Source organism: Ovis aries, chromosome 2 (genome assembly GCF_016772045.2).
Source record: "Ovis aries strain OAR_USU_Benz2616 breed Rambouillet chromosome 2, ARS-UI_Ramb_v3.0, whole genome shotgun sequence".
Classification (NCBI taxonomy): domain Eukaryota; kingdom Metazoa; phylum Chordata; class Mammalia; order Artiodactyla; family Bovidae; genus Ovis; species Ovis aries.
In genome coordinates, this window is record NC_056055.1 from 143,789,143 (window position 1) to 143,861,231 (window position 72,089).

At 38.4% G+C, this 72,089-nt stretch overlaps 1 protein-coding gene across 3 annotated transcripts; it reads left to right on the forward strand.

The window, feature by feature from the left end:
• Positions 1 to 1,199: 1,199 nt before the first annotated feature.
• GALNT3 (polypeptide N-acetylgalactosaminyltransferase 3) lies at positions 1,200 to 57,615 on the forward strand. Of its 3 annotated transcripts, none has more exons than XM_042243782.2 (11): positions 1,200 to 1,647; positions 28,223 to 28,846; positions 32,629 to 32,801; positions 37,842 to 37,991; positions 39,768 to 40,002; positions 40,485 to 40,602; positions 41,926 to 42,126; positions 44,169 to 44,300; positions 44,502 to 44,603; positions 49,570 to 49,722; positions 50,443 to 57,615. In XM_042243782.2, exons 2-11 carry the CDS (start codon positions 28,332 to 28,334, stop codon positions 50,563 to 50,565), a joined length of 1,902 nt encoding a protein of 633 aa, XP_042099716.1. In that variant the 5' UTR covers positions 1,200 to 1,647; positions 28,223 to 28,331; the 3' UTR covers positions 50,566 to 57,615. The 3 variants fall into 3 exon arrangements, with proteins under 3 accessions (XP_042099716.1, XP_014948867.3, XP_060267105.1); XM_015093381.4 differs by lacking the exon at positions 1,200 to 1,647 and adding an exon at positions 1,720 to 1,968; XM_060411122.1 differs by lacking the exon at positions 1,200 to 1,647 and adding an exon at positions 10,346 to 10,502.
• The last annotated feature ends 14,474 nt before the right edge of the window (positions 57,616 to 72,089 follow it).

Genomic DNA, 72,089 nt, shown 5'->3' on the forward strand with positions numbered 1-72,089 from the left:
TCAGTTCAGTTCACTCAGCTGTGTCTGACTCTTTGCGACCTCATGGACTGTGGCACGCCAGGCCTCTCTGTCCATCAACAACTCCTGGAGTTTACTCAAACTCACAACCATTGAGTCGGTGATGCCATCCAACCATCTCATCCTCTGTCATCCCCTTCTCCTCCTGCCTTCAATCTTTCGCAGCATCAGGGTCTCTTCCAATGAGTCAGTTCTTCACATCAAGTGGCCAAAGTATTGGAGTTTCAGCTTCAGGTAAACACAATATACAAAACAAACAACTAACTAAAGTTTTAAACCCGATTTATGACTGTAATATAAAATAGTACTGTGGATGCTAAAACCAATGTTAGATTAACCAAGTCCTAAAAATACACCTGCTGATACTGTACTGACCAGTATTTCTAAGCGTTTACTTTTCAGTTCAGTTCAGCCACTCAGTCGTGTCTGACTCTTTGTGAATAAACCTTTACTTTAGTAAAGTAAACCTAGTAAAGTAAAGTACTTTAGGTCACACATAACACTAATATACCAATAAACAGAAACCATAAGAGTACGTGCCAAAATGCTGGAGAAGGGCCACAGATAAACTTTATGGAAAAACCTGCCACCAGGTAATTAAGCATGCCACTGAAACATTTTCAGCTATTTTCCTCTTAATATTCCCACGTACACTCAAGATAGAGCTAAATAAATGGTTAAGTTCACAGGAAGGTAGAAAGGTCATTTTAAGTCCTGGTTTCGGGTGTGTCAATGCTTGTCAGAACAGCAGCAGGAAGACTGAAACAGAAAGTTGCATCTATCATAGAAGGATTTAAATTTTTTCTTTCTTTCTTTTTTTTTCGGTCTTGGGAAGAACAGCAAACCCCACCAGTTCCCTAGAGTCTGCGTTCTCACTTCCCAACTGATGTTGGGTTTAAGCAAAACTGCAGAGAAGCAAGCCCTCTCTAGGAAACCTCAGCGTCTTTGCAAACAAGGACAGCGGGTTGTTCTCTACTGTCGTTGCTCTCCCTCTCATCTGGCAATCGGTCTGCCTTTCGATAGCAACCCAGGAAGGAGTGGCGCGCCCCAAACTCGCGAGGCTCTGCCAAGTACCAGAAGCTCTTCTTTGGAAGACAGAGGCTCCTCCTTTGGACGTGAGGCGCCCCTACCAGAGCGCGCGCTTGCAGAAACGGAAACCACTAGCTGCGCTGAAGTGAGTCAAGTGATGAAATCAAGACTGCATGGGAAGGAAGCTCACCCAATAGCTCACGAACCTAAGTGGTGACAGACGCTGCTGAACTCTGCTCCTGGAAACCCTACGAGCCAACCGTCGCTACTCTCATGAGGTGGTCCTCGGAGGCACGGGGCACCCCGATCTCCGGACAGAGCACCCCTTCATTTTGGCAAAAGGCAGAGGAAGAGAAGTGTGTCTGAGGGATATCTAGATCCTCTGGTTCCCTAAGGACTCAGACTGTGTCCTGGTTACAAGGTGACCCCTGACATCAGGTCAGCGCAGGACTCCCCGGGGCAGACAGGCTGAGACTCGCCCGGAACCGAGAACCAGCCTCACCTCTCGCGCGGACAGAGAAGCCGCGCGGCGGCCGCGCGCGGCCAGGGACTGCGCCCTCGCCCCGAGCGCGGACCTCGGTCCTCACCTGGGGCGCTCAGGTAGGGCTTGGGCGGGGCGGGAGGCTGGCGCGCAGGCGCGGGGCGGGGGCCTCGCCCCTGCCGACGTCGCAGGCTGGAGCTCACCTGGGAGCCTCCGAGAGGAAGCGGAGCCTCGGTTCGGCCTCTCCTGGCAACGCCGGAGGCCCAGCGGGAAGGCAGGAGGCGGCGGCGGAGGAGGAGCTGGACTAAGCGGCAACTGTAGCGACAGCAACCGGAGCCGTCGCCGCCGCCGCCGCCACCTGCACCTGGCGCCCGGCCCACGTCCAGCGCCCGCCGGGCCGCCGCTTCCCGCCGCCCTGCCCTGCCCTGCCCACCCGCCAGGTGAGTCGGCGGGCCGGCGCTGGTGTCGGGGCGGGGGACCCGTTGCCCCAGGGCAGCATCGGAGGTGGGGAGGGGGGTCGGATGGACGCGGAGGCTCACGTGGCGGGGGGACCGGGACGGTCCCGGTGGCCGGTTGGAGATGGTCTCGAGAGCGGTGTTTCAGTTGCCCTTCGGGAGAGGCCGAAAGGGGTGCCCGAGGCCGGGGGAGGTGACGCCCCGGGGGTCGCCCGGTCACCCGCGGTGCCCTCTGTAAGGAGGCTCCAGAAGATCCAGCCCCGGGCCGAAGTCCCGGGGGCCCGGAGCCTGTCCCTTTGAGGGTCGCGGACTGGGGGTGGGGTGGGGAGGTGGGAAGGGCAGGGAGCGGGGCGGCCGCGCTTCCTCTCGGCTAACAGGTTGCAGGTCTCCTCCCGCCCCGGTGCGGGTGCCGGAGCGGCGAGCCCGCGGCGGGAAGGGCAGAGCTTGGCAGACAACTTTCCCAGCCGGACCCCAGACAGTCCTAACTGGAAACCGCGGCCGCCGAGCCATTCGAATGGTTTCCGAGTGGTTTGGAAGGCGCTCTGTGGTCGGGACGCGGACATCCTTCTCTCTCTGTTTGGTCTCTGCACTTTTCCGGGTGCGCTCCCTAAGCCAGAGCTGCGCCCACTTTCCGGTTTGATCAAGAAGTTATTTTCTTCGTGTCAGGAGGAAATCCAACTGCCACTCACCGACCGCACACCATCTCGTTAAAGGACCTGTTGACTTAACAACCTGCATATCGCGGGTTTGGTCTGCCTGTGGCATATGACTCAAAGGTTCAAAAAAACTTTGTTTCAGGAACCTGCCACGTCTGAACCTGGGTGTGCCAGGCCCAAATTCCTTTCCCTGCCTAATTAGGCTTTCCTGAAGCCCAAGAAATGAGGGTAAAACCGGTGCTTACCTTAGATTTTTCTTTTCTTTTCTTTCAAAGTCCATCAAAGTACTTCCTTCTCTCTCAAAAACTCATCCAAACACCTCATTTTAAAATTGATCAAATAACTCTTTCTGTTTTAAGAACTCCATGGAGTTACCAATTCTTCTGGTTTTCAAAATAGCTTATCAAGTGAACAGTGAACATAATTTGCTATAGAAGTTATGCTGCAATATTGAAGACATTTTAATTTGTATTATTAAAAAATCAAAGTCGCTGCCTTTATTTAAGAATTTCTGGTTGTGGGGAAATCTATTGCTTTTTTTACTGTGCAAATTTTTCTTTGAATTTGTGGCTAAACTATGTAAGGTTTAAATCATGCCCTACAAATAAATTTCTTTCAATTTAACTTTTAATATCGGTAGTCTAGCATACATATTAGTTAAAACATTCTGAACAGTTTGTACCAAGCATCTTTCTTTTTGCATTACGTTTAACTAGCATTTTTACATAGAAATTTTAATAATAAACAGTCTCACTGTCTAGATTTTTTTACCTCTATCTTAGCCAATTTTTTTAAAACACAGTTTAAATTGAACACTTAGCATAAAATGCCTTAGGAAACACAAATGATTTTTTTAAGGTGCAGTTAAAATTAAAAATTCAATCACAGCACAATAGGAGATTATTAATGATCGCTTTAACCAGTGCGTTTTGTTTTTCATAAAAGAGCCTCACCTTCCCTCTTAATCTTCTCGCCATACAGAGAAATATATGTGCTAAATAGTGTTTAAAAATTAGATATGGGTATTGCTCTGTCTGAGGGGCTTCACAGGTGGGTCAGTGGTAGAGAATCTATCTGCCAGTGCAGAGGATGAGAATTCGATCCCTGGGTGGGAAAGATCACCTGGAGAAGGAAACAGCAACCCATTCAAGTATTCTTGCCTGGGAATCCCATGGATAGAGGATCCTGGCAGACTACAGTCTGCAGGGTCATAGTCAGAGAGGACTGAGCAACTGAGCACACAGGCATTGCTCTCTGGTATTAGTTTAATCTTATTGATTATTGGGCCAGATGTTGTTAGGTTATCTTTGCTTTTAATTCTAGAGAGAAATGTAATATATCTGCATCATCTAGAGTAACAGTGTGTCTCATTTAAACTATCTGTAAAATAGAAAAAATAATACTTCCCTAGATTAAGATATTGGGGACTTAAGTCAGAACTCCCTTCTAGCCCTGCCATTCTTAGGATCCCCTTCTCACTTTGGCTATCCAGCCAACCCATCTCCCAGCCAAGAGATTCTAACTTCAGTTCACCTAGCAAGTTAATAGTAGACATGGCCTTATTTGAGTGACTTGACTCAATCAAGACCCATGTTATCTTTTCTTTTCACCACCCACCTTCTCGTTTATCTTAAGATGTTTATCTTTCTGTCTTTCATATAGTTTGTAAGTCCTTTGTAATTACAGAACAGTCAATTGTTCTTTGTGCAGCTCTGATTTACTCTAATTTCTACTGTCCAGATGATGCCTGACTCCAGGGAGACTGAGTGAGGCTGTCAATCTTTTCTCTCGCTGTGAGCACATGTGTATTGATGATGACATGTGGCTTGATATTTTTAATCCTTCCTTGATTTCAGAGCCACATTTAATTTTTTGAGTCAACTTGGACTACATAATTTAGTCTTCTGATCTTTTATTATATTGGCTTAGAATGTATTTTAAGCCAATAAAACATCAGTGTTTTTAAAACTTTTTTTTTTGGACTGCAGTCCTCAGAATTGCATTCTATTCTTCAATACAATAGACTGAAGTATGTGTGTATATAAATGAAGCAAGGTTTACAAGGCAGTACTTAACCTTACAACTGGATGTTCTCTATTATTTACTGTAAAAAATATTGGTTCTAAAACACTGCATTGATTTTATGGGCCCAGATGGGCTGGAACCTACAATAAAAACAGTGATGTCCTATTGAATTTACATTTTTTTAAGGCTGATTTTTCTAGCAGTTTGTGTCTCTCTCTCTCACACACACACACACATTCATGGGGAAGAAAATCAAACTGTACTTTTAAAAATGTATAAAATTATACTGTAATCCTTATGAAACATTTATTGGATGGCTAGAGGCTCTAGGACCTTGTGCTAGACCAAATCTCTCAAACATTAGGAACTGCGTGAAAACTTATTGTACATCATTGTTATTGTAAATGAGTTCTCAGTATATTGTGGTATGTTTGGGGATAGAAAAAACTGGAAAGGTTTTTCTGAAGGGATTTCAGTGGTAACTATTATCAAATGAAAGCTTGAGAGAGAAAAAGAATTATGTCCACCTCTAAGTGCTAACTTTTATGGCTGAGTTATATGCTGGGTGGAGTGTGAAAAAAATTATAGTAAACCGGCAAGTTTATTCTTTGGTTTGTAGTTTGTTAATGTATATTTTCCTTTTACTATGAAACAAACATAAGACATATTGTAGAAATCATACCATTTACCCACCCCCCTGCAAAGACTAGATTGGGAATTTGAGAAATTTGATTGGATCCCTAAAGGACCTGTAGGGATGTACGCTTGGAAGCTCTGATTGGATTGATTAAGCCTTCCATAGGAGCTTTTAATTTTAACCTGCCTTCCGATTCCTGGTAAAAGGAATCTTTCTCCAAAAGCAAATATTACTGTTTTAATATTTTGGAAATGGTTAATGCCCAGATCATCTTCAGACATATTTAACTTTTTGGTCCATAGAATATGGGAATACATTTATTATGCCAGATCTTTTATGATGGTAAAATCTTATTGAGAAAGATTTTTAATCCCCTATCTAATTATACATCTAGTTAGGATCAGAATGATTAGTTTGATATAATTTGAGTAATCAAAACACAATTAATATGGGGCCAATAGCAGCAATGAATTCAAATTAGTGCCAGTAAAGACAAAAGACCAACATGCATTAACTTATGGCAAAGCAGAGACAAGTAAGACTCTGAATTCTAGGTCATTAGTGACTACTGGCAATTAGATGAAATCTCCTTCAGTCGTTCTCTGGGTTGGCCTCATATTTTTGGCACTAAACAGAGATTATTTTCCCAAGTACACATTTTTCCCCTATAATTGTTTCAGTCTCAAACTGTCCAAACTAGTTTTTTCATCTCATCTATCCCATTGCCTGCTGGACATCTTTAAGATGTCATAATTACCTGAGATTATACCTGTGTAAACCAGAACCTTCATCTCATCAAAACAGCAGCAGCAACAGCAAAAGACAACCTCTTTTACTTCCTGTATCTTCTTCATGAGCATTAGTACATTTACTGTATCTTATCCACAAATAAAACCAAAAGAATCTCTGACAAACATTTTTTTGGTTAACTTATTTTTCAGTAGAATTCAGTGCATTTGCCGTGAAACCTGAGTGAATTGTCAGGAAGCTGTTTACCATCTACTCTGCTTGGTGGATGTGTCTGGCTGAAGAAATAGTTCTATGCTTGATTGTGTGTGTGTGTGTGCTAAGTCACTTCAAGCATGTCCGACTCTGCGACCCTGTGGACTATAGCCCTCCAGGCTCCTCTGTCCATGGGATTCTCCAGGAAAGAATACTGGAAAGGATTGACATGCCCTTTTCCAGGGGATCTTCCTGACCCAGGGATTAAACCCTCCGCTCTTACGTCTCCTGCGTTGGCAGGCGGGTTCTTTACCACTAGTTCCACCTGGGAAGCCCCTCTGTGTTTGACTACGTGGCACCACCCAAGTGCTGCTGGGGGATACTCTGTTATATTGGGTATGTAAACCGTATCTCCTTTATAACATCCAAAATGTCTCAATTTTTGAAACATATTAGGCTCCTGGGATTTTGGAGAAGGGGTTATTGATCTGTATCACCATCCAGATGTCATGCCAGAAATCCGGAGGTCATTTTTTACTCTTATTTTAATTTCTAGAACTATCAGAATACTGAATCTCTTTAAGGTTTTCCACTTATTTTTTTTTCTTTTTTCACAAATTGCTCTCCTATTTCTACTGCTCTAGTTCAGGGTCTCATCACCTTTTGTCTTGGGTACCATAGTCACCTGCCACCTGATATCTCAATGGATAGTGTTAGGCTCAAATCCATCCTCAGAAGAACCCCTGAGGTGCTAATCTCTTTAAAAACATAAACCTGAACTTCTCTCTCCTCGGCTTCAAATCATGTAATGACTTTTCATAGCTCACAGGATAGAGAATCTATGGCCCTTAAAATGGCCCCACCAGATATGGCCCTCGTTTAACTATGGATTTATACTCAGAATTTTTTATTTCAGCAACAGATGTCATCGGTTTTTGGTTGTTGTTTTTTTTTTTTGTTCCTCTGAACTGCTCAGAGCACCTTCCCTCTTATGTTTACTTCTATAACTTTTTCTGATTCTTAAGAGTCAACTGAGATCTTACATCATTTAGGATACTGCCACCCTAACCAACATACACTCCACATACACCTTGTAAGGTATAGTTCAGGCTGAGGCAGAAAGGAGAAACGACCTCAACAGAAGTAGGTTACCTTTATTCAGGCAAGGAGGGGCGACAGTTGGCCTAATGACCAGGCCGAGCACAGAGAGGGATCAGAGAGGCTCAATATTTATAGGGAGGTTTGTGGAAGCGATAAGGGAAACATTAATCAGGCGGGATGTTTTGGGTATTTTTTAGTTGAGATGGCATTTGTGGTTGGGCAGGGGGTGATAAGTCTTCTGTGCAGGTGTAGGGGGTGGAAGGTTTCTGGACAGGGGGTGATAAGTCCCAGATAGATGCAACCGGCCTGGAGCATCAGGGCGGGACCTAAAGTTCTGTTTTGTTTTCTCCGAAGTTAGATGATTCAGCTAGAGCCTTTGAAACTGTTGTTTTCTTTTCTAGGCCCAAAAGACTACTTCACACCTGAGCTGGGTGAGGTGTCTTTTTATCATGTGACTTACATATGTGATATAATACAGCCTGCTGGCTCACCTGTGAACTCACACACAATTTTTATTAATAAATTATATGCAAAACATGTAAAATTTCTCTTTCCACTTAAACTATTATGGAATAAAAATATTGGAGTAAAAATGGCACAGAAAGGAGAGAGAGGCATTGGGCAGGAAGTATATTTGCTTTTTTTATAGACATTGCAGAAATTGGGAAGTAGGAAACATACTTAATTAGGCTATTTAATTTATATAGATATTATTTCCATCTAATTTCTTTGAATTCAGTGTTATTTTTGTTCCTTTGGTTCTGTTCCAAGATCTGGGTTTTACCATTTAGAAGTGAAAAGTTAATTTTGTGATTGAAATGCCTTGCAGCTTTTGTTTGCAAATATTCTGCAATTAAGTACATTTGTATTGGTGAGAAGTTTAGGAGATCAGCTTTCATGTAAAGAATATAATGTAATTAGACTAGACCAGAAAAGAAAAAAAAAAAAAGATGAAAGATTCCTTCCTGGAAGTCTCCCTTCACCAAGTTCTGTCAGTTTTACCTCTTAAATAAATAGTTTTCAAATCCATCTACTTTTCTCTATTCCTAGCACTAGCATCTCTTGCCTGAACTTTTGCCATGTCCTCCCTGTTGCCTCTCTGAACTTCTTTCTAGTTGCTTCTTCTCAGGGTACCTAGAGGGATCTTCTCAGAATATTGGTCTTAAGCCTTTCCTTACCTCAGGGTAAGTCAAACTCCTTAAGATGGCTTAAAGGCATGGCTTGATTTAGTTCCTGCCCAGAGCACATCTCTCTCATCATCATTCTCTGTTCTAGCTCTCAGCTCTTAGTCACTCAGTCCTCTCTGACTCTCTATGACCCCATGGACTACAACGCACCAGGCTTCCCTGTCCATCAACAACTCCCAGAGCTTGCTCAAACTCATGTCCATTGAGTCGATGATGCCATCCAACCATCTCATCCTCTGTCATCCCCTTCTCCTCCCACCTTAAATCTTTCCCAGCATCAGGGTCTTTTCAAATGAGTCAGCTCTTCGCATGAGGTGGCCAAAGTATTGGAGCTTCAGCTTCAACATCAGTCCTTCCAGTGAATATTCAGGGTTGATTTCCTTCAGGATGAACTGGTTTGATCTCTTTCCAGTTCCAGGGACTCTCAAGAGTCTTCTCCAATACCACAGTTGCTAGGCATCAATTCTTTGGTGCTCAGCTTTCTTTATTGTCCAGCTCTCACATCCATACATGACTACTGGAAAAACCATAGCTTTGACTAGATTGATCTTTGTTGGCAAGTAATATCTTTGCTTTTTAATATGCTGTCTAGGTTGGTCATAATTTTCCTTCCAAGGAGCAAGCGTCTTTTAATTTCATCGCTGCAGTCACCATCTGCAGTGATTTTGGAGCCTAAGAAAATAAAGTCAGCCACTGTTTCTACTGTTTCCCCATCTATTTGCCATGAAGTGATGAGACTGGATGCCATGATCTTAGTTTTTTGAATGTTGAGTTTTAAGCCAGCTTTTTTGTTCTCTCTTTCACCTTCATCAAAGGGCTCTTTAGTCCCTCTTGGCTTTCTGTCATAAGGGTGGAGTCATCTGCATATCTGAGGTTATTGATATTTCTCCCAGAAAACTTGACTCCAACTTTAGCTTTATCCCACCCAGCATTTCACATGATATACTCTACATATAAGTTAAATAAGAAGGGTGACAATATACAGCCTTGACATACTCCTTTCCCAATTTTAAACCAGTCCATTGTTCCATATCCGGTTCTAATTATTGCTTCTTGACCTGCATGCAGATTTTTCAGGAGGCAGGTAAGGTGGCTTGGTATTCCCAACTCTTTAAGAATTTTCCAGTTTGTTGTGATCTACACAGTCAAAGGCTTTGGTGTAGTCAGTAAAACAGAAGTAGATATGTTTCTGGAACTCTTGCTTTTTTGATGATGCAACAGATATTGGCAATTTGATCTCTGGTTCCTCTGCCTTTTCTAAATCCAGCTTGAATATCTGGAGGTTCATGGTTCACGTATTGCTGAAGCCTGGCTTGGAGAATTTTGAGCATTACTTTGCTAGCATGTGAGATGAGTGCAATTGTGCGGTAGTTTGAACATTCTTTGGTATTGCCTTCCTTTGGGATTCGAACTGACCTTTTCCAGTCCTGTGGCCACTGGTGAGTTTTCCAAATTTGCTGGCATAAAGAGTGCAGCATTTTAACAGCATCATCTTTGAGGATTTGAAATAGCTCAACTGGAATTCCATCACCTCCACTAGCTTTGTTTGTAGTGATGCTTCCTAAGGCCCACTTGACTTCCAGGATGTCTGGCTCTAGGTGAGTTATCATATCATTGTGATTATTTGGGTCATGAAGATTTTTTTGTATAGTTCTTCTGTGTATTTTTGCCACCTCTTCTTAATATCTTCTGCTTCTGCTAGGTCCAGACCATTTCTGTCCTTTATTGTGCGTGTCCTTTATTGTTCTAGCTCTACTAGTTTTTTTCTTTTCTTTTTTTTGCCAAGTCCCTCCTTCCTTTAGGTCATGTGTCATTCTTCCTGCCTGGAACTCTCCTTCCTCTTTCACCCTATCTAGCTAAAACTTACCTTCTGATTCCAATTTAAGCTCTTACTGTAACTGGAATTTTTTTTCATGGGTCTTTTTTCCCACCTCCAGCTATGGATTAAAGTGAAGACTGAAGCCTAAAGAGGTAAAGTCCTACTTAATACCTGGGAATATTACCTTAAATAAAATTAAAGTTTCCTCACAAAAGGAGCAGACTTTAGTATGTGACTCGTATGTATAAAAAATAGATTTTAGTTATTAATGCCTTTATATTTTTACCAAATAACAGTAGTTAATATTTATTGTCTCAATAAGTTTTAGTCCTCAGTTACTATTTTACTACTGAGCAGTTATGTGCCAGGCATATTTTAGGAACTTACGTGAATTAGTTGTTTAATTTTCAAAGCTGCTCTATGAAATGCATGTTTTTTCCGCCTAATTTAGAGATAGGAAAATTGAAGAATAAGTAATTTTCCTCTGTCCACAAGTCTAGTGAAATGTCAGAGCCGAGATTCAAATCTAAGTAGTCTCATTCCAAATCCTATACTTCCCCTGACTTATATGTAAATAAAATTAAGTAGGATTTAAAAGATTCTCCGGTAGCAACAGAAATCCTCTCAACCCTCATCTCCCCCAGTCGTGCTATGAGAAGGCAATCACTTTCACCTCTTTTAGATGTTTCTTCCCATTTTTACCTTTTGAGATAATATGCTTATACTGCTATTTCTTAATGTATTATTTTGACATTACCTACTGACTTCCCATATGGTAGATAAATGTTAAGCTTTTTCACACACATACTCATTGCACTCCCTACCTTGATTTCCCAATAGATGTCACAATATAGTCCCACATTTTGTTGGCATTTTAGTATGTATTTATTGTTGTGAAATCTTGTTCACCACTGAGCCGAGCAAGTCTATTATGAACATGCTTCCTTGTAGAATTTTAAAAAATCTTTGAGTTAATCATAAACTCACCTAAGAAGAAAGAACATGTTTAGTTTTTCCGTATATGGTTTTCTATATAATCCAACACTGTCTCAGTAAGATTTTTTTCACCTAATCAAACCTATCAAATTCATGGGTCCCTTCCTAGAGCTCTCTGTCTTCTTGTTTCTGTTTGGACTATTGCTTTCTAGTCCTGTTCCATAGTAATTGTTTGGGCTTTTTCTTTGCTGACATTTCTGACAGAGTTCGTGTTTATTAGATACCATGACTTCTGTTGTTTTTGTGCTCCCTAATTTGGATGGAACACCCCCACATCCAGTAGCCCTTTTCCTTTCACTGTGTCCTCTAATACCCAGTTTTCCTCTCTGGAGGCAATTAATGCTTTTTTCTTTAAAAAAATAAATAAAAACAATATGTGTATATTTTCTCTGTTTTTGAAATGCAAATAAATTTTGCGCTTTTTTTTCCCATTTAACTATATTATGGAACATCATATCAGCATATAAAGTTGCTTGTTTGTTTTTAACTTTGCTTACTATTCCATCATATGACTCTATCATTACTTATTTATCTAGTTCCCTTTTGGTAGAGTAGTAGGCTGTTTCAACCTGTGATATTAAAAAGAATGCTTTACCCTGGAGAAGAAAATGGCAACCCATTCCAGTATTCTTGCCTGGAAAATCCAATGGACAGAGGAGCCTGGTGGGCTAGAGTTCATGGGGTCGCAAAGAGTCGGACATGACTTAGCAACTAAACAACAACAACAAACATGGAAGCTGTTCTTTTTTCTTTTTTCTTTTATATGTTTTAGAATTTTCCATAATAGAAACTTTAATAGAAATTTTTTAAAAAAGAATTCTTTAATGTAAAAACTTTACAGCTTTTTATTTGAATACTAACATATGTGTGGGATAAATTTCTAGAAGTTATTCTCATACTTGATTGGGTTATTCTCATACTCATACAAAGTATTCTCCATACTTTCATGGAGCTTTGGATAGTATGAGACCTTGCATGTTTGATGATTCTGCATCAAATGGGGTGAGAATAAAGGGTAAAAGAATAAGTGGGTAATACTGGTGATAAGTGGGCCCTTCTGGAGAACAATTAATAGTGCATAGAGGGTTTCTGATGCAAATTGTTTTCTTTGAGCTTTTGACCATGACATTTTTCAGATATGACCCATCTTTTTGAACTTTGTCATCACCTCCTTTAGTGTTCATGGCTTCTTGCTCCATTATTTTAGCTCCAGGTCTACCCCTGAAGTAATCCAGAGCAGAGATTATGTTGTTATTTTTCAGTCACTTAGTTGTGTCCAGCTTTTTTGTGACCCCCATGGACTGTAGCCTGCCAGGTTCCTCTGCCCATGGGCAGGAATACTGAAGTGGATTGCTATTTCCTTCCCCAGAGGATCCTCCTGACCCAGGGAGTGAATCTGCATCTCCTGAATTGCAGGCAGATTCTTTACCACTGAACCACCAGGGAAGCCCAAGCTTGTCATTAAGTGGTCTTTTTCAGCAAGCCAAGAACCTATCTTTAATGCACTTCACAGCTTAACAATCTTCCCAGCCTCCACACTGATTTATCTGTTGAGTTCAGCTAACTCTTATTTCCAAATCATATCCTGAGCCTCCACACCTCTTCTGCTCTCACCTGGATTACTTTTACTAGTCTCCTAATTGCCTTCAGCCTCCTCTTTGGCTTTCCCAACCATCTCCCCTCAGGGGGAAAAAAATCCATATTCATCACAGCTTCAAGAGCAATCATTTTAAATTTCAGTTCTGATTAGTTCATCACCCTGCTTAAAAGCCATTAAAGCCTCTTCCCTTTGCCTGAAGGTTTAAGTGTTAATACAGATCCCACAGAATTAGGTACCCCTCCCTTCTCTACAAGGAGCTTGGCATTCAACATGTGTTTCATAGGCCTCAGTGTGTGGTATCGTCCTGACAAAAATTGCCCTACTTGAGGTCATCTGTTGAAAGGAGAATTAAAGTTTAGGCTGACATTGTTTTATTTCCAGCTGAAACATACATTAAAAGGGTTTTTTCATACTTTGACCATAGGATGCAGAAATTTCAAATGGTAACTGAATCAGTGGAGGGATATCGTGTGCTTCAAATTAGGCACATGTCTGGCCTAATCTTAAAGGAAGACATTGCTTTTATGCATAATTAAAATAAATAATGTTATGGATTTATGGAGAATTTATTTTGTTCTTTTATATCTGGGGAGGTATTAGCTAATGGAAATGGGGTAAGTAAGGGAAATATATAAATGCTGAGGTGGAAGTTTTTCTTTTTTTTTAATTTCTAGTCTAGAGGGTTGGCAAACTACAGCCCCTGGGCCAAATTCAGTCTACCACTTGTTTTTGTAGAGAAAATTTTATGAGAACCAGCTATGCCATTTTATTTATATATTGTCTATAGCTGTTTCTACACCACAAAAATAGAGTTGAGGGGTTGCAATACAGATGATACAGCCCACAGAGCAAAAAAGATTTACTGTTTTGCCCTTTCCAGAGAGTTTGCTGACACTTTCTAGAGAGGAATGGAAGTTGAGAGCTTGAAAGCAAATATTTACTAAATGAGTTGTGCATAAACCTGTAGAAAGATGAATGCAAAGGGATAAAGGTTTGAGCAAGCAATCTTCACTTCTCCCCTATTTCTTAATACTCTGAGGCCTCAAAAGGAGAGTGCGTGGACAGGCATATATCTGCAACTTGTGAGTTTTGGACCCCAAAAGGAATGTTTGATTGGATTTATTGTATGCAACTTGCACACACATCTTCCAACTGTATTCCATGACAAGGCCCCATGCACACTTCCTTCACTAAGATATTGAGGAAAAAACAATGAAGGGGTCCCTGCATTGTTGAAAAAAACTATAGTTGCTATCTTTAGTAACCCATTGAGATTGGCTCCCTAATTTCAGTGGAGATGGTGGAATCCTATAGCAGCAGAAACCAAGTGGCAGCCTTTAACCACCAAGGATGAATCGGGTTACCTGTGCAATAAAGGAAAGCAGGGACATAGGTGTAATCAGAAGGTATTGGCCCTCAGATGGGGCCAAAACCTCAAATGGTTTTATGGGTAAAGTCATCAACAGACTTCTGGCATTTTGTGTATTTCACAGGAGAAGCTCTAGATCTGGTAGCAAAAAGCTTTAGTGGCCACAGTTGAGAATCATGACCTTTCATCCAGTTGCCAAGCCGAAATCAGTTCCCAAGTCGAGAGTGATTTGATTGATGTGGCGGCCTGTTCCCCTCGAGGAAGAACACTGTATCACTGCCTCAAGCATATACCATAAACCCGTCTCTAAGACTGAGCGACTGAACTGAACTGAACTGAAGCCCTTCCCAAAGGAAGGAACCTGTAGCCATTTGTTAAACTGCATTTTGAGGAAAAGGAAATAATCATAGCTTTCACACTTAATTCCTGAGGACCGAAAATATCCTTGTGGTCCACCAGTCAAAATGGGGACTTAGAATGGCCATGGAATATATGGAGTCTTAGCTCAAGCCTGACTCACAGTGTGCTCAGATGGTCAGAAGATCCACTCTGTGGATCTTATTTCCCCAGTTTCTCAAAGTATAATTGGAATAGATATACAAGATAACTATATTAGCTTTCTAAATCACAGATCCAGGACCACTATGGTAGGGGACCTAAATGGAAGACCTTAGGACTTTTCCCTTGTAAGACAGTAGATCAGAAGCAATGCCATACCCCAGAGGAAATTGTTGAGTTTAATGCCACCATCAAAGATTTGAAATAAGACTAGTGATATTTATCACATCTCCATTTACCTCACTTATTTGGCCTGTGCAAAAGTTGGATAGATCTTAGAGAATGACTGGACTACCATAAATCGAATCCTTGGCTGATTCCGCATTATAGCTGACCTTTGAACAATATGCAGGTAGGGGCACCAACCCTCCAAATAGTTAAAAATCTGAATATAATTTATAGTCAGCCTTCCAACTGTGTAGTTTCTCTGTATTGGCAGTTCTGCATCCGCAGATCCAAAAACCTCAGATCACATAATATGTTTTCACTGTTGAAAACATACACGTGTAAGTGGACTCATTCATTTCAAACCCATGTTGTCCAAGGAGCAGCTGCAGTTGCTGACCCAGATATAGTATCTTTACTTGATCAAATCAGCACAGCCCCTGGCTTTTGGTGTGTACCTACTGATATGATGAATTTACCAGGACTACCAAAAGCAGTTTGCTTTTATTTAGCAGGGCCAACCATATAGTATCACAGTTTTGCCTCAGGGTCAGGTTAGTCCTTCTGTTCTAGAAATCATAATCATCCCAACATTCCACAAAACATCACACTGGCCTACTGTTGATGCTATTTTATTGATTGTATCCAATGAGCAGGAAGTACTTGGTACTTTAGATGTCTTAGTAAAGTATATGAGAACCAGAGGGTAATATTGATAATTGATAACCAGAGGGTATATTAGCAGAGGGTAATATTGATAATTCAGCCCCACAAAAATTCAAGAACACTTATAAGTAACATTTCTGGATATTCAGTGGTCACTGTGCCCAAAAGGCCCTTCTGGATTTTGAGGCAACGTGTACTACCTTTAAACATGCCACTTCAGCCTGTCTACAGAGTAACCTATAAGGTTGCTAGTTTTGAAAGACGATCAGAGCAAGAAAAGGCTGTGCAGCAAGTCCGGGACATATGCATACTGTGCTCCCAATCTGGCTGTGTGACCTAGCAGAGTCAATGATTTTCTGAGTGTCTACAGGAAATGGAGAGGCTGTACAGAGCCTCTGACAAGCACCAAAAGCAGAATCACAGTGCAGATTTCTGAGATATTGAAGTAAACCTCTGACTTCTTTAGCTAACTCTTCACCCTTTGACACACAGCCTTTGAAACATTTTTTGGTTTGCTACCAGGTAGATCTTGAGTACATGAATGTAGGGTGTCAGTTTATCATGTGGACCAGACTTCTCATCACTGAGTGTTGTCTGAGCTACCTTGCCATGAAGTTGGCCATTCTCAGCAACAATCATCAAGTGGAAATGGTATTGTCAGGGAGAGGGAAATGTCCTCCTCTGCTCCTCCCGAGTCCCTGTGACTGGACTAATAATAAAATTGACATGAGAGTCTAACAGAAATAAAAGAAACGACTTTTAATGCACGCACACAGGGTTCTCATGGAAGATGGAACCTAAGAAGTGGCCAGAGTAGGCATCTTTTATACTTTTTACACAAAGAAACAATAAAACTTGTGAGGAATTGATAGGACAAAGAAACTTAGGCTTTGAGTGCTCAGTTGGTAAAGGATCTAAACAATTTGGGCTGTAGTAGTAAATTATAGAAGTAACAAAGTGTGTGTGTATGTTTAATACAGGTTTCTTGGCCACAGATTCCTTGTCTCTGGCAATAGGGTGTCCTCTACCTACAGATGGAGAGCATGCCCCCATTCACATGAGAGATTTATTTCCTGCTCTCTGGTATACAGGAGGGCTGAAGGGTCCCTCTTTCATTGGATATTTCTTTTTTTTTTTTTAGTTAGTCATGTTTGACTCTTTGAGACCCCATGTACTATAGCCCCCTCCCGGCTCCTCTGACTGTGGAATTTTCTAGGCAAGAATACTGGAGTGGGTGGCCATTCTCTTCTCCTGGGGATCTTCCTGACCCAGGGATCAAACCTGGGTCTCCTGCGTTGCAGGCAGGTTCTTTACCATCTGAGCCACTAGGGAAGCCCAGATGTTTCATAAATAACTTTAATTCAAAATAATATGCCATTGGGGTGTATTTGGTGGGGAGGTCTAGCCCTCAGCCCCAGTAGTATGTAAGGGACAGAGCTTGTGCAAATTTGAAAAGTACGAGCAAATGACTCGGACTCGGACTCCTTTGATAGCAGCTCCTATTGTATTTCTCAAGCCTGTCTGGAGAAACTGGGAGACAGATTGGTTATAGGGGAGTCTGCAGAATACGCTGGTATCATTCAAGAGCTGATACCCAGCAAGAGAATTCCAGAAAAACACTACTTCTGCTTTATTGGCTATGCTAGGGCCTTGAACTGTGTGGATCACAACAAACTGTTAGGAATACCAGACGATCTTGCCTGCCTCCTCAGAAACCTGTTTGCAGGTCAAGAAGCAACAGTTAGAACCGGACATGGAGAAATGGACTGGTTTAAAATTGGGAAAGGAGTATGTCAAGGCTGTATATTGTCACCCTGTTTATTTAACTTTTATGCAGAGTACATCATGTGAAATGCTGGGCTGGATAAAGCTAAAGTTGGAATCAAGTTTTCTGGGAGAAATATCAATAACCTCAGATATGCAGATGACTCCACCCTTATGACAGAAAGCCAAGAGGGACTAAAGAGCCCTTTGATGAAGGTGAAAGAGAGAATAAAAAGCTGGCTTAAAACTCAACATTCAAAAACTAAGATCATGGCATCTGGTCCCATCACTTCATGGCAAATAGATAGGGAAACAATGGAAACATTGAGAGAGTTTTTCTTAGGCTCCAAAATCACTGCAGATGGTAACTGCAGCCATAAAATTAAAAGATGCTTGCTCCTTGGAAGAAAAGCTATGACAAACCTAGACAGCATATTAAAAAGCAGAGACATTGCTTGCCAACAAAGGTCCATCTAGTAGTCATGTATGGATGTGAGAGTTGGACCATAAAGAAGGTTGAGTGCTGAAGAATTGATGCTTTTGAACTGTGGTGTTGGAGAAGACTCTTGAGAGTCCCTTGGACTGCAAAGAGATCCAACCAGTCCATCCTAAAGGAAATCAGTCCTGAATATTCATTGGAAGGGCTGATTCTGAAGCTGAAGTTCAAATACTTTGGTCACCTCATGTGATGAGCTGACTCATTAGAAAAGACCTTGATGCTGGGAAAGACTGAGAGCAAGAAGAGAAGGAGGTGGCAGAGGATGAGATGATGGATGGCATCTCAGATTCAGTGGACATGAGTTTGAGCAAACTGGGAGACAGTGAAGGACAGAGAAGTCTGGCATACGGCAGTCCGTGGGGTCACAAAGGTCAGACACGACTGAGCGACTAAACAACAAATTCAGGAGTGGATAGCTATAGCACTACAACTCTCGTCATTGTAAAGGGCAGTGGAGAAGGAAAATTCTCCCAGTAGGCAGAATTTTGAATAGTAGATGTGATTTGTATAGTGTATCTGAAATGAGAGATGCCAGCAGTAAAGGTATATAGTGTGCCGTGGGCAGTTGCTCATGGTTCAGCTGTATGGTTAGGGACTTAGGAGAAACAAGATTGGAAGATTGGTGACAAGGAATTTTGAGGGAGTGGTATAAGGATGGACTTTTCAAAAAGGGGAGATCCTGAAGAAACTCATTTTCCATCTGAATGCCCACCATGGAGCACCTATTTCTCTTAATAATGAAGTGGACAGAATTATACACTCTGTGGATGTCGGTTAGCCTTTCTCCTGTCTCCCCTAGTGTATATGCTGAGGGCCCATGCATAGTAGCCGTGGTGGCAGAAGCGGAGGCTATATGGGCACAACATGGACTTCTTTCTAAAGTTGCCTGGCTAGTGCTACTGCTGAGTTCTTAGTCAATGAGAAATCAACATTGAGTGCCTAGGGGCACCAGCCAGCCACTGGGTGACAGGTTGATTATATCTGACTTTCCATCACTGAGGGAGCAGAGATTTATCCTCGTTAAAATAGACAAATATTCAGGATATGGATTTGCTTTATCTGCCAGCATTAACAGCACAGAATGCTTGCAGACAGACTTCACTCTTAATGAATAGTGGGAGAAGGAAGCCGTGAAGATCAGTTATGGTCTCGTGGCTGATGAGATAAATGAGGATTGTAGTAGCTTTGCACATGTTTCTGTTGCTTTTTGTATGTATGTGTGTGTTTGTATCTGCTGCTGGTTTTCTTCTTTCCTTCCCATTTTTTTTCTAATATTACACTAGAAGTTGTTAGAAGTTAAGGTTATAATTTAGTCTTTAGGTGACAGAATGTTAGGTGGGACTGTGACAGAAGTGGAAAAGTAATTCACATAGTCCTAACAGTGGATACAATGGCTACTGGCAGTCTGTGTCTCCTCATTTTGAGGTTTTGCCCTTCACTTGTGAGAAGGGTGCATCTTTTTTGGTGGAATATAGTTATTTTGCTCTTGTGCTATACTTTTCAATAGCCCTACCATGTACACACTGGGAACCCATGAGAGATCTGGCTGTTCAACTTTTATCTCAGGCACTAGCTTGGAGCTACACTGGCCCAAGGTGCACATGAAAATACACTAGAGTCCTGCCGGGGACAGCTCTTCAGCTCCATCAGCACCCAGTTTTCCTGAGCACCTAGCAAATTCCGGGGTTTGATACCTTGCTAGGAATGATTCCTTTCAGGGCCCCAGAGGGAGTGTCTACACTAGGGCACCCCATGACTCTTTCTCTATTAGGGAGCCAGGGCTCTCCCATCTCCATTAAGATCTCTGGATCTCAGCCCTTGTGATGGGACAGTTCTTGGGCCTTAAGCTCAGCTTAGGGGTGGTGGTTGCCCCTTATATCTACCATATCTGTGTTCTTTACAATTCTTGTTAACTCCTACTAGCCAATTCCCTGTTACTCCAGTTCTCTCTTAATAATAGATTAACCTTTCCTTGTTCAATCAGTATGTACTTTGTTTCCTTGCTAATCCCAAAGCCGTCAGCTGTGGTGGTTCACTAGCTAAGTCGTGTCCCACTCTTGCAACCTCATGGACTGTAGCCCACCAGACTCCTCTGTCCATGGGATTTCCCAGGCAAGAATAGTGGAGTGAGTTGCCATTTCCTTCTCCAAGGAATCTTCCTGCCCCAGGGATTGAACCTGGGTCGCCTGTGTTGCAGGCGGATTCTTATGCCACAAATAATCAACTTAGTATAACTTTCGTGTGTTATGTGAAATTCATTCATAGGTGCAGGCGTGGCAGGAGGTAGTATTTGAGCCTCCCTACCTGGTTACCCCCATGGATAAGTGTAACTCCATAGTGACTTTTTTTGTTCCAAACTATAAAGATAGGTTGGCTAGTCCACAAATCAAGATCTACAACCTTTCACCTAAGATACATTAATGGAGATGTTTATCTGACCAGATATGGTTTAGAAGTTGAATGTCTGACCATGCTCTTTTCCTTACTAAAGCCTGTGCTTCACAGTCACTGGAAGTCAAACCTATCACTAGGCTTTTGTCTCAACCTGCAGATACCTTGGTTCAGAAGCCATCCTGCTTTATGACAAAAGCCATCCTACTTTATGACAATTTCATGCATGTTGTTGTCTGCTGGTGGCCTTTTCCAGTCACCCAGCACAATTTTACTTGGTGTTTAGCTGGGATCCTGGGGTCTGTCTGCTGTGTGTGGCTGTCTCCATGTAGTCTGCTTTGTATTAGTGTCTGTCACTTGTCATCCATCCGGAAGTTACTTCCCGCTCAGAATCGTTGACAAGAATGTGAATGTGGGCTTAAACATAATCAGAACTAAGAAACTATAAGTAGCAAATCATCATGAAATTTTATTCCACCAATAAAGACAAACAGAAATGACTTCCTACCACTCCTCTGTTCATTAACATTTCCAACAGCAGATGACAGGCATTTAAAATTTCTGCCCAAGACTTAAGTGAAAGTCGCTCAGTTGTTTCCGACTATTTGCAACCCCATGGTCTATACAGTCCATGGATTTCTCCAGGCCAGGATGCTGGAGTGGATAGTTCCCTTCTCCAGGGGATCTTCCCAACCCAGTGATTGAACCCAGGTCTCCCACATTGCAGGCAGATTCTAACTGAGCCACAGGGGATGCCCAAGAATATTGGAGTGGGTTAGCCTATCCCTTCTCCAGCAGATCTTCCCAACCCAGAAACAGAACCAGGGTCTCCTGCATTTGCCAACTGAGCTATCAGGGCTTAAGGCTTTATTATCAGGGCGAATTTTGTGTTTAAATTCGATGAGGAAATCTAGATATAATGCATGGAAAAGCTCCAATGAATATTAATTCACAATAGTGTACTTTTGCTAATCTACAATCTAGGCTATGATTTGAAGATGTAGTTTTGTAATTTCTTGCTTTGTGTAGTTATTCTTAACTCTTTATAGCATGTTTTAACTCAAGTTGTAAGCAAGCTTAATATACCAATTAGGCTTTGTGCCAACTAAGTTCAACTTAAAGCAGACCTTGAATCCCTAAAATTGTAAAGGTTTATTGTGACAAATACAGAAACAAGATATGGAAAGAACCACTGTTTGCTTATTTTGTTAAATGTTACTCTTATGTGCAGTTATGAAGCTATGCATTCCACTGCTTTAGAAGATTGTTTTAGTTGACATTTTAAAATTAAACTAACAACTAACATTCTTACAATTTGTGCTTTTTCACCTGGAGGGACAATAATGACTATAATGACTGTAATGATGGATCTTATTTTGATATTTTCCTGTCTGAATCTGCATTTAAACAATATCCCCAGCTGATTTATTGTCACATTATAGTTTAAGAAGCCATGGTCTAAATACTTGGAAGCACAACTTTGTAGTTAGATTATTTTAATTTATGAGATTTTGTTTTCTTTTCTGTTCAGATGGAAGCATATTTTTACTCTTGAGTACAATTCATTGATTTTAAGCCAGTCTCACAGACTGTTAGAATTGTGAATATTATTTTAACCTTTCAAAGTATCATTTATAGGTATCTTTATTTATTATTAATACCTTTTTGTAATGTTTATATATATATTAAGATATAGATTAATTTTTTAAGACCAGAACTACTCTGAATTTTAATTTTTTTCTAACTTTAGACATTTATAAGGATTTAGAATTTAGAAAATCTGAATTTTAATTACTTTATTCTAGCTTTGAAAAACTATTTTATGGTATTCCCTTCTCTTCTGTGAATGTGATCTTTTATAATTAGCAAGTGACCATTTTGGATAGGTATGTTTAAAGATTTTAGAAAGAGAACAAGAACAAAGCCTTTGTCTGCTAATCATTTCTAATGTGCAAATATCCTGAGCTTGCTGTTGTGCTGAGTTTTTGTTTTTAATTCTCAAACTTAATAATCCAATTAGAAGTTGGTTCTAGGAGAGATTTGTTTTGGTTCATTGGCTGTTTTTACACTGATCATCAAGGTTGGCAGGTAGTATGGTCCAAGAACATGGTATTATTCCCAGGAATAGGAATTAAGCCCCCCCCCCCCCGCCCCCACCAGTTTCATCTTACTCATTAATTAATTAGGATTATGTCTTTTACTGTTCAGAGTCTCAGTTTTTCCATCATTATTATGGGAATAAAATATTATTTTAAAAATGGTTTTACAGCATCATAATTTGGAATATAACCTCAATGCCTCATTTATATCAGCAATTAATCCCTTAGCCTTTCCAGGAAACTTTGGGTCATTCTTGCTTTGGATTTTATCTTATCTCTCTGTGTCAAAATAACTTCCCTAATTTATATCAAGAGTCTATTTTGAAAACCTGTCTTTGGAGTATTAGAAATTAATAATGTGGTTGTCTCTGGTTAGGTGCAGTCCCTTCCTTATCAGGCGCTAGTTTTGCCCAAAGTCTTGTTACCTAAATGAGTGATTCTTAACCTTTGCTGCCTTTTAGAATTATCTGGAGAGTTTAAAATAACAACAAAAACAGGGCCTAGGCTCCACCACTAGAACAATAAAAAATTATATACTTTAAATATGTACAACATATTGTGTATCATGTATATTTCAGTAAAGCTGTAAAAAAAAGTCCTTAAAAGTCTCTTTGTAATAATACACAGTGATTCAGACAGCTGGAGTTCCTCTCCAGAAAAGCCACAGTGTCAAAAATAAATGAATAAATAAATAATAAAAATAAGTAAAATAAAATCAGACTCTGTAGAGATGGGGCCTAAGGCACTGCAGTTTTAAAGAGCTTTCTCCTCACGTGTGTCCAGAGTTGAAGATCAGTGGTGGAGATGCTTCATGTCGAGTGTAATTTATCATTAATGGAAGCTTGATACTGTACATTAGCAGCAAAGAAGAGCACAGTATACACAGTCCTGAGGGAACTATGTTGGAATCTTCAGCTGATCAGCAATCGATAAAAAAATATATTCCCTTAGAAATCTGAGAAAAGCAAACCATCATCTTCTTACTTTAGTAGACTCTACCACTAAGCAATCTCAGTTTCTTAACCCTCTGTTGTCAAAATCTACAGTCTCATCCTCCTCAATCTTTATTTCCAAAAATATGCTCTGAAAATAGTTTTTCCTTTAAAATTTCATTTGTCCAGAAAACCTCACTTGAGTTGTTAAGAGACTATTTGTAGCTTTTCCCCGCTAGATTTTCCCCCTATTTCCTTACATTTATAACATCAATTCTTGACCCTGGCGACCTTATTTCAGACAATTCAGTGAAAATCTCATGCTTTTACATCAGTTGGGGGAAATGCTGCTTGAATGACCTTGGCCAAGCCACTTAATCTATTTGACTCTCAATGTTTGTCAGTGAAATGAAGGTATGTACACTTGTGTAGTAAGTGTCAAAGTATGTGGGACTTGACGTTTAACAAAAGCTAACTATTTCTATTATTTATGACAATAAATGAAATCTTGGTCTACTTTCATCCCTTCTCTAGTCAACGAACACTTCTTGGGTACCCATTATGTCACCAATATTGGGTAAATGTCAAAAAAACAACCATGAGTAAGGGAGTAAATTCATGTCCTTTATGTGCTTTTCTCGACCCTCCTAGTAGAGATATCCTATCCTAAATCCTAACTGAGTGACTCCCTTAGGTAGATAAACGCGTGGACTGGAGAGGATTACTGCACTATTGATGAACTCCTCTAGTTTATAGTTTATCCTTAAAAAAGAACTCACTTCCAATGGCCTCATTAATTCCATCCTTTTTTCTAATTCCCCACCCTATCCACAAATATAACTTCTGGCATAAAATGTTTTAGGAAAAAACCATCACTGTTATAGAATGATCTAATAATGTCATCTCCCTCCACTCTCTACTTTCCCAGGACTCTTTCTGGTTCTGCATTGTGTTAAAACATTCGAAGGAATTAGACCAGCTCATTCCTTCTCAAATTCCTAATCAAGCCTACTCTGGCTGTGGAAGACATCTAGGATCACTATGTAGCACTAGAGAAAGGGATTTTTGGTGATTGTCTCAGACAGAAAGGAGGATGAACGCAGGTTAATTTACATCTATTGTCAGGCATGAACACTATGCCAGAAAACATGTTTATGAGTAGGATGGGAAATTAGAAGAATGGAACTAAGGAGGCCCTTAGAAGAGAGAAGGGTGATCAGGTTGTATTTTGTAGGTTGGAGACCATTATCCTGTGAAAACTCAGTATTTTTCCTATCCTTATCTCCCTGGAACTTCTTAGATCATTGTTGCCCCATTTGAATGTGTCCTAGATCCTAAGCTCAAAGATGTTAGGGGCATGACTATAACTCACCTATTAGATTCTCTGCGAAAAGTTCATTTCTGGTTTTGCACTGAAGTCAGTTAGACCAGGTCTCATGACATTTACTTTTAAAGATCAACCACTGTCAAACAATTAACATCTCTCAAGGGCAGTATGCAGATTGTATCCACTTGATGTGGACACATTATCTGTCAGTCTGTTCTTCCTCGTTTCTCCTTTTTTCATATTCCTTGCTCTTTCCTTCCAGTTTCTCCTTTTCCTCCCCCAACCCTTCAGTTCAGTTCAGTGACTCAGTTGTGTCTGACTTTGCGACCCCATGAACCAGGCCTCCCTGTCCATCACCAACTCCTGGAGTCCACCCAAACCCATGTCCATAGAGTCGGTGATGCCATCCAACCATCTCATCTACCGTCATCCCCTTCTCCTCCTGCCCTCAATCTTTCCCAGCATCAGGGTCTTTTCAGATGAGTCAGCTCTTCACATCAGGTGGCCAAAGTATTGGAGTTTCAGCTTTAACATCAGTCCTTCCAATGAACACCCAGGACTGATCTCCTTTAGGATGGACTGGTTGGATCTCCTCGCAGTCCAAGGGACTCTCAAGAGTCTTCTCCAATACCACAGTTCAAAAGCATCAATTCTTCTGCGTTCAGCTTTCTTTATAGTCCAACTCTCACATCCATACATGGCCACTGGAAAAAAAAAAACTAGACTAGACGGACCTTTGTTGACAAAGTAATGTCTCTGCTTTTGAAAATGCTGTCTAGGTTGGTCATAACTTTCCTTCCAAGGAGTAAGCGTCTTTTAATTTCATGGCTGCAGTCACCACCTGCAGTGATTTTGGAGCCCCAGAAAATAAAGTCTGACACTGTTTACACTATTTCCCCCAACCCTTAAATGTAGCTTTTTTACTTCACTGTAGGTGAACTCTTTTGTACCCCAAGACTGTCAAACATTCATCTCTAGCACAGAGCTTTCCCTAATTTTCAGTCCTATGTATCTTTTTCCCTGGAGAAGGAAATGGCAACCCACTCCAGTATTCTTGACTGGAGAATCCCATGGTCAGGGGAGCCTGGCAGGCTACAGTCCACAGGGTTCCAAAGTAGGACATGACTTAGCAACTAAACCACCACCACCATATACCTTTTTACTCATGAGAACTCACCTTGGAAATCCTAACCGCATCTCAGATTTGTCATGGCCAAAATGGAACATCCCATCTCCAATCTATCTTTCTTCCTCTATTTCCTGCTTCTGTTATAGGCATCACTTTACCCATCCATCTCCTCTTTTTCCCTTTCATTCACAAAGTCCTATTTGATCTCAATTTCTTGAGTCTCTTGAGTCAGCCCTCTTCATTCTTCCTGTTCCCCTCAATGATTTGGTACACATTACCTTTGCTGGTGCTGAGGAACTTGTGATTTTTCAAAAATGTGAATATGATTATGGTCCTTCCTTAAAGTCATGCAATACTTTCCATTCCATTCATTCAGGACAAAATTGGTGGAGTCCAAATTTACTGTGTGAGCTGATCTTTAACTGACCTTCTGGCCTTACCTCTTGCCCTTTCCTGCTTGTGGCTTCCATTTCTGCTGTACTTAAGGACTGATCACATCTTTTCTTGCTCTTAGACCTTTGCACCTGCCATTCCGTCTCCTCTCTCTTTTGTCCACCAGCCTAAAAATTGCTTACGGCTGGGTGATATCTCTGGGAAATTCTACCTAACATTTCTCCTTACCTTCCATGTGCTTTTGTAGTCTCCATCATATCACACTGCTTCATTGCCTGTTGAAGTGCCATCATTCTTATTGGCCTCTGCTCCTTGAAGCTTACCTTTAAGGTATCTTTCCTTTCATAGCCGTAGCCTAGCACAACATTTGATAGAGTAAAAATGACATAACCACAGTTGGGTGGTTCTGAAACTCCTTATATCTTAAAGTGATGTCAAAAGCTTAAGAAAGAAAGTGAAATCGCTCAGTCGTGTCTGACTCTGCGACCCCACAGACTGTAGCCTACCAGGCTCCTCTGTCCATGGGATTTTCCAGGCAAAAGTACTGGAGTGGATTGCCATTTCCTTCTCCAGGGTATCTTCCCAACCCAGGGCTCGAACCCGGGTCTCCCACATTGTAGACAGACGCTTTACCGTCTGAGCCACCAGGGAAGTCAAAAGCTTAAGAGATCGTTTTAATTTTTACATGATACCATTGAAGCAACCAAGCTGAGAAATATTGGAATCTCAGTTTTACGGGCGATAAACATCATAACTGAGGTATCTTTTGGAACCAAAGTGTCCATTCTATACTGAAAACTTACAGAGCAGTCCAACTAGAAACAGTATATCAAACTAAGTTTGCAGGTTCTGCCTATTTTGTTTATCCAGCTTAAAATTTCTTGTTAAAGACTGGAAAATCCATCTTAGAACTTGGTTTTCTTATTTTAAATTTAGTGATAACTTTGGAAAAGAATTTAATTAAATCAAGTGCTAGCTTTTACTTCTATAAATAACATTTTCCTTAAAATATGTTTAGGATTAGGGAGCACTGGCATTTTCCTTGCCCCTTTGCCCCTGCTAATTACTTGGCTGACTATAATGGAGCATAGTGTATAATCACGTACTGAACCCTTCACATTACATTTTTTTAAGCATTGTGAAGAAAGTCCATTTTCACTGTGATTCAGGCTGTAGTCAGTGTCCTCTTTTACATTTTGTTTCTTCTGCTTCTGGTGGCCTGTATCAGGATTTGATAAACATACTGCTTTGTTCTTAGGATCGTCTACAAGCAGGATTTTATCACACCAAATACTGGTTGTATAATTCAGTGATCTCTATTGCCTCTTTAGAGGCACTTCAAATGAAACTTACTGATTTTGTGTTTGTGTGAGCTATGAAAAATAGCCGTTATAATAACATTATCTTAATTTCCAGTCTTTATTGGTTATGTCAAATTCACAAGCACTATCGGGTTCGCAAATTTGGGAGGATGCTGGTTTACTTGGTGGTGAAGTTGCTGTATTATTTTAGTTGATTTAGTTGAACTTTAGATTGTTGGTGAATGTCTTAAAAACCACTATTTTAGATGTGTGTCTGACAGTACCTGTCAGTGTACTGTTGTTTTCTTCTGGATTACCCCTTCCTTTACAATCAGTTTAATGAAGTCCTTTGGCCTCTCGGTTATTGAACTAAAATTCTTTTTAAACTCAAAATACATTTATAAAACCTATGCATATTATATGGTAGATAGTAGCCAGAGTTAACACGTAATGTATTTTTTACTGGAGAAAAATCTCTATTATTTTATAACCCCAATAGATTATAGTTAACGATAGCAATGTCTCCCAAAAGTATAATTTTTTGAGGCCAAGATACCTTTGACTATTATTAACCATAAGAGTATATTGTTTACAGCTTATGTTCAGTTGTTGTCTGAGTGAGTGAAGTGAACCATGCCTATAAATGAATAGCTACTAATACCATCTGTCATTTCTGTTTACAGGTATTACAATTTAAGGAAACCTTCTTGCCAGCAAATCTATGATAAAAAATAAACATAACAGAGGAAACTGTAACTATTATTTGTCAAGTGACAAGCTTTTCATGTCAGAATGGCTCACCTAAAACGATTAGTGAAACTGCATCTTAAAAGACATTATCATAAAAAATTCTGGAAGCTTGGTGCAGTAGTTTTTTTCTTTATAATATTTTTGATTTTAATGCAAAGAGAAGTAAGTGTTGAGTATTCCAAAGAGGAATCAAGGATGGAAAGAAACATGAAAAACAAAAACAAGATGTTTGATTTAATGATAGAAGCTGTAAACAATATTAAAGATGCCATGCCAAAAATGCAAATAGGAGCCCCTGTCAGGCAAAACATTGACGCTGGTGAGAGACCCTGTTTGCAAGGATATTATACAGCAGCCGAATTGAAACCTGTTCTTGACCGCCCACCTCAGGATTCTAACGCACCTGGTGCTTCTGGTAAAGCATTCAAAACAACCAATTTAAGTGCTGAAGAGCAGAAGGAAAAAGAACGCGGAGAAGCAAAACACTGTTTTAATGCTTTTGCAAGTGACAGGATTTCTTTACACCGAGATCTTGGACCAGACACTCGACCTCCTGAGTATGTTGAAGCATATTAATTGTTTAGTATTTATCTCGAGGGTTTGCCTGGAAGGGGCGTTAGTTAAGGTGATACTTGTTCTCTAGCCACTTTGAAGCAAAGAATTAGCCAATACCATTTGTTTAATCTGTTTCAGTGATTTTTTGCTTATTATTATTGAGGGTAGATTTCTGTATCTATGATTGGTGAGGCATTGCATACATGAAAAATTACCATCTTAGAAATTAGGAAACAGAATTCTAGATCTGACCTCTATAGAAACACAAGGAAATCCTTTATTCTTAAAAGCTTTAGTTTTCTCATCTATTAAGCAGGAAATATGGGGTGGATTTTATGGGAAATGTGGGAGGTAGAAGAGTTATTTCTGTTCTTCTCTGTGTTGCTATAGAATAGAAATATTAAAAATGTGCCAAGATTTTGGAGCTATTAGATAATGATGCTTTATGAGCTAAATCACAGACTCTGTGGCTACTTTTAGTGCTATAATTATATTTCAGAATGCCCTGTGTTTTGTAACCTTTCTTTTAAGAGCCAATATTGTCATTATTACTAATTCAACTGCAGTTCTTTCTCTGGGGTATCCTTGAACAAGTTCTTGTATTTATTGAGTTTTCTCCCTTTAGCTTCTGAAAGGCCAGAATTGCTTTTTATTGTTACTTTGTTTACATGTTTATCTCAAATATATTTTGCTTAACATTCCCCCACCCCAGATTCTTCTGTGCTGACTCTTTGTTCTTAGTTAACTGTTTTGTTATCTTTGAGGTAGTATTCAAATACTCTATTTGAACTGAAATGGTGAAAACGAATTTTAGCACTTTCAGGCAATCTGTAGGTTTGTTAAAAGTGCCAGCTAGACAGACTGTAAACAGTGCCTGCATATTTTGCTTTCTAGTTATAAGAGAATTAAATTTATAAGTGTGGCTGAAGAAATGTACTTTGGTAGACTTAGGTCTATTGCTTTCTTCATATTTTTCTTTGATCTGTTATCATGAATACCTGGTCCAACTATGAGTCCCTCAATACTGAAGCTGTGTAAATTAGATTTCTGTTGCTCTCTTCTAATGTATATGATTCAGGGTTAAATTGCTTATTATTTTAAATGAATGTGTGAAAAAACAAATGAGTGGAAAATATTCTACCTCTTCTAACAGGGCACCGTATAGTTCCTTTTTCATGCTGATAAGTTAAAATGCACTATGGCACTTTACTGATTTTGGGAGAAGTGTTGATTGAAAAGTAATCCCCATCACGAATCAAGAAGCATGCTTTTTGTTCTTTGACATGACAAAATGAGCTTAAGATAAGCCTTTTCCCCAATATAGCGTTGAGAATCTATAGTAATATTCGATAATGTTAATCAATAAGTAAGTGCAAAATAGCTGAACAGACAAAGAAACTTTTTTTGGACAGTAGTGCATACTTAGAACTGTGAAGAGTTGAAGATTTAATATTTCCATAGTTTTAACTTATGTCAGCAATAAAAACATTTTCTGAAGAATTGCTAACCTTTTATATGCTCATTAGAAATATGGATCTAGTGTCTCCCAAAGCCAGATGGTCTTGTGACTGATAGCTTAAGCACATTTCTATATGCCAACTTTTTCAAATGGTTTGACTGGGAATCTGTAATTACTTTGGCAAATTATTTTAATTTCACTACTTTAAATGACATGTGAAACAACTTTTAAAGCATAAATTGAGCATGCTAATTGTTTCAAAATAAATGAGGTTTATGAAATCATATTGTGAAATTTTATCATCAATAGTATTAGTGACACTTTTACTTGATATTAGTACTTATCAGTTAGGCAAATAAACCCTAGTTTAAACTGAAAGTCTTATGAGATTAAAGAAATAACATTTCACTAGTGTGAATTTTTGTAAAGTTTCCTACTTTAAATCTTCAAAAACTTTTTATATTTCTTAACTAATAACTATATTAGTCACATGGCAAATAAATATAGGGAATTTTTTTAAAATCTCAAATCTTCCTCCCCCAAATGCTTATCAGACAACAAATAAGGTTTTCTCTTTTCTTAAAAAAATACTATAGTATGAAGTTTTTCATAATTTTTACTTATACTTTGTTGTTTTATAAAACTTCATGTATGAAAAATACAAACATATTTCACTATTTGTTTCTGTGTTAATTTTAACTCAAGGATAGATAAATTGGTTGGTTGTATTTGGACTTTATTTTTAATGAGTAGATGAGTAGTTTATCCAAAATTCACTTTAGAACAAGTTGTTTTCATCTACCAGTGCAGATGAATGCTATTATTTTCTTCTGGCTATACGCTTGTGTCACACTTTAAAATCACGACAGTCCTAGAGAGAAAAATCAATTTCATGCAGAACCTTCCTCCTCTTTTCCTACTCAGTGGTATTGACACCCTCTCAATAGTTTACCCCTAATCTAATTCCTTCATCACTACAAATATTTCAACTTAAAGATCTCTCCGAAGAGGATCTGAAACACATTCATACTGATGTATGGCTATAAGAATAGTAATTAGTGAGAGTTTGTAGAATATCTCTTTTAGGGTGGCTGCTTTCCCAGGCCTCTAGTACCATCGTGGGGGCTCTGGTTTCTCCATCGGCCCTGGCAAAGCAACGGAAGTGTGCTGGGCTCTCGTCTCCACGAGTGACAGTGATTTACTTCCCTGCCTTTGGATTTGACCAGCACTGTTTGATTGTTCACACACTATTTATAGTGGTATTTAACTGTGTGGGAGGATTTCATAGTCCATTTTCCAAAAGTGTACAACCGTTTATGGTTATCAAAGATCCAGTTGTTTTTACCTTTACCATAAACCACACATATTTTATGTCCCAGGTTCACTCTGTCTGATTTTACTGTGTTTTGAGGCCTCTCCTATATGTTATTTCGTTTGATCCTCACCTCACCTCAGCTGAGGAGGGACTGTGGTCATCTCTAGTCTCAAAGGCTGGAGATTGTACAGACCCACCCACATCCCAGTGGGTTCAGATGAAGATTATTTTCCTTGAGGGTGACATTGCTATAAAACTAAATTCAAGATCTATTTATAACTAATGTCTTTTAGCAAATGAGTAGGATCACTAATCAGTCATAAGCCACCTAGGGTCTCTCTCCTTACTGGAGCAAAATCTTTAACACAGCAAGTCATGTGATATATGGTAGGTACTTAACAACTTTTTGCTTCTGATGATCATTATAAGAAAATAGGCTTTGTGGAAAGCGAATTTTTTTCCCCTTTTGGTTCAGGTATAGGTTAAGGAAATTGATTAAACAGAAAATATTACATACTTAGCAAATATCTAATTTAAGATAATCTCTACAAAGATGAGTATTAATTTAATAAAGTTGCATTGTTAAAAATTGCAAATATTAAGAGAAAGGCATCATTTCTACAATGAAAGAAAAAAAAATTTTTTTTTTAAATTTGAGCAGTTACACTTATTTGCTATTTTGCAGTTTGGCTCACTTGTAGGTTATTTTTCTTACCTAAAATGTTATTTATATTTAAAGTTATATTGTTGAGAAAGCTTACAAGAGCACGTTTTAATCCATGACATGTGATCAATTTCAGTGGACATGATCTCTAGGTGAGTGGTCTATTTGTAAAATTTTGTTTCAATCTGTTTGCCTTTATATAGCATTAAGATCATCTGACATAGAAATAAACTATGTGCCAGCATTTCTACTGTGTTAAAGATTAAAACAATAATTTTAGCAATGGTATAGCTGTGAAATAATGTGATACAATTCATTATCGTTCTTCTACTTTGACTTTTTCTAGATGTATTGAACAAAAATTTAAGCGCTGTCCTCCCCTGCCTACCACCAGTGTCATAATAGTTTTTCATAACGAAGCGTGGTCCACGCTGCTTAGAACTGTCCACAGTGTGCTGTATTCTTCACCTGCCATACTGCTGAAGGAGATCATTTTGGTGGATGATGCTAGTGTAGATGGTAAGAAAGCCCGTGCAAATTAGATTATTTCCTGAGTAAATCCATGTGGTGCTGTCCAAAGTCTTTTTGATTGTATTTACTCTCTGTATGCCACCTCAGAGCCTGAATATAGTGTCTTGAATGCTGTGTATGATGGGTAGAAGGAGAATCCAAGGATGTCCATATTCAGATATTTTGGAGTTTATAAATGTGTGAAACGCCATTATTTATAGTTTTGTAGTCCTCAGTGTGAGATTTTTTTCTTTTAAAGACATGATTAGGAGCACATACTTAAGCCTTGAGTCAGGCTGGCTTGGTTTGAATACCATTTCTGGTCCTAACAAGCTATGCAACTTGGGCAAGTTATTTAACCCTCTTATACTCAGTTTTTCTGTCTGAAAAATGGGGAAAATGTCATATTTCATCAAATTTATTGTAAGATACATTATTAGTTTATGTATCATTAGAAAAAAAGACCCTTACAGTCAACTAACATATCATTGATTATAAAAAGTATATAATTGTATGGTTTAGAATTGAAGAAATATATTAGTATATAACTCCTAAGTGAAGTGAAGTGAAGTTGCTCAGTCGTGTCTGACTCTTTGCGACCCCATGGACTGTAGCCCACCAGGCTCCTCAGTCCACGGAATTTTCCAGGCAAGATTACTGGAGTGGGTTGCTATTTCCTTCTCCAGGGGATCTTCCCAACCCAGGGATCGAACCCGGGTCTCCCACACAGCGGGCAGACGCTTTACCATCTGAGACACCAGGGAGATCCAAAAGTGAAGTCGCTCAGTGAAGTCGCTCAGTCGCTTCCAACTCTTTGCGACGCCATGGACTGTAGCCTACCAGGCTCCTCCCATGGAATTCTCCAGGCAAGAGTACTGGAGTGGGTTGCCATTTCCTTCTCCAGGGGATCTCCCAACCCAGGGATCCAACCCTGGTCTCCTGCATTCCAGGCAGACACTTTAACCTCTGAGCCACCAGGGAAGTCAGCATATATAACTCCTAGGGTTGTTTTAAAGATTAGATGAATTAATATAAATAATATATTAATAAATAATATAAAAGAGTAGTTAAAAATTACTGAGGAGTTACAACATCCTGTTTTATTTTTGGTTCTTTTAAATATTCTAATACCACTTACAAAGCTAGGTAAAATCGTTAATGAATTTTCACTTCAGTTTACAAGTCAATAGTCAGTTGCTAAGTTACACATTGTCAGTTGGACTCACAGGATAATTGGACAAATACTCTAATTTGCTGAATTTTCAAACATCACAAATATTTTAGGCATCAAACAGGTACAGATTATTTCAATGAATGCAAAATTTATTCCTGAATGAGCCCAAGTTTGGAACTAGATTTCTTAAACTCAAATTCCAGCTTTTTGGAAACACTAGTGAGCAGTTTCCTTATCTGTAAAATGATGATGACATTCTTCCATCAAATTCAACCACCAAGTAAATCATTACTTTATAGGGCTTACCCTGGTGGCACAGATGGTAAAGAATCTGCCTGCAATTCAGGAGGCCTGGATTTGACCCCTGGGTTGGGAAGATCCCCTGGAGAAAGGAATGGTTACCCACCCACTCCAGTATTCTTGCCTGGAGAACTCAATGGATAGAGGAGCCTGGTGGGCTACAGTCCGTGGTGTTGAAGAGTTGGACATGTCTTAGCCACGAACACTTTCACTTTTTTTTTCCATTGCTATCGACCATGAGGGGGAAAAATAGTTGCCTATTATGCCATATGTCATCAATTAATTATAGGATATATCCAGATTTTAGACATGATAGTAAGTGAACAAAGCACAAAATTATTGACTTGGTTTATTTAAATATTTCTACATACAATTCTAGACATCCCTATGGTTTCAAAATAAAATAGCCCAAGTGAATAGAGGTTATATTATTGAGCTAAATTAACATCCAGGTGGAATAGGATTGCTCATAATCAGAGATCTTTGACTGAGCTCCAAAACCTACCCACCAAATAGAGAAGCTTTATTATTCAAGTTCTCTAGATTCAAGTTACATTATGTCCAGATTCTGATTTGAATCTTTAATCCTCTGAGCCAGGTTGCTTCACCATCCGATTGTAATCAGTTGGTTTATTTATTGCTTGATTTGTTCCATATTTTTTTAATTCTTTGTATCTATTTGGACCAAAGTCCATGGATTTTTAAGTGATATCTGATTAAGTTCTCTTGTGTGTTTTATGTAAAAAAAAGAAAAACCCAGAACTTTATTTTAGAAATCTTTTGGTTTCTTGAGCTCTTTTCTCAGATAATTTTTATTTTGTTGATTTTTAAAGAAGTGGGACAACAGGGACACAGTAAGGCTACATCTAGCAAGCCTTCAGTTGAAAGTAACGTATTATTTAATTGCACAGCAAGATTAATAGAATGACAGGAAATCAGAATAAAGGATGATATCCATTTATAATCTTTCTGTTTCAGCCATTTTAATCTTTTCTTTCCTAATCACTATCTAAATAAATATATAATGTTTATATAATTATACCCATGAAAGAAAATCAGTTTTGAAATCTGACACTTTCACATCACATTGTTGTTAGCCTGTTTCTGTTACCTTCAAAACTTACTTTTAATGGCAGTAATGAACCAGATACGTTTTGCTTAACCATATAATTTGTGTATGCCTTAGTCTTACTATAACATGATATTGTAATAGATACCCTTGTACTTCTGTTATTTTTCTTTTTTTTTGAATTATATCTTTAGATTAGTCTGGAATGGCAGGGCTATTTGGTTAAAGTGTCTGAATATATATATATATGTATATATATATATATATATAAATTCTTTATAGCAATCAACAGTAGATTTGGAAATATTTTCTTGACAAAGGGCTATCTTTGCATAGTAGTGTAATTGTCTTATTGGATTCAGTCAGAGAACTATCCAAGGAGTACCCACTGTGGAAAATGTATCCCTAGTTATTGTGAAGGAGCTTGTGAAGTAGAACCCATAGTCCCTGACTTCAATTTGCTTGATGGAAAAGCATGAATATGTGGGTTATCAATTAACAGATATCTAAAACCCAGTGATACCAAACAAAATAGAATGAACATTTCCAGAGCATAGACCGTGTGCTAGTTTTGTTGTTATTTAGTTGCTAAGTTGTGTCCAACTCTTTGTGACCCCATAGGCTATAGGCCACCAGGCTTCTCTCTGTTCATAGGATTTCCCAGGCAAGAATACTGGAGTGGATTGCCATTTCCTTCTCTAGGGGATCTTCCTGGCCCGGGGATAGAACCCAGGTCTCCTTCATTGTGGGTGAATTCCTTACTATCTGAGCCACCAGGAAAGCCCAATGTGCTAGGTAGTCCCTGTCTTAAATATTTTATTTGTATAACTAATCGTTCATTGTATCCTCCCAACAATCCCCTATGAGGGTAAATCCTATTATTCTCATTTTATAGGTAAAGAAAGTGAGGTACAGAAAGGTAAAATAACTTGCCTAAGTTCACGTAGCTAAAAGTAATGGTGCTATAAATCAGACCCAGGAAATTTGACTTCATGGTTTTGTGTTTTTAAATTCATAAAATTGGGAGTGTGGATGGGGGTTAAATTTAAAAGGCAGGTAAGAATTTACAGGAAATTCAAAAGTTTTGGGTGAATAAAATTTCTTAACTTGTGAACAGTGAGAGGGTTTATTGAAGGAATCTGTAGTGACTCCATTTAAAAAACTGATTCCTGTAAAGATATTTGAAATGTTTTTATTTTATAAGTTTCTGCTTTGTGAATTTATCATTAAAGCAGAAATATCGATGGTTATATTTTTTTAAGACAAATTACAATCCTACTTGTCTTTCAGAGAATTAATTTTGAGGTACTTAGGAGGTGTTGGAAAAAGTTAATCTGTTACTCTGAGATAGTAGTGTTTAGATAACACTTACTTTTCCCTAAATGTTATTTCTGGACTCTTACCTCCTTCATGAATGTTTAAGCTTTAAATAAGCAACTATCCTTCCTGCACCACAGGAGAATTTAAAAATATGCATAATTACAGATAAAGTCAAAGTCACCTCCAATTGCTTCTGAAATCTGGCAGAAGCAAACATCTACCCAGGAGGCTTGCTGGCATTCTCAATATTCCCAAGTCTTTTTCAGTCTGGGTGATGGCCCAAGAAGGCCACATGAAGAACTACATGATATATTCAACGAAGAATCAAGCATTTAATGTGAAAAAACAGGCCTAAGAAGTTGTTTAAAAATATGGACAACACTTGAGTAACTTGACTGACATTTGTTCCTTTTACCTATTATTTTAACTCTTGCTTAGTATGTATGTCATCCAAATAGGAATACTGAGATCTTAAATTACACACCCATAACTCAGATTTTCCCTGCTTATAACCTCATTACTGATTTGCATGCCCTTTTCTTCCTTCATATTTTTATTGGAAAAAATCTGTGTCAGGAGACTCTAGAGCTTTCAAAATTTTTTTGCTGACTCTTTGTAGAAATATTCCCAAACTACTGTAGCCCTGCATTTTTCTACTTGTATTTTTCTCAAGATTTTGGTCTTAAAGTTATTTTGACCACTGGCTAAATGTCAGAGAATTTTTTTGAGATTTCACATTTTTCTATAAATTTCCAGATTTAAACACCAGTTTAAAAAAGAATTAAAAAAAGTTTAAAAAGAGAATCAAATATCTTTTGGGCAAAATTCAGTTTCTTTCTTTCCTTTGTCTCTTTTCTCTGGCCTCTAAATGAGTGTTCTTAACTCCTGGGGTCTATTCCATTTGAAATCTCTCACTCCTCCCAAACACATTGTATTTACTGACATGACATGGACAGGATGACTGTGTGTTATAATGTCATGCATTATAATCATCCAAAAGTTAAGATTTGTATATGTAATTTTTTCAGTAGAGTTAAGGATATAATATTTTTTATCTTAAGGGGTGGATGTGTACAACTGTTAAGATTATACACATAGAGGGATCATTGCCTTGTGCTTTCTTTGTTAGCTTTCATGTTAAAATAAACTTAGAAATGAGTTAATCTTGATTTTTTTTCTTTTACAGAGTACTTGCATGATAAACTAGAGGAATATATAAAACAATTTTCTATTGTAAAAATAGTCAGACAAAAAGAGAGAAAAGGTCTGATCACTGCAAGGTTGCTAGGAGCAACAGTAGCAACAGCCGAAACGCTCACATTTTTAGATGCTCACTGTAAGTATGCATAGAGAAACACAGTTGTAACATTTTCCCTCTCCCTCCCTCTAATTCAAAAGGTAAGGAAACCTTTTCTTTAAATGTCTAATAGCATTTTCTTCCAACTGGTGATTATACAATGATAGCGCAAGCAGATGATAGCTCTGGGTAGGAAATTCCTTTCACTTATTTAAAGATCTTACCTCCTTTGTATTTGAGGTTCTTTAACTTTATGTCTTCCAGTGACCAGCTTCCTCAGTGAGTTATCCATGCCTGGGACAGTTTTTCAGATGCTTGTTTTGTATTTTTAGAACAAGTGTTTTTCCTTATTATTCTTGATTATTGCACTTTAAAGTGAGGGAAAGTTTTGTTTGTGTGTGTGGTCAACTCTATCATAAACTTTGTCCCAGTCCTCACACTTTTACTTTTTATATTTCAGTTTTTTTCTTTCCCCTTCAAAGATTCATAAAGTCCTTCTTGTGCCAAATGAGAGGTGTTCCTTCATAGTTTCCTATGTGTTTCCCATGAATGTTGTTAGTTTTTGTTTGTTTTCGTTGCTGCTGGGTTTTTTTCTTTGTATTTTAATTTTTTCTCCAGCGTCAATGATTATAAATATAGCACTTAAAGACTATTTTTAGAGTCAATGTCTAATGTTCACCATTGGTATTACTCAAATGTCACATAGTCCCTCGAGCTCCAAGCTTCCTGAGTTTTACTCTTTGTATGAGTGTTTAGCTTTGGATTGGCCAGCCCTCAGGTGCTCTTTGACCAAGCAAATGGTTTTGAGCACACACTAATTGTTACAGAAGGGCTTTTGGATTTCCTTGAGTCTCTTTAGAGCTTTCACATCCGGTGTTCTCTCAATACCAGGCATTTAAGCAAAGTCTAAAGGTAATCCAAGAGAGGTGTTTTCAAAAGGAAATGGCCCCTTCTCCAGTATTCCTTCTCCTGTTCCAAAATTACAGTAATATCAGACTGGGCATTCTTCCCCTCCAGGCAGATTTGTCTGAGGGTCCTCCTGGGCCATGACTGCCGATGGCTGGATGATGAAAAGTCCTGAGGAGGACTGCACATGCCACATCTCCTGAAGTCTGAGTGTGATGTGAGAGCCTGGCCTGGGGCCAGAATCCGACCTTTTGTGCCACTCCTTCATCCCCTTTCGTTAGTGCTGAGTTGGTTTGAATGGTTCTTTTCCAATTGCTAAAAGTCAGTGATGTCATCCAGCCATCTCATCCTCGGTCGTCCCCTTCTCCTCCTGCCCCCAATCCCTCCCAGCATCAGGGTCTTTTCCAATGAGTCAACTCTTCACGTGAGGTGGCCAAAGTACTGGAGTTTCAACTTCAACATCAGTCCTTCCAAAGGACTGATGTCCTTTAAGATGGACTGGTTGGATCTCCTTGCAGTCCAAGGGACTCTCAAGAGTCTTCTCCAACACCACAGTTCAAAAGCATCAATTCTTCGTCGCTCAGCCTTCTTCACAGTCCAACTCTCACATCCATACACGACTACTGGAAAAACCGTAGCCTTAACTAGACGGACCTTAGTTGGCAAAGTAATGTCTCTCCTTAGCTATGCTTAATCTTGCCTGTTCTTTTTTTTTTTTTTATCCTGCCCTTATCTCATTACAAGAAACCTTTAAGAAATCTCCCTTATATAAATGTTCAAAATAATAATAATAATGACTTAGATATTCTCATTTCTCTGCAAACTCTCTTCCAAAATACAAAAAGGAAAAAAAAAAAAAAAAAACCTGGAGTGATTTTTTTAAATTAATTAAAGTTGTGTTCTTTCCAGGTGAGTGTTTCTATGGTTGGTTAGAACCTTTGTTGGCCAGAATAGCTGAGAACTATACTGCTGTCGTGAGCCCAGATATTGCATCCATAGATCTGAACACATTTGAATTCAACAAACCTTCTCCTTATGGAAGTAACCATAACCGTGGGAATTTTGACTGGAGCCTTTCATTTGGCTGGGAAACACTTCCCGATCATGAGAAGCAAAGAAGGAAGGATGAGACATATCCAATCAAGTAAGACGACTGTTCTCAAAGTCTTATATATAGTCAGTTGTTTGAATGTCTATGCATTCTTTGTATTTTTTACAGTAATTTCCACCAAGGTGATTCACACTAACAAAAACGAAGAATATTCTGTATGGAAGGAATAAAAAAGTACTTTACTTATGGACTTGCTTATACACAATGTTACCTAGTAGGAGGTAAAATTAAGTGAGCTCTAACTATGTCTTCCTTATAATCATTACTTAAGAATCTTTAAGTTTGGTTAAAAGACAAAATAATTTTGCTCTGCTTGGGAAGGATACTTACCATAGTTCCTCCCCATCCCCCAGAACTTGACTTTGAAGATTGCATTTTTAGTTTTTTATTAATCTGTATAAAGCCTTGAAATTGTGATCTCTCTTTATTTGTAAATTTAATTCAGTTGCTCTTAAAATAGTTCTTTTTTTCTTGTTTGGTTGTATAACAAAGTTTGACAATGGATTATTTTTCAGAACACCCACTTTTGCAGGAGGCCTTTTTTCCATATCAAAAGACTATTTTGAATATATTGGAACTTATGATGAAGAAATGGAAATTTGGGGAGGTGAAAATATAGAAATGTCTTTCAGAGTAAGTTTATAAATATAGTTCACATACTAAACAATAGAACATATATTTCTAGATGGCTGATACAGATTATCATAGATGTATGTAGTCTTTACTTTTTGTGCTTTCTTAAATTGTTAGAAATTTTAGAATCAACATATTTTCTTTTAAAATGTAGCTTAATATATTTATTCATTGCTGCCAGTATAACAAGAGGAATCAGTTAAACGCTTGTGTCCAGTCACTAACACCAATTAATGCACTTGTAGCTACTGAATTCCAGCCAAGATAGATATAATTAAATCTAGTGCTTCAGGAAATTGGTTGACTATCAAGGGAGTCAGAATGGAAAAACATTTACATATAATTTTAAAGAACATTGAATTTAACTCTTTGGATTAAATGAGCTTTTTTTCCATACATATTAAAAGTTAATATGAGAAATAAAGGTTTTAGATCTCTACATGTATGTATTTGATTTCATGAGTTCATTTTCTTCAATAGCTTTGTCATTCATTTCTCATCACTTAGGCTGGAATTTGCCTAAGGGCTGGGGTCTTGTTTTATTCATTTGAGTATTCCCAGCCCCCAGCACATGTTGAATCTCAAGCATAGTTGAACTGAACACATCACTAAGCTTTCTCACTTGCTTAAAAGAGAGAATGTGATCACTGACCTAATATTAGCACATACTATTAAACATGACGTTTAGATTTTTCATTTATGGCAGAACAGATTGTCAAGACATCTAAGTGAGCAGGTACTGATTTAGCAATTTGCCATTTTATTTAGAGTTAAAGCAAATAAGTTTTTTTGACCCTCTTAAATGGCATGATATTTTTTAATATATATAATGACAAAGTTTAATAGGTTGTGTTTTAGAAAAATGACTGTCTGCAATCGTTTTCTTGATCACAAAATTGAATGTACAAGAGGTAGAGTTTGGGCCCACTTACTCCAAATCTGCTGTGGAAGTCAAATGCAGAAGAGCCATTGGTCTTCTGTGAATACTAGAGAACTTGCATAATTTTTGACCAAAAAAAAAAAAAGAAATTTCAGAATTTATTTTTATGAGCGATCTGAAATCACTATTCTGTTGAGGTAATTTCTGAAAATATGTTTACTTTTTTTGTCTCTAGTGTCTGTACTGCCTAATGATAGTTCTTTAAGAACTTAAGTTGAATTGGCAGGGAACAGAGAAAGCTGTAAAGAGAGAGAACAGAGAAAGCTGTTTGTAAAGCTGTAATAAATCTCTTGTTTTTATTAGTATCTTAAAGGTGAACTTAAAAGCAACACTTTGATTTTTCTAAAATACTGTAAATTTAAACAAATATCATTAATTATCAGGTATGGCAATGTGGTGGGCAGTTGGAGATTATGCCTTGCTCTGTTGTTGGACATGTTTTTCGCAGCAAAAGCCCTCATACCTTCCCAAAAGGCACTCAGGTGATTGCTCGCAACCAAGTTCGCCTTGCAGAAGTCTGGATGGATGAATACAAGGAAATATTTTATAGGAGAAACACAGATGCAGCAAAAATTGTTAAACAAGTAAGTTAGAACTAACAATTCACAGTAAAAATCCACAGCAAGTTCACATGTCCTTGGACTTACTTGTTTGAGTCAACTCAAGTATAAAACATTTTTTAGGAAATTATTTTTGAAGCTTGTCTTTTTAACTCAAAAATATATAACTAACTGGTGCCAGTTTTCTCTCTCTATTCTCTTTTTTTTTTAAGTCAAGTAAACTGAATTTAAAACCTGAGGCAATATACAGCAGAAACCAATGCAATATTGTAAAGCAATTTCTTCCAACTAAAAATAAATAATTTTTTAAATTGAGGCATTCTATTTGATGTTACTTTTTTTTTTTTTTAACATGAAAGATATTTAGTTTTTGTGACTGCTTTGGTTCAATATTTTACTTAATGAAAATAAGATTAAGTAGAACTGCTTTCAGCTGGTTTTAGGTGATGTGATTAACTCCTGAATCAAGGTGCTAAGTGGCATTTTGAATTAGAGAGACAGTGTCAGATGTGACAGAATGAACCAAGAGTTCAAGCTTTTTTGTTTCCAGTTCTGGCTCCACTACTTTCCGGAAGGGTGACTTTGGCAAAGCCCCCTGAGACTATAAAATGGTCATGGTACTTTATAGGGTGATTGGCAGGTTGGCCAGACATGGAGTGTATGCTCCACCACATTTCTTCTCTCTCCTTCCCTGTCTTGATATAAAATACTTAACCTGTCTCCCAAAACAGCTGTGAAATAAGTACTAACAAATGCATGGCACTGTGGTTGTTATTGACCTGTCCTAGATAAAAGCTCTGTAGAATCATCTTGCCTTAGAATTGAGTCCCAACAGTTTCAATGTTGGATGTGGTAACTAAACTAGACAGTTTAAGGACATGCTTTGGTAAACGGCATCCAATTCTTTGTAAGAAACCATGCCAGTTTGTAAGGAAGTATATATTGGGATTAAAGGGCATCAACACCTCGGATGTCATAAAGGTCTGGTTACCTCATTTGTCTTTTTCTCTGGTCTCTGGCATCTCCCTATAACATGTCAGTACCAAGCAAAATCAGAGCACTGCTGGACTGGATTGCTAGCCCTTCACCCAGGGCCACCGACACAAATGGGGTAGTTTGTATACTGTATAAGGTACTTGGTTAAGCAGGCGAGTGGATACTACTACAGCTTATGATTTCTTGTCACCCACAAAGTGGCAAGTGACCCAGAAAACCCATTTTTACCTAGGGCAAAATAGACCTACATGATAAAATATATAAGCTACCCAGAAATCCTTTAGAGTTTCCTACCTTTTGCTAAGACCCCTGGGTTCAAAACATTGAAGTTGGCACAGAAAATATTTTTGTTAGTTGAACTAATAAGCTAGAGTATTTACTTTTACACATATCTAGGTACTCATAATTTTTTTTTAAATTTTGCCTACCTCAGATACCTTTTCAACTTAGAAGTGCTTTTAAAAAATATTTTCGTATTCCTTTTTAAATAAGATAAAGGGAAATAAAATATAGTTGATTAAAAACTTGACTTTTTCTACTAAAACATTGTTATTGTTAGGATATGATTAGGAAATATTGTTAGGAGTAAGCGGCACCCTTAAAATTAGAAAAAAATATTCCTAAAGTATAAAAATTATTATCTTTGTGGTCTTGACTGGAGAAGAGATATGAATTACACTGTACATTGGCGCTGTTTCTCACGCCTCACTTCATAGACCACTTTAGTGTATAAACTAGGATGCGTTTTGAATGTCCCCACTGCCAGTTTTTGCCTTCAGCATTTCATTTAGGACCTCTGTCCCGTGAAAGGGGTTTGTGGCACAAAGGAAGAATACAGTAGCACAAGGTCAGCACTGCAGTGGTCCTTGATTCTCTTTGAAGCCAGAAGTGAGCAGCCAGGCATACTTGTTGCCTGAACGAATGGTGACTGTAGTTAAATTGCGTATTACATTTTGGCCCAGAATTTTTTTTTTTAAAGACCTAAATGTAAATACAAATAATAGCATTTGAAGTACTTCATCAGTGCTGTTTTAATTAAGCATTCCCCTTCACTTCTCATCTTCCTCCAGAAATCATTTGGTGATCTTTCAAAAAGATTTGAAATAAAGCACCGCCTTCAGTGTAAAAATTTTACGTGGTATCTGAATAATATTTATCCAGAAGTGTATGTGCCAGACCTTAATCCTGTTATATCTGGATATGTGAGTATTTTCCTGTTCCTTTTTACTTGGTGTACTCTTTGCCACCAATATTTATGTGGTTCAAGAAAAATTGCTGTAATACTTTCTGGTTTATTGCTTTTGAGATTTTTACGTTAACATTACTTTCAGAAGTTAGTTGAGAAAATATATAAACCACGTAGATTTTTTAAAAATTTTTATAACTTGAAAATTTCCCTTTAGATTAAAAGTGTTGGTCAGCCTCTATGTCTGGATGTTGGAGAGAATAACCAAGGAGGCAAACCACTGATTCTGTACACGTGTCATGGACTTGGAGGAAATCAGGTGAGCACTGCACAAAAAATCCTGCCTTCTCTTTAGTACCTGCAACCACAAGTAAGTTCTTGCATGTCTTTCAGAACCCATACATCAATTTCATGTTCAGGTAAACTGGTATGTGAAATACTTTTAGAGTAAGTTAGACAGTTAATATTGAAGTTGCAGGGTACTTTATTTTGATTTTCACTCTACCTCTGGAAACAGTTTGAGGTTGCTTACCCATTCAGTAGAAAGGCAAATGAGAATATAATAGAATAATGCCATCTGAAATAAAAACAAAAACGGGATCTTCTGTGTGAACCTTTAAGGCTGCGTGGCTATTAGCATGGTGATTTTGCTAAATTATACATAAAGGCTATATTTAACTGGATTAGACAGCAAATAACATCATGTTCATACTGTACTTTTGTGGGCCACAATATTATCTCAACAGATTTTTTTCAAAAATATGTATGTTCTTGATTCTCCTTGATTGGTGACATCTTTGCTTGTTACTGCCCTTTTGCTGTTTTACTAATTAAGACTAAAATATCATATGTCACTATGGATAGAGAACATATTAAAATATTATTTCCAGGTTTTAGCTTCCTTTTCTTGCCTTTTACAAGTTAATTCCTGGAAGATTAGACTCTTTCTCTCCGTTGTTAATTCAACAAATTCACTAAGTGACCCCTGCATACCAGGTACGCTGCTGGGTTCAAGCAATTTAGATTTCAGCTCCTTCAGGAAATTGCTGTTTCAAAACTGGCATTTACAGTCAGGATGGTAAGGTCTGGGATAAAACTTTCAGAGTGCTCTGGGGGTATGGAGGAGGGCATCTGAATTAGGGTGCCCATACATTTGCCTGGGAAAGGTGACATTTGGGGACATTTTTTGAAAGGTACACTTAAGAGTTAGTGAAATAGCTGGTGGGAGTGAGAACATTGTCCTAAGGAGAGGAGCTAGTGTGTCTTTTGGGGGAGGGCAGGATTGCAAGTGTTTTGGTATAGAGTCCAAGATGTGCATAGAGGATTTTCATGGTATTATTAATGAATACTCAAGATGCCCTGTGTTAACAGCATGGAACTTTGATGATATCAGTTTTAAGAAGAAAGGGCCAGTTTATCTCCTGATCCGTATACTTCCATGTTTTTTTCTACTCAGCCTCAGTTTAATCCAGTTCCAGTGCTTACTCATCCAAACCAGTCAGTCTGCTTGCTGAAGATAGATGATGCTGATGCCCAAAAGCTATAGGTAGTGAATAGGATCCATTGCTTGATGGTTAGATATAGTTCTGAAATAGGATAGAGATACACACAGATATATACAGACTTACATGTATATACATATACACAGATGTATGAGTATATATCTTCCTATTTGGAAATTTCCCTACACACCATATTTTAAAAGAAAAAATAATTATACAAATAGTTGCCTTCTTTTGGAAATAACACAGGACTATCCAAGTAAAAATTAGGGTTTGGAGCAATGAGAAATATTTCCTCATTTGTAAAAATCTTACCATTAAATGTATGTGTGCGTACTCAGTTGTGTCTGACTGTTTTGCAACCCCATGGATTGTAGCTGCCAGGCTCCTGTATCCATGGAATTTTCCAGGCGAGAATATTGAAGTGGGTTGCCATTTCCTTCTTCAGGGTACCTTCCCAATCTGGTGATCAACCCGCGTCTCTTAAGTCTCCTGCATTGGTAGGCGGGTTCTTTACCACTAAGTGTAAATATTTATAAATTTATTTCAGGCTTTCTATAGCATTACACCTATTTTACCATAAAAATTGAAGATATATTTTATATGATGTTCTGTTTTTCTCCTGTCATTGCCATACAGATATTTTTATAGTTCTGTCTCTAAAATAATTTTTAAATTATAAATATCACGGGGGCATCTTTTAGAAATTTTGGAATGGTTAAATAATTCACATATTCTTTCAACAAGTATTTGTTTGACAGTCGATAATGTAACTCACTCCCTTATAGTAGTGAAGACGACCAAGTCTCTGTCTCGTGAAGCTTGTATTCTAAAAGGAAAGGAAAAAATAAATATGTAATTTTAGGTATAAATAAAAATAAAATAGGGTAGGGAAATAATGTGTGTGGGGGGCGGTTAGTTATTTTTGGAGGTTCAGGAAGACCTCTTTGAGAAGGTGACCTTAGCCTGGAGGCCTGAAGGAGTTGGGAGAGGAACCGTGCCTTAGGAAGAGAGCATCTTGGCAGAGGGACCCAAAGCCAGCAGCCCAGTGGCAGGTAAATGAAGCGGGCACGAAGCCAGTGTGGCTGGAGTAGAGTGGTCCAGGGAAAGAGGGTGGAAAATGAGGTCAGAGACATGGATTAGGGGCCTGGTCGTATAAGACTTTGCTGGCCACGTTAAGATCATGGATTTAATCCCAAGTGTGACAGAAGCCACCTGAGGATTTTGAGTGGAAGAATACTATTTCCTGGTTTATATTTTAAGAAGATAACTCTGGCTTCTATTGCCCTGACATGGCCACTGATTTTATTTTGATTTATTTCCTTTAAATGTTATTTTCAGTCAAGCACTGCATTTAAACTAGTTTAGGAATTGGGGTTCCTTGAGTGGTAGATGTTTCTGAGATATCATCTAACTCGGTCATTTCCTCAGGCTTCCTTCTACTCTCTTGACAGATAATGATATTTTTTTGTAGCAGAAAATTCCATTGTAACGGTATTTGAATATGCCAAGTAAAAAATAAGTATTTTGATTATGTGACTAAATTGACTAAATACTGGTGTAGTGCAGAGTGCAGGTTAATCCATTACTGCTTTGTTACCCAAGGCCTAGCTTCTTCCCCTTTCTCTTCTTGTGCTTTTGTCCTGGTTCTAAGTTAAAGTCTGTCCAGTGTTCTCAGCTAGCTAATTACATACTCTTTGGCTAAGTATCTTCAACTATTTTCCATTCCTTATAACTTCCCTTTTAATGTTTTTTTAAAAAATATTACTAGTGAAGTAAAGTACTGGTCAGCCTTTCTCATCATCTTTGAGGTCCTAAAGTTTATCCTTTTTAAAGCACAGACAGAATGTTGTTTTCCTGATCTAAACCCATTTTCTTTCAATCTGAAGAAAGAAAGTCTTCTTTCTTTCCATCTGAAGAGCTTTCAGTCTCCATCTGAAGAGCTTTCAGTCTCCATCTGAAGAGCTATCAGTTATAAAAATGACTGATATTATATTTGTGGAAGGAGATAAATTAAGCATGAGGCTAAGGCCAGGGGAACTCAAGATTAATTCAGCTAATGTTTGTGGAGTGCCTACTCTAATACACGTAAAGGGTTTAGAACAGTCCCTGCCTAGCACATAATAAGGGCTCAATAAATATTAGTGCTAAGACTAATTACTTCCCTATTGAAAATCAATTATGTTCACTCATTTTCTCTTTGGAATGTCAACATTATGAAATATTTGATTTATAATGGATGTCATTACTAGATACACTGCCTGACTTTGGTCTACAGTGAAGTCAGCTAGCTACACCATAATTCTAATGGAGTGCTGTGGAAGTTGTCTCTGATGACTCTGGGAACCCTGAGGAGAGTGTAAGTTTGTGCACAGGACAAGTTCAGGGAAATCTAAAGCAGGAAGGTAATATTGGAGTTGACTTTTGAAGCGTCAAAGGGAGTTAGCTAGACAGAAAAGCATCCAGGGAGGTGTTCCAGGGAGAGCACCGTAAAGCAAAGTCTTGGAGCTGTGGATACACATGTCCTGCTGTGGTAGGATTGTGTGAAAGGAACAGTGTATAACCGGGACGATGGTTGATGCAAGATTGGAAGTGGAAGATTTCACATGCCAGTTGAGAAGTATGGGCTTTGTCTTAGCAACAGTAGTGATTCACTGAAGCAGGGAACATGAGGGATCAAATCTGTGTTACAAAAGACAAACTGGCAGCAAGACTGGACTGTGTTGGAGGAGTGGAAGTTGGAGGTGCAGGTGGAGGTGTTGCAGCAGAGATTTTGAGTTCCTGAACAAGAAAAATGCGGGTGTGAAAGTAAGGGTGGGTAGGATGGCAGCATCTGAGAGGAAGATTCAGGAAGACTAGGGAGCTAGTTAACTGGATATGTGGAGAGAGAGAAGCATCAATAATAGTAACAATAGCCAAAAATGAGTTGAATGCTTACCACATCCAGTTACTGGTCTAAATGTTTTACACATATTAACCCATTTATAGTCATAACCCTACGTGTGCACTTGTGTGCTAAGCAGTTTTAGTCGTGTCCAACTATTTATGACCCTATGGACTGTATAGCCCACCAGACTCCTCTGTCCGTGGGATTCTCCAGGCAAGAATACTTGCCATGCCCTTTCCAGACCCAGAAACAGAACCATGTCTCTTACCTCTCCTGCATTGGCAGGTGAGTTCTTTGCCATTAGCGCCACCTAGGAGCTATTAAATTACCTTTTACAGGCAAGGGAACTGAGGCACGAAAAACTGCATCCCCTCCTTTTCTTTTGTCCATGGCATGAGGGTTGCAGGATCTTAATTCCCCAGCCAGGGACTTAACCTGGGCCACTGCAGTGAAAGTGCCTAACCACTGGACCACCAGGGAATTCCACTGGACCATCAGTGAATTCCCAAGAGTACCATGTTTAAATACTACTAGTTTAAATGAAAGTAGTATTAATTGAGATGAATAAGAGGGAAGGAACACTTGTGGGGAGAAAAAGGAATGATGGGCTTGCTAAAAGTTTCCAGGCTCTTTTCTATGGCATACCTGTTCTAGCCTCCATCTTACCTGATAGCATCCAATTTCTGACATGGGGAGGAAGATAGTACCTTCTTAATTAAGTAACTATTGGTGATAGGCTGGAGAAAGTATATAATCTTTTCTGTTCCCCAAACTCAGTTTGTAATTATGATACCTATTGTTCAGTGAGTTGCTGATTTTTTTTTTTTTTTTGATGACAGTTTTGCAACTGAGGATATAGGGTGCTTTTGTCAATAACAGCATTCTTCCTTTCACAGTACTTTGAATATTCTGCCCAACGTGAAATTCGGCATAACATCCAAAAGGAATTGTGTCTTCATGCTGCACAAGGTGTTGTTCAGCTAAAGGCATGTGCCTACAAAGGTCGCAAAACAGTTGCCACTGGAGAACAGATATGGGAGATCCAGAAGGTACCTCAGTGCAGTTAATTCACCCCTTTATATAATTATTCTGAGTAGCCCTATTGCTTATCTGGGAAAATACACGAAACAGTACATTAATGTTATCCACCAGAATTTCTCTGTCTCTGTTTGTCATTATGTATCTCTACCTTATGTTAAGAAAGAAGGTATCAATGAATTAAATACTCTTAGAGCAGAATGGTTGTAAAATGTCTTAGAGCATGATTTATGCAGATCAACTTTCTGTGGATTATTAATAATAGTTGTATTTGTTTTTCTGGAGTTTCTTATAATGTTTCCTGTTACAGTCATACCTTTCATACCTAAACTGATACTTTCCTTTCCAATTTTTATATTTTTTCATGAATCTAGATTTGAGGGAATACGTGAAAGGTGGGTTTTTTTTCCCCTGTTTTTAAGCATATGTTTTAAAGCTTAGCTGGAATCTTGCAATTCTTACCTGCACATTGTTTTGTGTAATATTAGAACATTTATATAGCACCTTCTTTGAATCAAACATCGGTGGCATAAATTGCATTGCCTACACCAAAAACCAACAAGATTTAATCAGATATTGTAGATCTTAGAAAGATGAAAAGTTAGGAATGGTATATATTTATTCTGTTTAGTCTACCTTAAGCTTCCATGAGACCTTGAAGTGTTTTTTATGTTTCTCAGTTAACTCTGAGTCTTGAAACTTAATGTCTGTTTTATTTCTTTTTATTCTAGGACCAACTTCTGTATAATCCATTCTTTAAAATGTGCCTTTCAGCAAGTGGAGAGCATCCAAGCTTAGTGTCATGCAATCCATCAGACTCACTCCAAAAATGGATTTTTAACCAAAATGATTAAGTGTTCCTTAAAATTAAGGAGTTGAAAAAGGAGATATTCTTTCTCATAAAACTGTGACTAGGCATACACTGTAGTTTTTGAAAATTATGCAAAAGCAGCTAATTGTAACTTATTCCAAGTGCATTTTTTTCTTATTTATATCTTAAAATGTCTATGTAGCACTGCTACAGAAATCCCTTAAGTTTCCATTTCAAAGCACAATAACTAGTAATACCAAAGACTATTTTGAAATGTCCAGATGTAGAGGAAGAGAAGTTTACAGTGTGATGAAAATAATTTTTCCGGTAAAGTGATGTTTGTGTGCTTTGTACACTTGAGAATATGCATAGTTACATTCACACACTCACAATTTAAAATATTTCTTCTAGTTTTTTGGGGGGGAGGGAGAAAGATTTGATACTGTATTTTTTTAACATAGAAATGGATCAATGAAGGTCAAAAGTTGGCCTTTGTGTAAAACCAGGAAATTTTTTATAGATCTAGAATTTATTATATAAAAATGCAGGTAAACTTTTTTTTTTTGCATTTTGTTAACTTATCTGTCAAATGTTTCCTTAAACATGAAATTAAATAAATAAGGAGAAGACTATTTTTAACACTTTAGTTTCTTGGCAAACTCAAAAATATTTTTTAGTGTGAAGTCTACTTGACTTGAAACACTGAAGTCTTCCTTAAAAGACTTTTTAAAAAGTAACTATACTGTGTGTTTTCCCAAAGAAATTAAAAAAAAAAAAAAAAAAACACCTCTAAGTTGCTCTATGTTAAAAAGGTGTCTTTTTCCTTTCTGTTAGTCTTTTTTTCCTACCAAAATTCACTAATCTTGAATGTTTATGAAATTGAGTTTCAGATGCAGAATACTTGACTCATTTAAAGTTAAATTTTGTTTGTTACCGATTCAATTGTAGATTGTCTTTGCAATGAAAATTTTCACCAAAAACCTTATTTCTATCTATGGAAAATACAATAAAACCAATTTTATCAATATTATAAAGGATTTGATTTCAATTTATTTATTTTTTGGATAAAATATATAATTGATAATAGGGGAAGCATGAATTTTGTATACTGAATTTCTAAGCATCAATTGCAGAGTCATCAGATATTCTTAAGGGAAAAAACTTAATAATAGCAATGGCATAAAAATGGGAAATGGAGAAGATTCTGTGTTAGATATTTAGAGACATTTTTACTAATTTCTGATAACTTTCCTTGAGTATATGATAACTATTTGGTGTGTGATGCTTACTTGGAAGACTTAACAATTTTTCTTTTTGGTAATTTTATATATAGGCCCTTCTATTCTTATTGAAGAAGTAAAATATGATTGGGTTCAGTTTTTAACCTGGCTTCAATTGTGCATAAGAGAATATTTTACAGTTATTAGCCCCATCTTCTCATTGTACTTTGAACTTACATTAAAAAAAAAAACAACTCTGCACTCTTTATTACAATGCCAATTTTTATTTTAATTCAACTGATATTTATTGTGGGCCTAACTTTGTGTCAGAAGTTATGGTAGGCATATTGCCTTTAAGCTTAGGTCTTATACAGCAGAAAGACAGATAATTTTGAAATAGCACAGTGCGTGACGTTATAATGTTATATGCTATGATGCAGATGACTGTTCACTATTCATAGCGAATTTTTCTTTACTTAAATAAGTACTTTACTTTAAAATATTACTTTATTTTACTTTAAAATAGTTCTTTAAGACTTTAAAAAGTATGACGTTACATAATAAAAAGTAATGCTTTACTAAATACTTTAATACTTTAAAAACTATGACTTTTTCTAATACTAATATGTATTGTGAGATATACACTAGAGCCCACATACATGTCTATTTCTGTTTCTCAGTCTGTTAACTCCAGAGTAAACATCCAGGAGCACAGATTGCTCTTGGAGCTCATTGTATCTCACAAAATCAAACAAATCCCCAAAGGGACTTTATAAATTATGAGCTTAAGTAAAACCCATTAAAAAAAAACAAATCTGAGCTCCCTCTGTGTATCCGTCATATATCATCATGTTAAGACCCAACCAAAAATCTGTTTAGATTAGGTTTATTTTAATATAATTTCATTAAATGCATTCAAAGGGAGAGTCCTTTCTACCTGATTTGGGAGCCTCAGGCTGTTACTCAAGTGTCATATAATTCATTTCATTAGGAATTTGTCCTTAAGAGAGAGGATAGCATCTTTTAAAATCTGAATTCTGAAACAATGCTAGCAGGAAATTATTTCTGGAGACTTCTTATCATCTATCTGAGAGAGTTGGATGCACTCAAGTGTGAAACTGTGGAACTTCTGGTCAACTTGAAACTACCGTGGAGATGAGGTAGTGGCTGCAGAAGACCCAGTATGTTCCCTTTATTCCAGAGGCACTAAACCCGCTCAGGTCAGTCTGATGGGTGTAAAGCCATGACATGACCATACGATTAACCATAGCAGAAAATAAACAGTACACTAAAATTGCCTGTTGCTACAACTGACCATGACGATCAAGTTTTAAGTTCCTACATTGACAGAGATGTGGCCTTACTTTTGATAGACAATTTAGTTACATGCTATGTAAACCATTAAAATATAAGTACAAAAAGATAGGAGCTTCAATTTTTGAGACAATAAAGTTGAATGCTTTGAAGAAACTAGAAAAAGTCAAATTATTTTTTAAAAAAACACTGCCAAGTTATGTGTGGATAAGAATTAGAAAAGAGAAAACGAAAATTAAATTGCATCACAATTGACCTAAAGAAAGCAAAATATCCTCAGATGGTGCATTTTTAGTGTGGTTATGCAGAAAAGATGTTGCATAATTCTCATAAACCAATTCATATTCTTTTAATGTTTCTTGTATATCACTCTGTTAATTCCTGAATATAATTTTTCATTTATTTTTCTAAGAATATTCATAGATTTAAAATTTTCGTGTTTACATCTACTGCATTGACAGTTTCCTCTGAGCTATATTTTCCCATATTGTTTTGCTTTCTGTGTTTCATAATGGCTACTTTCCTTAAATGTCTGATGCTTCTTTAACAGAGGATCATTGAATACTTAATGGAAAATTCACCAGTATGGGGAGGGCTTGTTGGCTGTAGTCTTTCCTATTAGATGACCTTATTGGGGCTCCTGGAGAAGGCAATGGCACCCCACTCCAGTACTCTTGCCTGGAAAATCCCATGGATGGAGGAGCCTGGTAGGCTGCAGTCCATGGGGTTGCGAAGAGTTGGACACGACTGAGCGACTTCACTTTCACTTTTCACTTTTATGCATTGGAGAAGGAAATGGCAACCCACTCCAGTGTTCTTGCCTGGAGAATCCCAGGATTGGGGGAGCCTGTTGGGGGCTGCCGTCTCTGGGGTCTCACAGAGTTGGACACGACTGAAGTGACTTAGCAGCATTGGGGCTCTTGCAGTGTGAAAAAAATGACTGTTTAGATCCCAAGAGAAGAAGCTTCTGGCCACCTTCCTGGAGGGAATAGACTGAAATATCATTGGGAGAAGAAGGCTGGGGCTGTATTTTCATTGTAGGATTCCCGCCCTCAACTGTGCTTTGTGTTTCCTGTTTGAGAGACCCTCTCTGGTTTTTACCTTCTCCAGTGAGTGAATATCTAGGCTTCTGCTTGAGGCCAGGCGAGGATCCAGGGGTCTGACAGGCAGATAGACTTTTAGCTAGTCTTCCTCTTTCAACTCCGCTTTCTCTAAACCTCACTTCCAGAGGCATCAAGGACCACCAGCTTCTTTATTAGTATTTCAGTGGTCTCACAGTACAAAATGGATTACTGATCTGCTCTCTCTCCACTGCTAGCTTTGAATTAATCTTCCTTCATTCGGCTGACCGTTACTATGAACTGGCTTGAATTCCAAACTCCAAAATTTCATCATTGAAACTCTTCCTATGAATTTTCTCTGTCTTTTTAATGTCACTTTCAAGGGATTTTGGAAGGAACCAAAAGAGAATGAGGATCCAATCTGGTATTCTTAACTAAAAACTTCCATTCATTCTTCAATGACCTCAGTCCATCTTCTGTCACTGACACCTTCTAAGTTGCCAAGTCCAATATCCCCTTTCCTGTCCTCATGTATCTCTGTAACACTTGAGATGATTGACTGAAACCTCATTTTTGACATTTCTTGAAACTTTTTTGTCTCTGGGCTTCTCTGGCTCCACAAGCTTAAATCTGTAGTCCCATTGCTCTTCTCTAAACCATTGTATCTTACATGGAGTGAGATGATCTCTAAACTAATTTCCCTAACTTTTTGTCATTCTGGCCCAGTCTGTGCTGCTTTCTTGCCTCAGCCATGACCAGGTTTCTCTGGCTCCTTGCGCTTCAGACACGGCAGCTGTCTCTTCTGGCTCAGGTCGAGCTTGTTCTTGTCTCAGAGCCTGTGCTTTCTTCATCTGCATGCTCTTCACAACAGTATCTTTTACATACTTCAAGTCTCAGATCAAATAACATGTTCTCAGAAGAGATTACTTTTGTAAAGTAACTCAGACATGACTGCATCACCCTGTTTTTCCATTATTACATTTATGATTACCTGAAATTTACTGTCTTATTTTGTGTGTGAACTTGTCATTTATCTTCACTAAGATGTCAGCTTCATGAGGGCAAGATAAGAAACAATGAAATTACATTACATTTTAGGGAATGGGTACATCTTCTATGTGAAACAACTGTATTTTTCAAGAATATTTTAAGCACAGAAGGGATGCCAGTCGGGGGAGGGCTATAAACATATAAGAATGGAAGATGCAAAGGATTAATAGGCAAAAATAAAAAGAACGACAACAACAACAACAAAAAAGGTTTTTTGTTTGGACTGATGAAAATAGATACAAAATTTTTTTAAAAAATTTTGATAGGAAAATTATGGGTCTATATATCATTTCTTCAAAAGATGTTTTACAGAAAACAGATTTATTTATTCAAAAAATAAAAGTACCAATTCACATAGCAAATAGTAAATTTATGAAATTCATTAACTAAATAGTTTATATATGTGGAGATTTTAGTAGATATAAAAAAAAGTCAACAAAATCGATGGTTGATAAATTCACAGTTGATAAGGAAATGTTTGGCATGTTGCCAAGCTTCTAAAGTGACACAAATGATGACAGTGTCTTATCAAACTTATCCCTTAAGTACATCAGCCACAGACACATACTTCTTAGAAAGTTAGCTATGAGAGTATTTTTTTCTGTTTAACAATTTCTTAATTTCAAGATATTCCTTTAGAATCTCAGCTATCCATTGTGTGCATTATTATGGGAGATGTCTTAATTTTTTTCCAGTGAATATTTTGAAAATGTCTTCCCTTTTAAAACAACATTGTGAAAAACATTTTTCTTTAAAAGTAGGAAAGAAATCCAAGGTATTTTTAAAAAGGTACTTTTAGTGAGTTTTTTTAAAGAAGAAGAAATAATTTCTACTTATTTGTAAAATTTTTATTATCTGGAAGGAGCATTATTTCATTACTTGTATTAGAGTGCTTTTATTATTTTATTTTTCCATTGAAGTTCTTAACTCTGGATGATTTTGGTAGAAAAGAAATTTGTTGAAAGGGTACTGAGTAGTTCACAGAATCATTTATAACACTGGAGAAAACTCTAGAAAAATGGGAAGAATAAAGCAAAGCATGTAGCTTCGAAGCTAACGTTATGCTGCAGAGGTTGCTGGTGGGAATACTGTTTCCACTGTTACCAAACACCAAACGAATGGCTTGCCCCTCTTAGTCACCTGGCAATGGCGTTGCCCACTGCTGACACTGGCTACTAGACGACCCTCTTACAGTTGTGAATGAATTCCCGAAGTTACTGCCATAGCTGCTGCTGGGATAAATTCCCATTACCAGTATCCAGCAATGGAATTTATGAAAGTGGGTATCTGAATTTGGGGCTTCTGAAGCAGAAGGCTGAAATTTCACAGGAATAGGAAGGGAGTCCAGATGTCAAGGAGCTAAAAAAAAAAGACAAATCACTTTAGAACAAATCCTAGGATTTGTAAACTATAACATGATTTATTTCCTTGCTATCTTTCCATTTAAAGAGTAAACAACATATATTATGTATGAAAATGTTTTCACTTAATCATATTGCGAGCATTTTCACACTGTCCTCTTTTCCTTGCCTATAAATTAGGTCAAGGATATTATATTTTTTAAAATTTCTGTGTTATTAGAGTTAAAGAATTTGTTTTCTACCAGCAGTATTTTTTAGTTTGTTTTATAAAGTTAATTTTTTATTGAGATACAATTTATGTATAATAAAATTCAGGGAGCTTTTGTTGTTCATCATAACATTTTTGAGATTCATCCATGAAACATTATGTATCTGTAGGTTTGCCTTTTAATTACCAAGTAATGTGCCATGTACGAATATACCACACTTTGTTTATCCATCTTCCACTGATGGACATTTCAGTTGTTTTGACTTTTTAATTGTTTTGAACAACAGTGCAATGAATATTCATGTACAAGTATTTCTATGAATGTATGGTTTTACGTCTTTTAGATAGATACAGAAGAATGGATTTATAAGCTTGATGTACATTTAACTTTAAAAGATACAGTCAAGATACTATTGTTTTTTATTATTTTATTTATTTGGCCATGCTGTGTGGCTTGCAGGATCTCAGTTCCCTGAGCAAGAATTGAACCCAGGCCCACTGCAGTGGAAGTGTAGAGTCCTAACCACTGGACCACCAGGGAAGTCCCCAGGTAGTTGTTTTTTAAATGGTTGTAATCGTTTTTATTCCCACAGGCAGTATATGAGAACTCTTAGTGGCCCTTAGCATTTAGTATTTTTAACCTTTATGATTGTGGGCATTCTAATGAATGCGGAAGGCTATCTCATGGTTTCAATTTTTATTTCTCCCGTGAAGAGTTATTTTGAACACCTTTTCATGTTCATGTTAGTCATATATCTTTTTTGTAAAGTGTTTCAATCTTTTGTACATGTTTATTGGATATATTTCTTTATTATTGATTTGTGGAAGATCTTCGTGTATTATGAATAAAAATCCTTTGTTAGACATGTGTATGGTAAATATTTTCCCCCAGTTTGAATTTGTTTGTTTCCTTAATGATATGTTTTAATGTACAGAACTTCTTTTAATTGAAGTGTAATTTATCACACTTTTGTTTAGTGTTTCATATGTTCTAAGAAATCTTTATCTGCTCCAAGGGTGTAAAATTGTATTTCCATTTCTTCTAGACACTTTATCTTTTAGGTGAATAATTAATCTTGAAATGCTTTTTATATATGGAGTGATGTACAAATTTGAGATTTATTTATTTAATTTTCTAAGGCTATCTAGTTGTTCCACTATCATCTGTGAACTTTCCCCAAAGAATTGCACTGCTCTTGCGTAATCAGTGCACTCTGTGCATGTATCTATTTCTGGGCTCTCTAGTCTTTTTTATCTCGGTCTACATGCCTTTCCTTATGGCCATAGTACACTATCTTGTCCCTTCATGGGTCACAGCCTTGTCATGGCCAAGGGGCTTGTGTTACTCAATGAAGCTATGAGCCTCGCCGTGCAGGGCTACTCAAGACAGACAGATCACAGTGAAGAGTCCTGACAATACGTAGTCCACTGGAGGAGGAAATGGCTACCCACTCCGGTATTCTTGCCTTAAGAACCCCATGGCAGTATGAAAAGGCAAAAAGATATGACAACAGAAGATGAGCCCCCCAGATCAAAAGGTGTCTAACATGCCACTGGGGAAGAGCAGAGGGCAATTACTAATAGATCCAGAAAGAATGAAGTGGCTGGGCCAAAGTGGAAACGACGCTCAGTTGTGGATGTGTTTGATGGAAAAAGTAAATTCAGATGCTATAAAGAACAATATTGCAAGGCACACTGGTGGCTCAGTGGTAAAGAATCCCCCTGCCAACGCAGGAGACAAGGATTTGATCCCTGGTCCAGGAAGATCCTAGAAGCTGTGGAGCAATGAAGCTTATAGGCCAAAACTATTGAGCCTACGCTCCAGAGCTGCAGCTACTGAGCCCGTGTGCCCTGCAGCCCACGCTCTGCAACAAGTGAAGTGCAGCAGAGAAGCCCTCACTCCTCACACTCAGAGAAAGCCCACACAGCGCTGAAGACCCAGTACAGACAAAAATAAATTTTTTAAAAGAACAATACTGCATAGGAACATGGAATGATAGGTCCATGAATCAAAGTAAATTGGACATGGTCAAGCAGGAGATGATCAGATTGAACATCAACATCTGAGGGAACTAAATGGACAGGAAAGGGTGAATTTAAATCAGATGACCTTTATATTTACTACCGTGGACAAGAATCCCTTAGAAGAAATGGAGTAGCCTTCACAGTCAACAAGAGTCCGAAATACAGTACTTGGGTGCAACCTCAAAAGTGACAATGATCTAGGTTCATTTACGTGGCAAACCATTCAACATCACAGTAATCCAACTCTATGCCCCAACCACTGATGCCGAAGAAGCGGAAGTAGACTGGTTCAATAAAGACAACACTTTCTAGAAAGTAAAAGTCACTTAGTCGTGTCCAACTCTTTGCAACCCCATGGACTGTGTCCATGGAATTCTCTAGGCCAGAATACTGGAGTGGGTAGCTTTTCCATTCTCCAGGGAATCTTCCCAACCCAGTGATCAAACCCAGACCTCCTGCATTGTAGGCAGATTCTTTACCAGCTGAGCCACAAGGGAAGCCCAAGAATACTGGAGTGGGTAGCCTATCCCTTCTCCAGAGGATCTTCCCAATCCAGGAATCAAATTGGAGTCTCCTGGATTGCAGGCAGACTCTTTGCCAATTGAGCTATCAGGGAAGCACTGAAATTTCTAGAACTAACACCCAAAAAAGATATCCTTTACATCATAGGGGACTGGAATGCGAAAGTAGGAAGTCAAGAGATACCTGGAATAGTGGGCAATTTGGCCTTGGAGTGCAAAATGAACTAGTCAAGAGAACATGCTGGTTATAGCAAACACCCTTTTCCAACAACCCAAGAGACAACTCTACACATGGACATCACCAGATGGTTGATACTTAAATGAGATTGCAGCTGAAGATGGAGCACCTCTATTCAGTCAGCAGAAAAAAGATCTGGAGCTCACTGTGGCTCAGATCATCAGCTTCTTATTGCACAATTCAGCCTCAAACTAAAGAAAGTAGGCAAAACCACTATGCCATTCAAAGTGAACAAAGTGAAAGTGAAAATCGCTCAGTCGTGTCTGACTCTTTCCCACCCCATAGACTGCAGCCCACCAGGCTCCTCTGTCCATGGAATTCTCCAGGCCAGAATACTGGAGTGGATAACCTTTCCCTTCTCCAAAGGATCTTCCCAACGCAGGGATCAAACCTAGGTCTCCTGCATTGCAGGCAGATTATTTACTAAGTGAGCCACAAGGGAAGCCCACGAATACTGGAGTAGGTAGCCTAACCCTTCTCCAGCAGATCTTCCCGACCCAGGCATTCAGGTATGACCTAAATCAAATCCCTTATGATTATACCGTGGAGGAGACATATTAATAGATTCAAGGGATTAGACCTAGCAGACAGAGTGCCTAAAGAACTATAGACAGAGGTTCATAACCTTGTACAGGAGGCAGTGATCAAAATCACCCCCAAAATAAAGAAATGCAAGAGGGCAAAGTGGTTGTCTGAGGAGACTTTACAAGTAGCAGAGGAATGAAGAGAAGCAAAAATCAAGGGAAAAAGGGAAAGATATACCCAACTGAATGCTGAGTTCCAGAAAATAGCAAGGAGACATAAGAAGGCCTTCTTAAAGGCAAAGAAATAGAGGAAAACAATAGAATGGAAAAGACTAGAGATTTCTTCAAGAACATTGGAGATATCAAGGGAACATTTCATGTGAGGATGAGCACAATAAAGAAAATAAATTGTATGGACCTAACAGAAGCAGAAGAAATTAAGAAGAGGTGGCAAGAAAATACAGAACTATACAAGAAAGATCTTAATGACCTGGGTAACCACAATGGTATGGTTACTCACCTAAAACCAGCAAGGACTGTGAAGTCAAGTGGGCCTTAGGAAGCATTACTACGAACAAACCTAGTGGAGGTTACAGAATTGCAGCTGAACTATTTAAAATTCTTAAAAATGATGCTGTTAAAGTGTTGCACTCAATATATCAGCAAATTTGGAAAACTGGAAAAAGACAGTTTTCATTCTAGTGCCAAAGAAGGGTAATGCCAAGAAATGTTCAAACTATCATACAGTTGCACTCATTTCACATGCTAGCAAGGTTATGCTCAAAATCGTTCAAGCTAGGCTTTGGCAGTGTATGAATTGAAGACTTCCAGATGTACAAGCTGAATCTGGAAAAGGCAGAGGAACCAGAGATCAAATTGCCAACATTCACTGGATAATAGAGAAAGCAAAGGAATTCTAGAAAAACATCTGCTTCACTGACTACACTAAAGCCTTGGACTTTGGGAATCACAACAAACTATGGAAATTGCTTAGAGATGGGAATACCAGACCACCTTACCTGTCTCCTGAGAAACCTGTGTGTGGGTCAAGAAACAACAGTCAGAACCGGACATGTAATAGGGACTGGTTCAAAATTGGGAATGGAGTATGAAAAGGCTGTATATTGTCACCCTGCTTATTTAAATTTTGTGCAGAGTTCATCATGCAAAATGCCAGGCTGGATGAAGCACTAACTGAAATCAAGATTCCTGGGAGAAATTTCAACCACCTCAGATATGCTGATGATACCACTCTAATGGCAGCAAGTGAAGAGGAACTAAAGAGCCTTTTGATGTAGGTAAAGAGGAGAGTGAAAAAGCTGGCTTAACATTAAAAAAATGAAGATCATGGCATCTGGTCCCATCACTTCATGGCAAAATAGATGGGGAAACAATGGAAACAATGACAAGAGTTTATTTTCTTGAGCTCCAAAATCACTGCAGACAGTAACTGCAGCCATGAAATTAAAAGATGCTTGCTCCTTGGAAGAAAAGCTGTAACAAACAGACAGCATATTAAGAAGCAGAGATATCACTTTGCCGACAAAAGTGTGTATAGTCAAAGCTATTGTTTTTCCAGTAATCATGTGTTGATATAAGATTTGGACCATAAAGAAGGCTGAGCACCAAAGAACTGGTGCTTTTGAATTGTGCTGGAGAAGACTCTTGAGAGTCCCTTGGACTGCAAGGAGATCAAACCAGTCAATCCTAAATGAAATCAGCCTTGAATATTCATTAGAAGGTCTGATGCTGAAACTCCAATACTTTGGCCACCTGATGTGAAGAGCCAACTCACTGGAAAAGACCCTGATGCTGGGAAAAATTGAGGGCAAGAAGAGAAGGGGACAACAGAGGATGAGATGATTGGATGGCATTACTGACTCAAGGGACATGAGTCTGAGTAAACTCAGGGAGATTGTGAAAGACAGGGAAGCCTGGTGTGCTGCAGTTCATGGAGCCGAAGAAACTAGTCTGTCATTGTTTCCAATTTTCCCCATCTATTTGCCATGAAGTGATAAGACCAGATGCCGTGATCTTAGTTTTTTGAGTGTTGAGTTTTCAGCCAGATTTTTCAGTCTCCTCTTTTACCTTCATTACGAAGCTCTTTAGTTCCTCTTCCTTTCTGCCACTGTGTCATCTGCATACCTGAGGTTACTAATACTTCTCTCAGCAATCTTGATTCCAGCTTGTTCTTGATTCAGCCTGGCATTTCGCATGTACTCTGCATACAAATTAAACAAGCAGGGTGACAGTACACAGCCTCGTTGTATTCCTTCCCCAATTTGGAACCAGTCTGTTGTTCCATGTCCAGTTCTGTTTCTTCTTGAGCTGCATACAGTTTTCTCAGGAGGCAGGTAAGATGGTCTGGTATTCCCTTGTCTTTTAAGTATTTTCCACAGTTTGCTGTGATCCACACACTCAAGGGCTTTAGTGTAGTCAATGAAGCAGAAGTAGATGTTTTTCTGGAATACTCTTGCTTTTCCTATGATCCAACGGATGTTGGCAATTTGGTCCCTGTTTCATCTGCCTTTTCTAAATCCAACTTGTACATCTGGAAGTTCTCGGTTCATGTACTGTTGAAGTTATTCTCAGTGTTGGTGAGGGCTGAGTAAAAAGGACACTCATAAATTGCTGGGAGTGACATAATCTTCCTAAATGGCAGTTCAGCAGTGTGTTAATTGCCTTAAAATTGTGCAAACCCTTTGACTCAACAATTCTATTTCTAGAAATTTGTCCTAGAGTTAAAAAAAAAAAGTTTTTTAACTTTTACTGTAAGAACATTCATTAGGATTTTGTTTAGTGAAAGATTAGAAAATTATAAATGCTTATTTGAAGAAGATTGTTGTGAATAAATTTTTGTATATCTATACTATGAAATAGTATATTTATACATAAATTTATATATATCATGTAAAAAATAATGAAAAATATTTGTACTTTTAAAATCATGGCTAGACCCTTCACAAATCCAATCTCTACCCTGTAAAAACACCCACTTTTCTGAGTTTTGGGTTTATTTTCCTTTGTTTATTATAATTCTACTACATATGTTTACAACTTTAGTATATTATATATAGATACATATACAAATATTAAACATTACTGCTTTTGAAGTGAATTTATTTAGATGGGAAGTATATTTAGGATATACTGGATTTTTAAAAATCCAATTAGAAAAGTACATATTCAGAATAATCTCATTATTTGTGGAAAAAAATCTGGGTGGATATACAACATTGTTACTAGGTTAATTCTGGGTGGTGGGGTAATATCTGATAATCTAGATATCTTATTTTTACTAACTTATTTTATAGATTAGTTAAATCAGTAAAGGTGCTTATTGCATAGAAAACTATGGTTAGAAAGGATTATTTAAAAGGTAGTGTCCACCAAGGAAACCAGAATTGAAAGAGACACATGTACCCCAATGTTCATCACAGCACTGTTTATAATAGCCAGGACATGGAAGCAACCTAGATGTCTATCGGCAGATGAATGGATAAGAAAGCTGTGGTACATATACACAATGGAATACTACGCAGCCATTAAAAAGAATGCATTTGAATCAGTTCTAATGAGGTGGAGCCTATTATACACAGCGAAGTAAGTCAGAAAGAAAAACACCAATGCAGTATATTAATGCATATATATGGAATTTAGAAAGATAGTAATGATGATCCTATATGTGAGACAGCAAAAGAGACGCAGCTGTAAAGAACAGACTGTTGGACTCTGTGGGAGAAGGTGAGGGTGGGATGGATTTGAGAGAATAGCATTGAAACATGTATATTATTGTATGTGAAAGAGATCGCCAGTCCAGGTTTGATGCATGAGGCAGGGTGCTCAGGGCTGGTGCACTGGGTTGACCCTGAGGGATGGGATGGGGAGGGAGGTGGGAAGGGGGTTCGGGAAGGGGAACACATGTACACCCATGGCTGATTCATGTGAATGTATGGCAAAAACCACTGCAATATTGTAAAGTAATTAGCCTCCAATTAAAATAAATAAATAAATAAATAAATAAAAGTGTCATCCTTAGTACATTTTCCACTTCTAATTATTAAAGTAAAAACAGCTACTGGTTGTCTTGGGAAAAGTAGAAGATAAATTATACTCTTATTTACTTAGTACAACACACTCATGTTTGGTTCAGGCACAAATGAAGGCAATAATAATTTGTGACACCTTTATTTCACTTACATCACTGTGGAAAGGTCTCCTTACCCCTGTAAAAGGCAGTAAGGAAATACCTGCATTAAATGTGAGAATGCAAAGAGAATTCACAGAAGCACTTTCACCAAAGAGAGACGCCCAATCTCCTATTCTTCATAAGGGCAGCGTAGTGAGACCATATATTCTGCCTTATATTTATCAAGTTTTGGTATCTGGTTTCAAAGAAATTTGTACACATCCATAAGTTAGACATTAGGTGACTTATTAAAACGAGTAAGATGTGATCTCTTCCCTCAAGGAGTGTCCATTTCAGCGAGGAAGTGGACAACTGATCAGGTGATTACAGTTAAGGTAGAAGCTGGGGATAGAGGTTAGCACAGAGCGCAAAGGGAGGTAGAAGGGTGACCCTGTCCACAACAATGGACGTGCGGCTGTCAGGGAAGTTTTGCTGGAAGATATTTCTGGGAGCCTTACTTTGAAGGGCCACCTAGATTTAGCCAGATTGACTGTCCTTCAGCTTCCCTCAGTAACCTGGCATGTACTCTGTGAGTCGAGCGTCTTTCACCCAGTCTTGAGAGGAAGAGGTGGGCCACAGTGAACTTAGACGCAGAGAAGGCAGAGCTCATCCCCCTCCTGACTCTTTTTCTGTCAGACCTCCTGGACTCACACCCCACATGCCCTAGCTTCGGCAGTCCCTCCCTCCCCATCTATTTTGCTCTGCTTCCTGATTAGTGAGATTTGTAAGTTCACAGGGAAACTGAAGGCACGCTATGACAGAGGTCCTCTTCAGCTCATTTTCTGCTGGCAGATATCCTCTATCAGAAGCAATATTGATATTTTTCTTACACAGATAGGCTTGTGATTGTTACTGAGTTTTTAAAACCTAAAGTATGTGTTGTTAGAAATCACATATAGTGAAAAATCTAAAGACTAGCAAGTCAATGACTGACATGAAAATCAGTGTTTACTGAGAATGTGGTTGGGAGGGAACACACAATGACTGTCTAAGGCCCATTCCATCAGTATTTCTTAAGGTGGGTGCTCAGGTGTTCATTCTTCTTGAAAATGAAGGCTTATATTTCACACAGTCTTCTGTATTTATGAAGCATTTTATAATTAAAAGAAAAAATAGTTAAGAAAAGAAGGAAGAAGGGTGAGTATGGTGGAGAGTTGGGGGTGGTGGTGGAGGTGAAATACACGTCATGAAGAGGGTCCTTTTTGTTTACTATTATTTTATTGTCCCTAAAATGGCCCTCTTGTCTCTCATCTGCCCTAAAGTATTAACGGTAAATACTTATCTGTATAAGAGGCTTTGCTAAGCAAAATGCTTGGTGAATTGGATGTGGAACTTAGAATACTTCAGAAGGGCCTACCGGATATGAAGGCTATAGAGCCAAAGCATTGAACAAATGCAGCATAAAAGGATTTGCATTACGTTCCAACCACAGAGCAAGTGCATTTAATGGAGTTATAAGGGAACCATGGGAATTGTGTGTTTATATAAAGTAGAGTTCAAAGGGAGTTGCCAGGGTTTCAGTTGGGAAAGGCTTTGTGAAGGAGGCAGGATTGCTGGAGCCATTTAATAGAAGCAGGAGAGTTTGAACTGGAGGGAAGAAAATGTTTCAGGCTTTGAATTATTTGTGGTCCTGTTGCTATTTTGACTATTAGGGGCGCAGGAACTGCCTGCATGGTGATCTCCGCAGGCCTGCAATGGATTGTCCAGGAATGCTCTGCTGTGGCTTCCACTCCTCTCTGGCAGTCCTTTCCCCAAACCACAAAACCCAAATAAATGTGCTTTTCTTCTAAATAGGCATGGCTTTGAATATGAAACCAGAATTTTTGGTTTGAGAAGAGTCAACATTTTGATGGCATTTATATTTCTGGTGTTTATTTTTCAAGTGCAGCAGTAAAGATAAACTATCCTCCTCCATCTGTGCTCACATCTTTCTATAGTTAGCTGAAAAGTGCGGCTCATCACGGTTATCCCCCATTTTCGTCTGCTTGGTGTTTACTTTTAGATCTGTTTCTCAACAATGGGAGCGTGTCCACTCCTCAGACATTCAGATTCATGTTGTGATGGGAGAAGAGACAATGTTGCCAAAGGCCTTATGAGTCAGTGTTCCGGAAGATGATCTCAGCATCCTCTCATCTAACTCTGTTTTCTGCTTCTTTCTTTATGCTCTTGTCCCTTCTCATCATCCTTCCTCTCCCCCATGTCCCAAGGTCTTCTCGTTCTTCTACCCTCACTCCAGCAAAAGGCTTCATATTTAGGAAGACTGATCAAAGTTCCTCCAAGAGAAGGCTTGAGGTAATATATCACTCCCAGCCTGTTGTTCATCACAGGACCTTTTGCCTACACTGACTAGAGGGTGAAGGACATACTTATATGCCCTTATAAAGAGTAGTTTAAATTACTGCTTCCCAGATGCTGCTAGTGGTAAAGAATCTGCCTGCCAGTGAAGGAGACTCAAGAGATTACGGTTCGATCCTTGGGTTGGGAAGATCACCTGGAGGAGGCAATGGCAACCCACTTCAGTATTCTTGCCTGGAAAATTTCATGGATAGTGGAGCCTGGGAGTTTACAATCCATGGAGCCACAGAGTCAGACACGACTGAGCAGAGCACTGCTTATAGCTGGCCCTGATAAAGGAGTCAGTTTACTTGTTTTTGATAGAAATTTTATCCACTCATGGTAGAGGTATGATGGAATAATTTTTATGTTCTCTATGTAGAAAATAACATTAAAATATCATCATAGGGCTAGAGCATGCAGCTAAAATATGCAGGAAAATATAGAGGCATATTAATTGAAAGTTATTTATTGATTTTATGACATGATATGTGTCAGCTTTTAAAAATTTGTTTTATGTGTTGAGATTTAAATTCTCACTATAGGTGTTTACCTTTGCACTCTATGTTTATAATTTTAAGTTTTATTTTCATAACAAGAAACCCCCAAATTGTAAAAGTTGCCGCCTCCACAATACTTGCATCTGCCCTTGATGCTCAAGGAAATGAACAACTGTGAACATGAAAGCTGAACATGTTAGGCTTTAATAAGGAAATCTATTTCCATATCCACATAGGAAGATGAAACATTGCTTCTCTTATGCTGTATTTATGATGTTTCTGATTCTGCTTTCTAACCCATCAAAAACATAGAAAACTGGTTCCTGCTGTTGTGTACAACCATCTTTCCAAATAGTCAAATTCATGTTACACTGTAGAGCACCAGCCACCCTAATTCTGCACTGTGCTTTTTGATTTACTGGAAACCAGCCCAGTGGGCATTGCCCTTGTGTACCCATTTTGATATAGTGCTTCCATGAACTGATATTTAATGAATATTTAATAGAGTATGTTCAGCTAAATTAGGTCAGCAGCTAAGGTGGTAGGGGAGCAGTCTTTTTTTTTTCTTTTAATGCTGGAGCAGCTTCAGATATCAAAGCACATTAGAAAACCAAGACCTTGACAGAGTAAACAATAGGGATTGCCCTTTTCCCTCCCCTCCCCTCCCTGCCTCCCCACCTTTGCCAGAGGACTCCAGGAGCTGCTTCAAATTCCTGAAACATCTCAGAGATATTTCAGTCAGTAGAAGCATGGCCCTAATGTTGATGTGAAAACACAGGGAGAGAGGAGTTATAACCCTCAGCCTGAATGGTTTGGAGGGTGTGGGGACTCACCGAGTTAGCAGAGTGGATACAAATTGTAAAACATCGGAGATTTAGTGGTGACTTGGCATTGGTTCTGCAACTTGCATTCAAACGGTTCAGGAGGAAAATTGAGAGATAAAGCAAAGATGATGAAAGCTCACATTGGGAAGACTAGATAAATGGTACATGGAAATTTTCTGTACCACTCTTGAAATTTTTTATACATCTGAAATTATGTAAAAATAAAAAGTTAAAAAAATGACAGCTACAACAAACTAAAAACTAAAGAAGACAATAAAAAAACACTATGGATCACCATTTTCACCCTACCTTTTTCCTTAGTATAATGAAAACATTGACACAAACAATTTAAATAAAGGATTGCATCCATCTCTCTTTATGGCATACACTACAGAAAGCTGGGCACTGCTGTTTTTGTAATAAATTATTTTAAATGCTACCAACCTGACAGAATTGGGACTCTGTGAATGAAAGGAATTTGAGTCTTTTAGGACTTGACAGAGGATTTCACATTTCAATCTACATAGATACTATAAGCTGTGTTACCCCTCAAGTTTTTTGAAAAGTGGGATAAAGTTAGAGGTCCTAAGCATTCCAGCCTGTATCCTGATATCATTATTGTTATCATTGTTCTTCACTGTTTTATATTCCCTAACTAGTTTTATATGAAAGTGAAGTTGCTCAGTTGTGTCCAACTCTTTGTGACCCTGTGGACTATAGCCCACCAGGCTCCTCTGTCCGTGGGATTCTCTCAGGCAAGAATACTGGAGTGGGTTGCCATTTTCTTCTCCAGGGGATCTTCCCGACCCAGGGATCGAACCCAGGTCTCCCACACTGCAGGCAGACACTTTAACCTCTGAGCCACCAGGGAAAGTTTTATATATATATAATTTTATACAAAATTATATTATACGTAGATAATATAAAACTGTTATATAAAACAGGTGGATATTTTAACACTAGCACCACCAAGACTTCCCAGGTGGTGCTAGTGGTAAAGAATTCACCTGCCAATGCAGGAGACATAAGAGATAGGGATTCGATCTCCGGGTGGGGAAGATACCCAGGAGTAGGAAATGCAAACTGCTCCCGTACTCTTGCCAGGAGAATCCCAAGGATAGACGAGCCTAGCGGGCTGCAGTTCCTGGGGTCACAAAGAGTCAGACACGACTGAGCTTCAGAGAAGCATATATATATATGTATAATTTGTCTTGGGTTATAGCCTTTATAAAACAAAGTAGGTGCCATCGATAAACTTAGCTGCCTGGTGGCTCAGACGGTAAAGCGTCTGCCCGCAATGCGGGAGACCCGGGTTCGATTCTTGGGTCGGGAAGATCCCCTGGAGAAGGAAATGGCAATCCACTCTAGCACTCTTTCCTGGAAAATCCCATGGACGGAGGAGCCTGATAGGCTACAGTCCGGGTCATGAAGAGTAGGACACGACTGAGTGACTTCACTTTCACTTTCAGAGGAACGAAAGTTCTGTTCGCTAAGTGGGAGAGCTTTGACTGGGGTAAGGCCAGCCAATCTGTTGTGTGGCTATGAGGACAATACTGGCCAAAGAAGAGGGGTATAAAAAGCAAAGACAGATGCAAAACCACTTTCGTTATGGTGTGCCTGCATTCAGAAAAAGAAGAGGAGATATTTTTCCATTGTTTCCTCTTTTTTCAGCTCCTCTGCCTTCCTCCTTCCTTTTCTCCGTGACCTTCTATCTCCAGAACTTCAGATAGGTCTACTCTACTGTTCTTCTGCTATGTTATTTTAAACAGACATTTAATATGCTACAAAATCTAAAAGAGTTAACAATTTTCACCATTTACTACATCTCCTAAAAGATATTTATGTGGTTCTTGAGCTGTTTCAAATCCTGAAAGATGATGCTGTGAAAGTGCTGCACTCAATATGCCAGCAAATTTGTAAAACTCAGCAGTGGCCACAGGACTGGAAAAGGTCAGTTTTCATTCCAATCCCAAAGAAAGGCAATGCCAAAGAATGCTCAAACTACTGTACAATTGCATTCATCTCACATGCTAGTAAAGTAATGCTCAAAATTCTCCAAGCCAGGCTTCAGCAATATATGAACCGTGAACCTCCTGATGTTCAAGCTGGTTTTAGAAAAGGCAGAGGAACCAGAGATCAAATTGCCAACATCCGCTGGATCATGGAAAAAGCAAGAGAGTTTCAGAAAAACATCTATTTCTGCTTTATTGACTATGCCAAAGCCTTTGACTGTGTGGATCACAATAAATTGTGGAAAATTCTTCAAGAGATGGGAATACCAGACCACCTGACCTGCCTCTTGAGAAATCTGTATGCAGGTCAGGAAGCAACAGTTCGCATTGGACATGGAACAACAGACTGGTTCCAAATAGGAAAAGGAGTACGTCAAGGCTGTATATTGTCACCCTGCTTATTTAATTTCTATGCAGAGTACATCATGAGAAATGCTGGACTGGAAGAAACACAAGCTGGAATCAAGATTGTCAGGAGAAATATCAATAACCTCAGATATGCAGATGACACCACCCTTATGGCAGAAAGTGAAGAGGAGCTAAAAGCCTCTTGAAAGTGAAAGAGGAGAGCGAAAAAGTTGGCTTAAAGCTCAACATTCAGAAAAGGAAGATCATGGCATCCGATCCCATCACTTCATGGGAAATAGATGGGGAACCAGTGGAAACAGTGTTAGACTTTATTTTGGGGGGCTCCAAAATCACTGCAGATGGTGACTGCAGCCATGAAATTAAAAGACGCTTACTCCTTGGAAGAAAAGTTATGAACAACCTAGACAGCATATTCAAAAGCAGAGACATTACTTTGCTGACTAAGGTCTGTCTAGTCAAGGCTATGGTTTTTCCTGTGGTCATGTATGGTTGTGAGAGTTGGGCTGTGTAGAAGGCTGAGCACCAAAGAATTGATGCTTTTGAACTGTGGTGTTGGAGAAGACTCTTGAGAATCCCTTGGACTGCAAGGTGATCCAACCCGTCCATTCTGAAGGAGATCAGCCCTGGGATTTCTTTGGAAGGAATGATGCTAAAGCTGAAACTCCAGTACTTTGGCCACCTCATGCGAAGAGTTGACTCATTGGAAAAGACTCTGATGCTGGGAGGGATTGGGGGCAGGAGGAGAAGGGGCCGACAGAGGATGAGATGGCTGGATGGCATCACTGACTCGATGGACGTGGATCTGAGTGAACTCCGGGAGATGGTGATGGACAGGGAGGCCTGGCGTGCTGCGATTCATGGGGTCGCAAAGAGTCGGACACGACTGAGTGACTGAACAGAACTGAAGCAACTACTTTAGTGGTAACTTTAGGAACAAAGACTATAAACTAAGAAATGCATTGTGCATTTTTACTTTTGAATTAAAACAACTTTTCAGTTTTGTACATACTCAGGTACAGTGATGAAGAGGAAACCTGACCTCGCTGGGATATTGAGACTCTTAAGTTTCATGTTCTAGTGAAACAGCTTTATCTATTTTTATTGAAGTATAGTTGATTTACAATATTATATTAGTTTCAAGTGTACCACATGGTGACTCAGTATTTGTATAGATTACATTCCATTTATAAGTGTTATTAAATACTGGTTGTATTCCCTGTGCTCTACAATATACCCTTGTATCCTGTTCATTTTGTACCTTTAATCCTCTAAGCCTATCTTGCCCCTCCCTCATCTCTCTTCTCACTGATAACCACTAGTTTGTTCTCTATATCTGTAAATCTATTTTGTAATATTTATTCATTTGTTTTATGTTTTAAATTCTACATATAAATGATATCATACAATATTTGTCTTTGGTAGTGATTCAAAAAGGCATATGTAGGTTATTACATGATCCAACAAGTCTACTCTTAGTTATATACCAAATAGAATTTAAAACATATTTTAACATTCACGAACGCAAATTGGCTCACAAATGTTCATAGCAATATTTTGTTACAACCCAAATATCTATTCACTGGTATGATATACCCATACAATGGAACGTTATTCAAACATAAAAAGAAACGAGATCCTGGTATATTCTACAACATGGATGAACCTTAAAACCATTAAACTTAGTGAGAGAAGCCAACCACAAAAGATCACTCATTGGATGTTTAATTTGCATGAAATAGACATATCCACAGAGAGAAAAAATTGATTAGTTGTTGCCAGGGACTGGGGAAGTAGAGAGAGAATGGGGAGTGTCTATT

Bases quoted from the DNA above. Each gene is read 5' to 3' on its own strand.
- GALNT3 (XM_042243782.2), top strand. From the start codon at position 28,332: ATGGCTCACCTAAAACGATTAGTGAAACTGCATCTTAAAAGACATTAT. The intron at 44,604-49,569 runs GTGAGCACTGCA...TTCCTTTCACAG, and splicing joins ATGGACTTGGAGGAAATCAG to TACTTTGAATATTCTGCCCA. The intron at 49,723-50,442 runs GTACCTCAGTGC...TTTTTATTCTAG, and splicing joins AGATATGGGAGATCCAGAAG to GACCAACTTCTGTATAATCC.